This window comes from Rhinolophus sinicus, linkage group LG06 (assembly GCF_036562045.2).
Source record: "Rhinolophus sinicus isolate RSC01 linkage group LG06, ASM3656204v1, whole genome shotgun sequence".
Lineage (NCBI taxonomy): Eukaryota > Metazoa > Chordata > Mammalia > Chiroptera > Rhinolophidae > Rhinolophus > Rhinolophus sinicus.
The window spans coordinates 87,358,850-87,430,938 of NC_133756.1; the positions used below are offsets into that span (position 1 = coordinate 87,358,850).

Here is a 72,089-nt window from a genome sequence, read left to right on the forward strand (position 1 = left end):
GTGAGAATTAGCCATCATCTATATCACTATATATGGCTTTGGCTTTGCTGACCTGCACCTTGATTAACGCCCCAGGATGAGATCACCACCTCTGACTTCAACAGCTCAGGTTCCCACTCGGCTCCCAGAATCACCAAGTCATGCTCGTGGAGTACCTGCTCTTAACCAAAAAAAAAACTCTTTTATGACTGTAAATGTTACTGGTGGTGACCCAGAGTTAGCATATGTCCCCCAAATGAGATAACCAAGCTTATAATAGGTTTCTCACGCTCCACCAGAGGCTGTCTGAGAATTCAGTGCACCTCCCCGGGCCTGACCAATGTCCACCCTTTGATTTGAGCAGGATCAGCTACCAGCCCAACCCCCAAGAGTCTGGGTTTCCCTGCCCAAAGGAGCTGGCCACCAGAGCTCCTGGACGTTTCTCTCTCAGCAAAGATGATGGTGAATTCCAGGCAAAAGCTATTGAGGAAGAAGCAAAGCCTCACAAGCGTTGTGCTCCAGGACCCTCTGGTTTACCGTGGAGACTGCAACCTCCAAGAGGTGAAACCACAAACCGTTGGAGAACTCCACCTCACTTCACTGCGCCCTCCCCCACAACCTCCTGGGGGCAGGCAGGGGCCAGTTTCTACCCTGAGGCTTTGCAATGTATCTATCTAGCATCTTGTCTTTATCTGCACTTCCACTTCAGAGCTTCCACGTGGTCACCCAGACTGTGGCAAGGAGCACCCACCCCCACTGCCAACCCGCCAGACTCCTGTAGGCACCAAGGTCCCAGTGATCTTCAGCTCTAACCAGGTCACCCCCTCCTCAGAAATCTTCCCCAGATCCCCACTGCCCAGCAGAGGGGCAGACTGGTGGCTTCAAGCCAGATACAGTGTGTAGACAGGTTCTATTTGACCTACACATTGTTTGCAAAATTTTTGAACAATATTTTAAAATCAGAAATTGCACATAAAAATTCAGATTTCTGGCTTGTCTCAAACACCAAGAGGTCTGGAAAGCTGTGTGATGGTTAATTTTATGTGCCAACTTGCCTGGGGTAAAGGACACCCAGAGATATCCGATGGACACTTGTCCCATGTGGGAGACCACCTCAGGGATGATGTAGATGCCTGATCACTGCACTGTACACCTGAAGCTGAACAATAATGAATGCCAACTATAATTTTATATATATATATATATATATATATATATATATATATATATATGTATGTATATACTTACAAGAGGCTGAGTACAGCATTAGGACTAGAGACAGTGGAAATGTAATGGCTGTGTGCGATGTCAGAGGGATAGTGGATGGGGGGAGGGGGTTTGTCACTGTGTGAGAGATATAAATGATAAACGTCTAAGTATTACTTTGTCTTGTGTACCTGAAACTAATTAAAAAAAAAACATTTAAAAAAAAAAAGGAGACCCAGAGAAATACTTAAACATTATTTCTCAGCATATTTGTGAGGATGTTTCTTGAAGAGATTAGCATTTTAGTTGGTGAACTGAGTAAAGAAGATCTCCAACGCCAATGTAGGTGGGCATCATCTAATCTGTTAAGGGCCTAAATAGAATAAAGAGGTGGGGGAAGGGTGAATTTGCTCTCCCTGCTTGAACTGAAACATCCATCTTCTCCTGCCCTCAACATCAGCATTTCTGGTTTTCAGATTTTTGGACTCAGACTGGGATATATGCCATCACCCTCCCTCTCTGATTCTCAGGCCTTCAGACTCAGACTGAATTACACTACCCATTGTCCTGGGTCGCCAGCTTGCAAACAACAGCTCATGAGACTTCTCAGTCTCCATAACTACATGAGCCAATTCCTATAATAAATTTTTTTTATATATACATATATATTTATATATACATATATATATATATATATATATATATACATATATATATATATATATATATATATATATATATATATATATATATATATATATATATCGTACTGCTTCGGTCTCTCTGGAGAACGCTGACTAATAACCTAGGTCCACATATTTTCATGGCAGCCATCTGCTAGAGCTGGGTCACAGCAGCTGCCCACTCTGCCAGCTTCGCTTGTTCGCACACACCATGGCCCCATGGACACTGGAGTTTGAGATGCTAGTCAAGAGACTAAAGTCCAAACTCTTTAGCCTCCTTTTCTTAATCCTGCCCTAAGATGTCCTTGTGGCCTCATTTCTCACTATAGATAGAGTGAGCACATGATGTATCTTCCAAACCAGGACACTTTTGAAAGTAATTAATAGGTGTTCATTGATCCACAACTGGCATAAACTGGAACTTTTTCTGGCACCTCTGCATGTTTGGTCACCCACACTATTGACCCCAACTTGGGCATCACACACCCCAAGCTCCAACCAACCCACATCGCTCATGTTTCCTTAATATGGCTGCCACGTGCAGGTCAGTGCTTTTGTCCCTGTTGTCTCTGCTTGTGGGAATATCCTCCCTCTCATCTCAGCCTGTCAAGATTCAACTGTCCCATCAAAGCCCAGACCAAATGTAACCACCTCTGTGAAGCATTCCTCATGCTTCCTGGCCAGAACTCCTCTCCCCACTTTTGAATTTCCAGAGCACTTTGTAACTCCTTGCATCTTGCATTAGAATCATGGCATTCATTCAGTCAGCAAGTATTTATGGAGCACTGGGAATATAGCAGTGAACAAAACAGCCAAAGTTCCTCCCCTCGTTGAGGTTCTGTTTTACTGCACATGTCAGTCTTACTCATTAGCTTATAAAATTCTCAAGGACAAGATTTGCAGATGGAAGGTGTAATACTCTGAGCACAACAGATGATGAAGAATATTGCTAAATTCAGCTGTAGAAACCTCTCTGTGCCTTACTCCACTCATCTGTTAAAGGGGAATAATACTCACCCTTCTTCCCTTATAGCATCACACTGAGGACTAGTGAGAAGCAAAATGACAATAGTATTTATAAAGTTAAAAATATGTTAGCCATGTAGAGTTCTATAAATAGTAGCTACTAATCATGTACTGGTCAGCACATGCTTTATCACCTCCTTTAAAAATTTTTAGGGCTGGCCCGGTGGCTCAGGCGGTTAGAGCTCCATGCTCCTAACTCCGAAGGCTGTCAGTTCGATTCCCACATGGGCCAGTGAGCTCTCAACCACAAGGTTGCTAGTTCGATTCCTCGACTCACACAAGGGATGGTGGGCAGCGCCCCCTGCAACTAAGATTGAACACAGCACCTTGAGCTGAGCTGCTGCTGAGCTCCCTGATGGCTCAGTTGGTTGGAGCGTGTCCTCTCAACCACAAGGTTGCCGGTTTCAACTCCCGCAAGGGATTGTGGGCTGTGCCCCCTGCAACTAGCAAGGGCAACTGGACCTGGAGCTGAGCTGCACCCTCCACAACTAAGACTGAAAGGAGAACAACTTGAAGCTGAATGGCACCCTCCACAAATAAAATTGAAAGGACAACAACTTGACTTGGAAAAAAAAAAAAAATGCCTGGAAGTACACACTGTCCCCCAATGAAGTCCTGTTTCCCTTCCCCAATAAATCTTTAAAAGAAAAATAATTGTAACACTTGGTGAGAGGTATTATTATTATTCCTTTTAACAGAGGAGAAAACTGAGGCTCAGAGAAGTTAAGTGATTGACCTATGAGGCCAACAGGTTAATGGAGGGAAAGCCAGGTTCAAGCCATGTGTCCAGCTCTGATCTCTGCATGCTTTCCCCCACACCACACTTAAAACTAACTGGATTCCAGTGTGACCCAGTTTTTCCTCTTAGAAACAAGACTAGGAGTGCTTGGAGAGGAATCTAACTTTAGCAACCCCTGGTTTGTTCCTTAGCACAGACTGACTTGGCCCTAAATGACAGTGGAAGAAGTAAATCAGCAACTAGCATGGAGAGGCCGACATGTGGAATCACTGATCAGCCCTGGGCCTGAACCTGTCTCCTCCCATCCCCCACCCTGCCTTCAGCCTCCATGGACATTGTCCACTTGGCATCTCTGGGCAGCAAGCACCTTCAGAAGCTACAGCAGTACTGTCTATGGCTATGACAGGTGACTGATCTCCCTGGGGAGGAGGATAACACCTGCTGAGGCCCCCTGAGCCCTCACAGGCCCCGATTCAGCACGGAGGTGGGGGGGCGGGAAGGAGAAGAGAGGTGGTGGGCTGCACGGTGCTCTTGATTCACCTGGTGAAGCTGTGAGCTGTGGGGATGCTTCCCAGGCCTGAGGTTAGTGCCCAGCTCTTTGTAGGCGTCCATTCATTAACAGGCAGGGGCACAAATTGGGTTTAAAAGCCCCACTGCCATGATTCTAGAACCCCCGATCTATGAGGCTCTGCTTCCCATGTCAATAAACAGCCAACTCCCTCTAAATGTCTGCTGGCTTCTCTAATTACTTGAAGGAAATATCGTGTTTGCCACTGTGTATTAGAGTAGCACACAGGCTAGGCTACAAACAGCTCCACACCAACATAAATGTTTTTAATGGCATCATCCCAAGTATTTGGTGCCGTGCTTCTGCTTGATCACAGAAGAAAGTCAAGGAGAGGGACACTGTTATGAAATGCAGTCACTGAGAGGCTACATCTGAAGACAGACAGTCTGGTGTGAAATCCGGTCTGATCACTGCATTTGAAGCTACATTTATTCTCTCTTGCTTGAGACTCTGTCACTATCTGATTTGATTACAAAATGAAAAGCTGGATGTTTAAATAGTTTTCACAGAAACACTTAGCAAAGGTACCACAGGGCCTGGAAAAGGAAAGAAGCAGACTGACCTTGGGCAAGTCACTGAACTTCACTGGGCCTCGATTGCCCCGTCTATAAAATGGAGGTAACGCAATAACTATCCTAAGTGAGGTTGACTTTCTAACGCTTTCCTCAGGCTCTGAAATCCATGATAAATTGGGGCCTATGATTCCATGGCAAAGTAATATGCAAATAAATGCCAGATGCCTATGTTTCTGCTGACCCTATGGGATGTGATCAGACCTGCCCTGACATTTTCAGGACACAGGGCAAGTGGCTAGGGCAATATTACAAATAGAGGCCCACATAGCATATGTTATAATACTTAAAAGTTATAAATCAAGCTAATAAACTTAAATAAAGTATGTTGTGTTCTCCTATCTTGAAAAATATGCCTTCAAAATGACCCAGAAGGCCAGGTTGGACTATAGAAATCGAACTCCTCGGAGTTCCAGGCCACGACATGGCAGTAGGAGAGCTAACCCCAGCCTCCCCCATTCTCTTCCCACTGCTGGCTCCATCTCACACTGCAGGGGGCCTTGCACTCATGCTCATGAGCAGCCCAGCCTGAATGTTCATGCTCTGTGTATACACACACACTCACGCGCGCGCGCGCACGCGGGAGCGAACTGGAATTTAAGAAGAGCTCAATTGATGCTTGTTGACTGGATGAATGAATGAGTGAGTGAGTGAATGAATGAATGAATGATGTACCTGCCACATTCACAGTCATCCTGCACATAGTACTTCTAAGTCATGTGCATCCTGTTCCCAGATCCGTGGAGAGGTGGAGAATAGGCCTCCTTATAAATAGCCATAGGTTTCCTTTCCCCACTGCTGCCTGGAGGGAAATATAATATAAAAAAGGAACTTGACCAGCTAAGGAAGCTGAAGAGCCAGGTCGTTTCACATAAGGAAGGATGTGTTTTAAGCAAAGGTGCTAGACTTTCGATAAGAGCCTGAGGGCCTATTCTGTCACTTCTGCATGAAGCATGGCTGGCTCCTCCAAGCTCGGAAATGTCAGCACTCTGGGTACACAATCCTTGGCCACACAGAGCCCATGGGTCCCTTCTAATGGCAGGTCAGCTTGTACCCGGGTCCTCCTGCAGTCTGAGGGCAGAGCAGCAGTGAACCCCACAAGGGATGTACTGTTTAAGCGAAGAAACGGAGGTTGCCGGTACACTTCCCCCAAAATAACTGACATGTTTGTGCATCTATTTGTTTCCATACTGAAAACAAAGCCTACTTGGGGTTTCCATAAAGCCTATGATCCTCACACAGAATTCTGTCTCCTCGTCTTGTATGATTTATATGGGGTTTAAATAATAAATTACACGGGTGCTGTAGAATTTATAGTGTTCCAAGTAGGTCATTATATAAATCACTGTATAATTTATATAAATGGAACTAAATCATGCAGTAGGAGGATTTCATTAGAAAAATCAATCCTGTGAGTGGATAAACATGAGGAACCAGCAGGAGCATAGTTGTTTGGTAAAGTCCCTGTGTCTGGGACCGAATGTGAAGGTGCTCTATACTGAGGCATTTCATTCCTGACCTTCCGCTCAGCATGTGGGCTCCCAAAAAGCTGGGTTCTGGACCTCATTTTCTCAGAATACCTGCCTCCACCTCTGAGTTCCCTGGCTCTTCTAGTGAAAAGTCAACATACCACAGGGCCTCGGGTCACCTCAAAGCCAGCTGGTCTTTTACTGTCTCCATAGCAGAACCAGCATGAAAGAGAAGGCTGGGTGTGTTTTGAGTAAGGAAACCCACAGGCAGCTCCTGCCAGCCACATGCCAGGCTTGGGCTTGAACACAGGCCAAAAGACAAGCTCCAGTGTGCAGTTGGCAGAAGCGTTCACCTTGCCACGGGCAGATGTCTGCCTGACGCTGAAGCCTGCGTGCTGGTGCTTCCATGGCCTCCCATGCAGAATCCATCCCAGCCTCCATCAGGAGCCTATTCTTGACCAGACAAAACCGGCAGATTGATCCAGGGGCAAATCCATTTGGGGCAGATTCAACCCCTCAGGATCCTCTCCAGGGCCCTTCCAGGACAGGAGTGGGAAGGAGCAGCAGAGCCCTGGGACCGCCTTCCTGGCACAGACAGGGACATCATTAACAGCAGCCTGTGGCAGTGCTGCCAATTAGGGGTGGGAGGCCGGAGGCCGGCTCTGCTCATGGCAGAAATGTTTTCGGAGAAGCGAATTGTAACCAAGAGGTGGTCCTGTGTATTTAAAACCACTGCTTAAGAAAGATCCAGCAAGATGAGGTTAAACAAGATGCAAGATGAAAACAGTACTCTGACGAGCTCTCCAAGGAGACACTACAGGCTCTGGGAGGCTCCCCAGAATGCTTTGGGAAGCTAAAGGAGTCATGAGGTGACAGGGCAGAGGGTAACCAGCACTGTTTAGTCATTCTAAGAGTGTGACTTTAAAGACTCTCATCCCTCAACACCCTAGCTCCCTAATTTCTTGGCTTGCACACCTTAAGTAGGTAAGTCCGGGGGTCAAGGTGGCTCTTTGCTCTTGATTGTGGTGGTGGCCAGGGACAGGGCCTCAGGAAGCATGCTCAGTCTCCCAGTCTTAATGATCTGAGGCCAACAGCTATAGAAGAAGAAAAAATTCCCTTACCTGAATAGCCCACCACTCACCAAATTTCCCACTAAATTATCAAGATCACCAAGGAGCATGGCAGAGAGGACCAGCTAACTCTGTGCTTCCAAGACCTGCATTAGGATCACAACAGAGACCTTCCCATTCTTAAAGGTGAAAGGGCTGGAGGATGTCTTGGTCTATTGGGACTGCTATAAGAAAAACACTACAGATTGGGTAACTCAAACAACAGATACTTATTTCTTACAGCTCCGGAAGTCCAAGAGCATGGTACCAACAGATTCAGTGTCTGATGAGTGCCCTCTTCATGGTTCATATACGGCCATCTTCTTGCTGTGTCCTCACATGGCAGAGCAACAGGGGAGCTCTTTGGGGTCTCTTTTATAAGGACACTAATCACCTTCCAAAGGCACCACCTCCTAATACCATCACACTGAGGGTTAGGATTTCAACATAAGAATTTTGGAAGGACACAAACGTTCAGTCTAGAGCAGAGGGAGAGCAAGAAAGGGAAAGAGCTTTGAAAGGAGGAAGGGAGAGATATTTCTCTTGAATCCACTGACTCCATTGGTCCCTCAAGCTATTAACCTCTTTTTATTTTCTTGCCTTCATTACCCAATTCATTTTTTCAAAAATAGGCTGCCTTTTCTGCCTCAGCTGCGACTTGTTCCTAAACCCCTTGCCATTGGGCGTCCACGCCCACCACTCTCTGAGAAGTCGCCAGTGCTGGCCTCCTGTCTGCTCTTATTTGTCACACATTTGAGTAGCCCCACTGCATCTGGCACAGCTGACCCCACACCAACTGAAACCCCTCCTCCCAGCTGCACATCTCAAGTGGCTCTTCCTCTCTCTTTATCTCCCAGTTATCTTTGACTTTTTCCCCCGCCCCCCTTTTTTTTTCCCCTCAACATCAGTATCTCCCTTGGTTTCAAATGCCATGCCTATGAGAGTGACTCTCGAATCTGCATATCTAACTCTGACCACAGGTTTTTGATAAGTGACTATCTCTGGGTATTACCAGGTCTCTCAAATTGGATGCCCCACCACCTAAACCTGGACTTGCCATCTTTCTCTCAGCAAATGGGTCTTCTTTCCTGGGGTCATTATCACCATGAGGAAAATGACCATCCCCCAGCTTCTAAGTCCTTTTGAATCCTCTTGTTTTATGCGCCACAACCAGTCTTTCACCAGCTGCCGCCAATTGCTCCTGTGATAGTTCTTTCATATCCTCTTCATTCCCACGCCCTTCACCCCAAACCAGGTCCTCATCATCTCATACACACGTAAGAGAAACATACTTTCAGAGTTGGGAAGGATTACTTAACCCAACCATTCATGTGACAGATGAGGAAACAAAGGCTCAGAGTGGAGGGACATGTGCCTAAGGTCACAAGCTATTTAGAGTCAGGACTGGAACCCTGGCCCCCTGGTTCTCTGCCTCTTGCCTGTCTAGTACACCTCAGGCACACTCCACAACAGCAGCCTACTTCCCTTCATTTTCCCTTGCAATCACTTACTAAGACACTTCATAGGGTGTTTGCCCAGCTCACAGTGCCCCTCTTCCTGCCCATCTCATCCACAAGGATGGACCAGAAGTCAGGCTGTGCCTTGTGACCACGCTGCCCTGGTATAAATTTACTGAATGAGGATAGCCGTCTGACTTGTCAGGCCAATCAGATTTTTTCTCCCAATATTTGGAATTAAGGATAAGAAAATTTCAATTTAGTCTGAATTAGTCTCTTTAAGGTGACCTGCCATCTACCCTTAGTCTGAGGTGAAAAGGAAGGTAGGCTACAGATTAACACAAACATATGGAAGGAGCAGAGATGACAGAGGGAGAAAAAGAGGCCCAATGGCTTTCTGTTACTGGTTCCAGGCTCTCCGTGAAGCTCCAGCCCCTGCTGGGGGAGTCAAAGGGTAACTTTTTTTTTTTTGGAGGGGGAGGCTTTATCTCTGCCATTATTCCCATCAATGTCCCTAATCCATGCCAAAGAAACATATAATCTGAGTAAAAACTGGGCTTGCAATGTAGACAGCTATAAAGTCTTCTATATTTTGCTTTAAGCTACCTCAATTTGGTTTGTTGTCTGCAAAGAGTTCTAAGTAATTCACTGCCCTCCCCAACCAAACCAAACACACACAGGCATACACAACACACACACACCACGAACCTACACAGGGGAGGGAATACTTTCTCTTCAGGTCCTGTAAAGGTTTGCTTCTGCCAGAAGATGTACACGAAGGGACATCTGTCCACCTATTATTACACTTGCTCTCACAGCTCCCCTGCCCACCACTCTTCCCCAAGATAATTTAACAGACATCATCTCTTCTATTGCCTCAAAGATGACCTGCACCAACCACATTGATAGGTTTACCTTTTGTCTATATTTCCTGCTTTTACATCTTTGCAAATGTCATTGTCCGTTTTACAATGCCCTAGGCCCATCCTCCCCAGCATTCTGTGTCCCTGGGTGGCTCCAAACCCTGCTCGAATTAATTTTCCCTGGAAAGCCTTTTCTGAGAAGCCTCATCCAACTCTAAACCATAGTGCTAGCCTCAGCCACAGTCAGGCTTCCCTTCCCTGTAGCTCATAAAAATACACTGAGTAACATGAATTCTCTTTTTTCCGGTGTGTGTCCTAACTTCATGATGGTCTGAAAGCTCTTCTGCAAGGCAGACTGGACATTTTCTACTTCCCATCTCTCCCTACAACATCTGGTGCAGTACTTTCCACACTATAGACACTTAATAAATGTAACTGCCTGACTGACTGAAACAGGAAAAGTAATAAACCAATGTCCAAACTTGCTCCCTGCAGTCCTCTAACTGCCTCCCTGAAAGTGGCAGGCGTCAGGAGCTTGGGGGCCTTCCACTCACTTCCAACCCAAAATTAAAATGTGCTGCCGTATGAGTGACTATAAGTCCTTTGGAAATGTCTGAGCAGGGATCATGTGGAAGACAGAGCTGAAGGCTGCAGGGCCGGATCTTGGAAAGTGAGACCTGTCAAGGGACTCATGGGTGTGAATTCACACAACCAGACCCCAAACCGGGATGGGAGCTACCGCAGGATCAGTGCCGCGCACGCAGTGGGACTGAGGGCCACCAGCCCACTCCAGAACCTCTCCCCACAGCCTTCCTCTTCCAAAGCCCACTCTTAGTGTCAGTAATGGGTTAATCCAGGGCTTTTCCCCATTCCATACATTACATCCCATCCACCACTCTTTGCAGATAAGGAAACAAGAAAAACTTAAGTGACTTTTTAGTATAAACCTTTCCAAAAGTATCTTCACTGACTGAGCTCCTACGATATGCCAGGCACTTAATACCTCTTATCTCATTTAATTCTCATAATACAAGGTGTGATCAATAACTACGGTGATTGTTTAAATAAAAATGTATTACAGTGAAAGACACGTTGCCATTAATCCACCTCAAAATACTCCCCCTCACTTCGAGCACACTTATTCCATCATTCTTGCCACTTTCTGAAGCAGTTCTGGAAGTCCTCTTTCATGAGTGTCTTTACTTCATCCCCTCCATCATGACAACACTCCATGTCACACATCGCTTCTGGTATGGCAATTTTGAGACAGGTTAATTAGCATGTTGTTATGTAGACAGGAAAGTCCCTGGTGTAATAAACATAAGACATACATATCCTAAAACTCAAGTTCTGAAGTAACTCATTCACTCTGAAGTAACTCATTCACTCTGAAGTAACTCATTCACTCCAGGACAAACTGTAACAGTGCCTTGTGGCTAATAAATTATCTCATAAATCCCCTTTGGACAGATAAATGGAGCAGATCTGATAGATAGGAATGGGTTATTTTGCTAATCCCTTCAGGATGGGCAAAGAGAACAAACCTGGTAGATGAATTTCATTAGAAGGTGCCAGCTCCCCTTCCCCAAACAGGCAAGGGAAGGTGTAAAAGTAAGAGCTTTGTGCCTCAGTCAGGGGGCACCCCATTCGGGACCCCCTCCTGCTCAGGAGCTCTGACCCTTTGCTTTCAATGAACTATCCTCTTTTGCAACTCCTTGCCTTTCCTTGGTCCATGCTTCCATTCTTCTGCTTTACGAGACTTGATCCTGGCACCCACTCACAGAAAAATCTCCTACATCCATTTCTGTCAAATAAAAACATTACAGTGTGTCCTCATCCACCTTAGTCACCGGATCTGGCACCGTGCAACATCTGGCTCGTCCCGAAAGTCAAAATGACCATGAAAGATAAACGTTTTGACTCAATTCAGGCCATCGAGGCAGCCACAACAGCACAACTAAAGACACTTACAAAAGAGGACTTCCAGAGCTGCTTCAGAAAGTGGCATAAACAATGGGATAAGGGTGTTCGAAGCAAGGGGATGTATTTTGAGGGGGATTAATGGCAATGTGTCTTTTAGTCTAATAATTTTTTTAATTTAAACATTCACCATATTTTATAATCACACCTCGGAGCTCTATTAGGTATTACCACTATTATTCCTACTTTACAACAAGACCCTATGCTAAGGAAAGTTTACCCAAACTGTAAGTAGGTTTTCCCAGACCAACAGGAGGTCAGGGAGGTCAGCAGGGGGAAGCACATCACACTGAACGTCAAATTGAACACTGAGGGAGCGTAAGATCTTAGTGACCATTATGAGACCCTGCACCCACCCAGAGAGAGAGCATTAATGGAGAGCAGTGGGTTAGACAACAAAGCTCCAGAAATGAGCTTTGAAAGTTATCTGTTTTCTGCAAGAAAGGGGAGAAAGATCCAGCAGCTCTCGTCTTCTTTCCCACTATTACACAATATATTTGGTTTACTATCCTCATCACCTAACATTTAAGTGCTTCTTTTATGCTACCTAGTTGATTACATTACCTCATTTAACCCTCCTAACAACCCAATGAGATGGGTGTTAACACCCCCTCTTCAACAGATGAGGAGACTAAGGCCCAGAGGGTTGCATCACTTTATCCAAGCTGCTCAGCTAGATTCCACTGGGAAGAGCCAGAACCAAATCCATGAGTGTCCACCTCCAGAAACTGAACCATCAGCCGTGACCACAGCATGGGCCTTGCTGGCCAACATAAGAAGCATGGGGTATGGGCTCTGAGGTCCCAGTACAAGTCCAGGACGTTGGGGTGTGCGTATGCAGTGGAGGAGCAGGGTGGCATCCCCCTAGGGACGCTAGAAGAGCAGGCCTATGTGAACAGATGGAATGGTCAGCTATCAGCCTGGGCAGCCTAAGAGGAGCGGCGCAGGAGGAAGAAAGCAGTCCCCAGGCCTCACCTGTAGCTTTGAGGCATCTGAAGAACCAGCACCTCCTGTGGACAGAACCCTAGGGCCCTTTTACCACATATCTGCAGCATCCTAGTTTCATGAGGCTTAAAAGCTGTTCATCCCACTTTCTATCAGGAAACTCCCCTTGAGCAGTTGTTATCATGTGAGAGCTATGGCTCTCTCAGGACCAAAACAAAACCTGTTTGGGATTCCATCCTGATGCGTATAAAATACTTCATCTCCACTGTTTTTCGTTTTGGGGGTTATTTGGTAGGGAATCTGAAAACATACAAAGGGAAAGGTGTAAGATTTACACTTTTTTCATTCCTTAAGAAGAATTGCTATTTGGGTAAAGAAGGCCTGCAGCAGTATTGATTGCAGCGCTGGGGGCCGCAGGTTTGATGGCTGCATTAATGCAGTTCTTCTGCTTTAGGAGACAAGGCTGTTAACCAGAATAGGTGCTGATGACTGCATAGAAATTATTGAGTGAAATTTCAGTCTAGAAAATTGAGATTGTAATTGATCTCCATTTTCATAATCCATTGGATATTGATATAACACAATTATCATGAAAAAGCCCATGAATACATACGGGTAATTTATGTATCAAATAATAGTGCTAGTGTCTTAAACACAAATGAACCAGGTTTGTGATATTAAGTAAGTCACTGAGTCCATACAGAGAGGCAGCACGGTGCAAAGGACATGTACAGACCTGGGACCTAGGAAACGGGGGTTCATGTCTCAGCTCAGCCATTTCCTGGAGTAATACCTTGGAAATTTCTCAGTCTCTGCTCCATACTGCACCTATCTGTAAAATGCTGATGATACTGAGAACCTCCCTCACAGATTATAACTGAGATAACTAACTGTACTGTATATAAGAGGCTTATGAACAGGTTTCCTTCTTATCAGCCAGGATTGTTGTGACAGGGTTGAATTTCACCTGAGCTCTGCACTCCTGGAAAACAGTGAAGGTTAACCCACTACCACACCCCTGACCCTTTTGTGTTCTAGGAAATGGCATGCTGCAGAGAACCTCCCTTCTCCATGCAACTTAGATAAGACTTACAGCTTTGTTTATCTAGGACAAGGCCAGAGGCAGCCCCTCCAAATTCCCATTCTTGGTCTCAAATGATTAGCTGTACAGCTTTGTCCCTAACTGTTCAATTGGAACAAAATGCTTGTTAACAAAATCTGTTAAGTTTGTCTCTTGTTCCCCCGGTGCCTGATCTTTGCTGTCCCCTTCCCCCCCCACACAGCCTGAGCCTGGCTGGCCTCAGGGTATAAGATGGTCTAACCTACTGTCCTGATCACCTTATTCCACTTTCTCATGCAAGGTTCTTTCTTTCCAGCATTATTTTTTCCTCTTTATAAAAGAAAAACCCCTTTTGCCTAACCTTTGAGACATGTGTAGATATTATGGTCAGAGCTCCTTACTGCAATAGTCCCTACTCCCCCAACCCCTTGGAATAATCCTTTCAAATAAAATCTCTCCTTACTAAATCCACATTTGTTTTTTATTGGACAGTTGCAAACAACAGTGACGGACGCTGGCCATGGGAAGACTCTAAGGAGCTTTCAGACTCAACAGTTGTCCTCTAAAACTGATCTCCAGTCTGAGAAATTGCCCAAGAACCCAGCAGTTAAGAACAGGTAATACATTCATGTTGCAGTAAAACCTTTTGTCAGGACCCCATTGTTCCTCCAGGTCACCACCACTGCTGGGGACCCCTGCGGCCATAGCTGAATGGATGGATTCCGATTTTCCCTCCCCTCCCCTTATTACTGTCACCTCTGTGGCCTTGGTGACAGACAGATTCCAAGTCCTGGATGGGAGTGTCTGATTGGCCCAAGTCGGGCGCTGGTGTCCTGTGGTCAGGAGAATCTCCCATGTAGGTTTCTGAGGAGAGAGGCAGGGCCCTGCCTCCCACCAATATCACACAGAATGAAGAATAGAACTTAACGTTCGACAATCAGGAAAAAATGATAAATGTCTACTACATCCTTCTTTCCAAACTCCAGATTTTTTTGTTTTAGTTTGGGGTGGGGGCTTTGATGTTAAATGAGATTCTAAAACTTGTTCTATCAATTAATCAAGCTGGTATAAAACCCCAACTCAGGGCTACACAAAGCAGGGTATGGATTCAAGGATGGTAGGTCTCACAATCTCCTTCCCTCACACTGTCCCCTGCCCACCCCTTTTGCTTTGAGTAATGGGCCCAGATGCTGAGGCAAGGAGGGTACCTGCCAGCCACCGTGGTCTGCCACTCCTGACTCTGCTCCTAAGCTTGAGCCACTTATCACTGAAGAGGAACCTGGGCCCCACATGACATGAGGAAGAGAAGGTGTCAGCATTAACCTGCTACCTGCTTCTGCTGGGGCCTCTGCCAAATGCCAGTGGGGAGCTGCAGTCAATTGTCATGCAACATGCCAACATAACAGCTGGTGACCAGCCATTAGGGTAATCCACAAAGCATGGGAATTTCAAGACTCCCTCAGCACACACAGAAAATGAGAATTATTGCAAAACCAGGTGTTGTGGTCTAATTGCTGAACCAGTTTGAAATGTTAATCTGCTCCCTCAAACTGCATTTTGCATGAGGCACTGAAAGACAGACTCCTCAGCCAAGCTTAATAGGGGAGAGCAAATATTTTGTTCACTCATTTATTTATTCCTTGAGGTTGTTTTCAAGTGTTTGAACAATAGAAGCATAAAGAAATGTGGCTAGACTTGACCTTGAGAACATTGTTTCAGTGTCCTGCTGGAGCACAGAGCCGTCACCCTGTTACCAAGAAAATGACATTAATAACCTCGGCTCCTGTCTTCTTGAAGGAAAGACTTCAATCAAGAGACAGAAATTTGTGCAGCATGAACAGCAGAAGTTTATTAATGAAAGAAAGTGCACTCTGAGACGTGGAGCGGGCTGACCCAAGGGAGGGAAGCAGCCTGGCTTTACATTGCGTGAAGGCTCTTATTTCTATGGGTAGAATTGCTTCCCCCTCTCTCCTCTCTTATCTTTCTTCCCCTGAGGTGCCTAGTCCTCTGGCATTTAGCTATGCATTTCTTTGATTTAGGGGCATGTGTAAACATATCCTTTTGATTTAGTGGCATGTGTAAACATATCCCCTTGCTTTGGGGGGATGTGTAAACACATCCCTTTGGTGTATGTGAAAACCTGGAGTCCTGTTGGGCTAGTAAAGAACTGGTGACAAACAGGATGCGTTGATAAGTTGGTTGTCTTCTTCTCTTAACAATTCATTTCTTTGATTTAGGAACATGTGTAAACACATCCCCTTGGGGTATATGAAAATCTGGAGTCCTGTTGGCCTAATAAGGTATTGATGGTCCTGACAAACAGGATGTGTTCCCCCTCCCGCCTCACCGCCCCCCTCCCCCACTTCTAACAACACATCTCTTTGATTCAGAGGTATGTGTTAAGCCTGGAGTCTTGCTAGGCACCTGCCAGGTGTCTTGACCCAAGTAGGAGCTGCAGCAAGTGGATTTCTAACCGGGGCTAAATTTCTCATTCTCCTGCTCATTTCTATCTATCTGTCTATCTATGTACCCATCAAAACTGTGCCAGCCTGGCCCTCTGCCAGGTGAGCCCACATTTCCCACAAGCCAACCCAATTCTGCCTCTCAGATGCCACAGCAGAGAGAGCTGCTTCCAGCTCACCCAGGGACTCCCATTGTTGCAGCGTGAGCCAACTGCACCTGTTCTGGGAGGCAGTAAAAGCTGGCCATTAACAGAACCTCAGAGGCAGACATTCGTTGCTTCAAGCCCCTGCTCTCCCTGGCCAGCTTTGTGACCTGGGGCAAGTTTCTTACCTCTCTGAGTTTCTTGGAGCATGTCTTTCCTCCTCTCTAGTAATAGAGATAATGATATCTACTTCACAAACTGAGATGAGGATTAGCTCAGTTAATGGAGGTAAAGCACTTAGCAAAATCTATGGCTCATGGTGGAGACTCAATAAAATAACTATTATTATTAATTCATTAGATTAGATCGTTTTATTCATCTACAGGAATCTCAGAAATGTTCATCACAGCTCATATTTAAAGACAGCAACTTTCCCATTAATCAATTTCTTTGTCCTTTTCTCTCCAGTCTCTGATGTTTAGGCCTTGCTATAATCTGGCTTTTGCTGCTTCTTCAAGTTGACCTGCCACAGGTCTGCAACCCTGATTCTTTGCCCCCATCTTCATGACCCTCTCAATCCTGTCCCTCATGCCCCAGAAAGCTCCTCACACTCCCACCTACCACTCCTTTAAATCCCATCTCAAATCTTGCCTTCTCCACAAAACTTCTGGCTGCTCCAGCTCATCCATTCAGCTGCAAACACTGACCAAGCGCCAGCGCTAGGTGAGGCCCCGTGTCTCACTGAGGCTGGGATGGACCGTGGACAGGACAGACTCCCCACACTTCAGATAGCTCCTCCCTGAACCCAATGGCACATTACAGTGTATTACCACCAAGTGTTCACGGCTGAGCAATGTGTCCTGCTTGCCTTTTATCTTGTTATTGCAAAGCTAGGTTACTATAACTCTGACGTCTGCAGGGGGAAGAATCTAGGAGAGAGGGAAATAGACTCTGGATGACCTTTCAAACAAATTTTGCCAATTCTGCAGAATATTATTTGACTACCCTCAGACCAGAGAGAATGTAACAGGGCCCAGAAAATCTCCTGGGCCACAGGTATGTTCCCATGAGGTCTGCCATTTACCCCTGGTAAATGCAAAAGAGCATTGTTTGTCATTGGCTCTTTATCTCATGTTCTCTGTCTCTTTGCAGCTTGGTGGATACTTTGGAGTGATGGCTATAAAGTATAAGATTGAATTGATTTGCCTTTAGTCATACAATTTTTGTTCTGACTACCTCAGTCCAAAGTCTAACTAACAAAAAAAAGTTTTTGAGTCCATTAAAAGGTGGTAGAAAAAGCAGACCACTCCAAAATCCAACCAAAATGACAATTAAAAAAGTAAAAAGTCAATCAAATTATAAAATACTCATAAAGGAAAACCAGGTAGGAAAAGAATTAAAGAAGCCACAAGGTGAATTAAATCATACTAATTGCAAACAACATTGACAGAGGGCTACAATAAGACAAAAGCCATTTTGCAAGGCAGAGACCCCTTCTTACCATCCCCCACCCAAAAATCTGCAGCTGGAGACCTAGTATGGGAGGAAAAGCTGCTGTGGAGATCAATGACTGAAGGGAGGTATTCAAGGGTCAGCATCTCAGCATTTTGCCCCCAGGATTAAACTAAAAAATCAGAAGAAATTGGGAGTTCTTCCTGGAAATGGGTAGGATTTCACAGTAGAATTAGCATCCCAAAATAGGGCCGTCCCAATTTTGCCTACTGCTCCCCACTCATACACCCTAAAATGAAGCCTACCTATACAAATGGCCCACCCACATGCATTCAGCCCTTTCCTTCAGGGGAAGGGTAATAGCAAGGAAATTTATAGGCCGTGGTAACCAACCGGCTCCTCCCCTCATAAATATACAGGAACAATCAAGGATCAGCAGACCCTTAAGCAGAACACAAAGGAACAAACAGCTTGAGGTAACAGAAGAAACTGCATAGAGGAAATACTCAGGACTCAAATAATTCAATTTAGTAATCCCAAAAGTATGTGAGAAGAAACTGCATGCATATAGAATAGGGTGTTATGAAAACATAATTGTTGAAACAGAAATATAAAAAAGTACTCCAACATGAAAAGCAAAGACAAAGAGATAGATATAAGATGAGAGGAAAACGGAGAGACTTAAAAGATTAATCAGGGCCAGTATCTATCTCATTGAAGTTCAGAGAGAGAATCAAGAAAAAGAAAAGGAGAAAAGAATGAAATAAGTATTTCTGATATCTTTATTACTGAAAGGACCACCAAGTACTGAGCAAGATGATTCTAAAAGACCAATTCCATGATATCCTCATGTACTTTCAGAACATGGACTAAGAGAAGTTTCTAAAACCACTTGGGGAGAAAGTTTATCTACAAAGGACTGATAATCCTCTCAACAACTCTGGATGATAGAAGACAGTTGAGTAATTCCTCTCATTTTTGAGTAAAGTTATTTTGAACCCAGAAGCCAGCCAAGTGAGAGGACAAAATAAAGATATTTGCAGACTTGCAAAGACCCATTTTACTTGGAAAAAAATTACCTGAGGATATACTCCAGAAAAGCAAACAAACAAGAAGAAACCTGTGGAAATAAACAAAGACCAACCAAATGAGAACAAGCAAAGGTTATTTATTCAGAGCTTGCAAGGGAGTCAGCAACCATCACTTGTGTTTGGCAGAGACTCAAAGACAAGCAGAAGCATGGGAAAACTTTATGGTGGGAAAAAAGGAAGGCTTCAGGTGTGCCCTGATCAGAGGCTGTTGACATGGGAACGCTGCAGGCAGGCTAACTGGAAGCAGGGCTTTCTACATGATTGGTTGGGGGAGCATATTTTGCTTTCTCTGGTTGGTCCTAAGTTGCAAGCTGGGACAAAATTAAAGAAACTGTCAGATATTAATCAAGTCCTGCCTGTGTGGGGACTATTGTTACAGAGGTTATTGTTTGGCTTCCTGGGCTGGTTGCTAGAGCTAGTGGTCTGACTTCCTGCAAGTCTGAATTATAGGTAGCAAGCTGGCTTTCTGGGCTGGTTACTGTAGATGATGGGTTGATGTCCTGGGTCAGTTGCTGCAGATTGTGGATCAGAGTTCAATTTTTTTAATATCAGATGATATAAATGACCATTGTCCGTTTATATATGCAGTCTCTCAAACCTAAGAAAGAAACACATGAGATTCAGCAAACAGTGAAACTAAGGCAGGAGTGTACTTTAAAAAGCTCAGGATGGCACAGTTAGAAAGAAGTCTGTTCCAAATTGGCCATTCTACAAATAGAATAATTAAGAAGTTGGACATTCTTAGTTAATATAGTGAAGAAGGTATGTGTTACTTCAGTCAACAAGAGACACACAAAATTAGAAATTCCAGGATGAGAGCCATGTTCCAAATATGAAATTTTAAAAAATGAGTTATTATTGTGAAGAATTGATAGAGTACAGCAAGAATCCAGTTGGCCTTGATGCTTGCAACAGCCTCCTTTGAGCAACCACGATTTAGTCACATAAGATCGCATCTCCTGTATAGATCCATATACTCTACTGATTCTACGGTGAATAATATGTACAATATCACAATACTGTTGGAGTTATGTATTGATTTTCAATTGTTTATATATAAAAAAGCATGACAGGACTAATTATGGCTACAGTATGAAATATACATGTTCTAGCCTTTGACAAAGTAAAAGTAAAGTTAGCACCGACCAATACTGGGAGGAGGAGCAGGAAGGAGGAAACGTGGAACTAATTTCCTCATGTTACACAGTGGAGAAACAAGAGGTACTGATGAATTAATAAATCAAGGAATGAAGGTTTAAGCACCTTATTTTAAATCATAGAGGAAATAAATAGAAGAATAAAAGTATAACAAAACTTGGCAGGAAGAAGTCATGGGAAGATACATGCCTCATCTATCATAGTGGGGAGTCAATAGCTGCTGCTTCAAGTTGATGAATCAAGAAATAAAAATGTAAGCATATTATCTGTGTTATGGGCAAAACAGCCACGATCCCCCCCCAGCCCCTAAAAAACGTCAAGTGAAGAACAGGACCGGAAATGGAGGTACAAGGGGTTTCACATCGTGTCATACCCTTCTGCACTATTTTAATTGTTTTTTCCCTGGGCACATGTGGTTAATATTTCCTTCTTTCTTTTACATTTAAAAGAAGTCAAGATTCAGAAGCAATGCTCAATTACTGCTGTCGTGTGGGGTGACAGGCGGGGTCTCTGCTCCCGCTCCCCGCACAAGAACGCAGGATATGGTGAGGCCAAAAAGGAACACCCACGGAGCCATAGATGGGGGTGTCATACCTCTATAGTCTCGCTGGTGGCTGGATTGGAGACACAGGAAGCAGGAGCCACACTGTCTGCAACCTGCTTTCCACTTCTCTGCAATCCGCAACCCGCACTACGCCGTGCTAACTGCAATCCATGCTTGCCAGCGCAGCCACCATCTTCTTGCTAGCCCTCCATTTTTCTTGCTAGTGTAGCCACAGCAGTTATATTAGTGGCCAATGGCTCAGTGGTTACAACTGACGGCCATCCAATCACAGTTGATGGCCATTTACTACCTGAGCCAGCACCTTTCTATGTGAGGCCGAGAGCCTGGAAACTGCTTTCTGGGGCTCTGTCCCCACAACTGCCAAAGAGCTAACTTCTCTTTCTCTGTTCCCCAAAACAACCCTGGCCTTATTATCTCACTCAGCCTCACCAAGGCTGTGATCTCAGCTGTTCTTTCTCAAACTTACCTCCTTGGAGACTCAGAAGAGACATTTACATATGTATTACATAGAGGAGAAGACAGTGATTCCTTCCTTCAATAAATATATACAGAGCGCTGACCATGTGTTAGGCCCTGAAATTTAGGAGTGAACAAAACAGACCCAAGTCCCCCACCCTCAGGGAAAGTTTTTATATTCTTGTGGGCAAGAGAGACACGAAACAAGGAAAACCTGACCCTTCTTCACCTAACAGGAAAATAACAGGCTTCAGAGCTAAACAAGCCCTAGTCCACATCTCTGTTACTAGTTATGAGATCCTGAGCCAATGACTAAACCTCCCTGAGCCTCAGTGTCCCCATCTGTAAAATGGGGCTACCTTTCAGGGTTGTTGAAACAGTAAGGATATATTCGGGCTCCCAAGGGAAGTTACACAGATGCAAAGTGGGTTTTTTTGTTTGTTTGTTTGTTTTATAAAATAGAAGTAAATATAAAATCAATTAAAGTTTCAAAACCCTTTGAGAGGAGCTTATAACAATATAAATGTCAATTTACTTCCACTTTAATATGAGCCAAATAGGTGTGTGGCAAGTGGGGGGAATATAGATTAAAAGATACTTGAGAGATGTTTAGACTTTGAGCCTCTTGGTGTTGATGACTTTGAAAGTCAGCAGAATAATATTCATTCAAGAAAGACTCTATTTCCCAAAACGTGTTTGGGAAAAGACTTGCAACAAGAGGTCTACAAAGAAACAAACAGTGGGAACACAGCCTATTATGGCTTTCTCTTGGAAAGTCACTTGGAAAGTAACAAATGTCCTGAGAGGTCCTGTGGCAAACAGACCTGTTCAACCCCCAGTTTCCCAACTTACTCTGGCATGGAAATCTTTTCTCAGCCCTGCCCCACCTGAACCTAATACCCTGTCCACCCTAATTCTACTGAGCTGGTACTCAGCAGAACACACTTCAGAAATGCTAGAGTAGAGGGCTTGCTTATTCTGTTTGGCTCAAGCCAGAGCTATTAGCCTTCATGAGTTCCCTCGCACTAAAAACAGTTCACCAGACTTGAGCAAGGCCATGCGGCCACCATGAAACAACAAATTCTTTCCTAAAAGCCCTTAACATTCTGTGGGTGACACATGAGTAGCAGCAGAATCCATTTGATCTCAGGGCTGATTTGTGCAGATTGTGAGCCCTCCTGAGGGAGCAGCAGAAACAGGAACAGGCCTTTCCAGGCCCTGCCGTCATGTCAGGTTCGATTGTGAATCTGAACCATCATTAACCCTTTGGTCTAACCAGTGCTGGGAAATCTACCCCCAAAACACCTGTTCCTCAAATAGCCAACCGATATGCCACAAACATTCAAGAGCCTATCAGTCCAAACGTGCCACTGGATGCGCCCTGCCCCACGTGTCCTCAGCTGCCTTCCCCTGCTCCCCACCCACCCACATCACACACACTGCTCACCCAGAGAGCCACCCCTTGGGCTGGCTCTTGCACGTGCAAAAAAAGCTGCCCTTGGGACCTACTGGCTTGCCAAGAAAGAGTTTTGGAGACAAAACTGCTGGTGGGAAAAACTAGCAAATTAAAGGGCATGACTGGCCTCTCCTTCTGTCTCCATGACATCTTCATTTTGAGCAGAGAGAGGAGTTTGGATAACACTGACAGCTGCTGGTCCTCCTGCAGGAGGCCTGAAGCCCATTGTCCCTCCAAATGGCAAGTTCTGTTGCTCCCTCCTCCCACTCAGTGTACAGGCTGTCACCTGAAGCCTTGCCTGGCTTTGTTTGCCTCCACAGACGCTCTTACTAGCAGTTAAGGCTAGCATTCTGCCTGACGTCACAGCCCACTCTGTTCAAACCACATCAGGGAGTTGGACAGTGATGCAAGGTGGAAGGTAGAGGAACAGGCAACTGCCTACTACCGTGTTTCCCCGAAAATAAGACCTAATTGGAAAATAAGCCCTAGCATGATTTTTCAGGTTGACGTCTCCTGAACATAAGCCCTATGCGTTTTTTGGAGCAAGCCTTAATGTAAGATCCGGCCTTATTTTTGGGGAAACACGGTAGGGGCGATCTGAGCATGAAAAGTCCTCTTCCCTCCAGAACATTCTCTCCCAACAGCTATAAGTGCCTCAAATATTAGAATAAGAGTTTTGAAGTGGGAATATTTTTCTGTGAATCCCCAAATGATGTTGGATCTGCTAGCAGTTTCTGAGTGTGGGCCGGGATTGAGTCTTGTGAAGCCGAAGAATGGAAACACAGACCAGGGAGAGGCAAAAAGTTTTAAAAAGAGGATAGTTTATTAGAGGCAGAAGAGGATAGTTTATTAGTTGCAGCTCCTTAGCGGGAGGGGGTCCCGAATGGGGGTGCCCAGTGACTGAGGCAAAAGCTCTTACTTTTATATCTTCCCTGCCTGTTTGGGGAAAGGAACTGGAGCCTTCTAATGGAATTCATCTATTAGGTTTGTCCTGTTTACTCATCCTGAAGGGATTAACGAACAACCCATTCCTATCTATCAAATCTGCTCCTTTGTCCGGCCAGAAGGGATTTGAGATTATCTGTTAACCTCAAGGGGTATTCTCATATCTCTCTCCTGAAGTGAAGGAGGCATTCCAGGGCCTGGAGTTTCAGGATAAGGCTGCTTTTTTGTTTATTCCACCAGGGACCCCCCCCCCCCCCGTCTACCTAGCAACCACACTAACTCACCAGTCTCAATTTCATTCCTTTGGCTGAAAGCAGGGACAGCAAGAGGGAGGTAAATAGTATGTCCTACTGCTCCCCCTCTGCATTGGTGGTAGGCGTCCTGCATGACCCAGGAATTCATTCCTGCTACATCCTGACTTTGCACCCTGTTTGTTCTCAGCCACCATCCTACTAAATTTCCCATGAGTTGTTTTTTTTTTTTTTTTAAGATTTTATTGGGGAAGGGGAACAGGACTTTTTTATTGGGAACAGTGTGTACTTCCATGGCTTTTTTTTTTTTTTCCAAGTCAAGTTGTTGTCCTTTCAATTTTAGTTGTGGAGGGTGCCATTCAGCTTCAAGTTGTTCTCCTTTCAGTCTTAGTTGTGGAGGGTGCAGCTCAGCTCCAGGTCCAGTTGCCCTTGCTAGTTGCAGGGGGCAAGTCGAAACCGGCAACCTTGTGGTTGAGAGGACGCACTCCAACCAACTGAGCCATCCAGGAGCTCAGCAGCAGCTTAGGTCAAGGTGCCGTGTTCAATTTTAGTTGCAGGGGGTGCTGCCCACCATCCCTTGCGGGACTTGAGGAATTGAACTGGCAACCTTGTGGTTGAGAGACCACTGGCCCATGTGGGAATCGAACCGGCAGCCTTCTGAGTTAGGAGCACGGAGCTCTAACCGCCTGAGCCACCCCCCTTCCATGAGGTTTTAATACCATTAAATATACCTTCCTTTCTCAAATTTATGGGTTAAATGAAAAGATTTGAAATAATTTAGAGTATTCCAGAAAAATAAAATATGCTGGAGGAAGACAGATAATAGATGGAAGCAAAAATGTCAGATGGACTTGTGTAGGTTCATTACACTTTTCTGTTTTTTTGTGTGTTTGAAAATTCTATAATAAGAATTTTAATGAAAATATATGTGTATGTGCATGCTCACACACAAACAAACACACATTCCCAGTTACCCTCCCTAACTGATATCACTTTAAACAGTTACTGGCAATTTCAATTGTAATGTGAACAACTTTTAGCTTTTGTATCATTTTTAAGAGCATATATTGATAGTAAAAGAATAGAAAAAATAGCTGTACTCTCAATGGGAAGAAAGCCAATAGTTGGAGGCAGCAGGGCAGAGAAGAGAGGGAAACCTGTTTGGGAGGCTGGGGTCCCTAAAAACACGGAAGCATGCTTACTTTACAACCTGTTGAGGCTGGTGCTGTTTAAGGACAATCACAATGGGGTTGGGAAGTTTGGTGAAGAAACTGAATGGCCATTTGTTTTTGGCCTCATTGATTTCTAAAGCGTTCATTTTTGGTGTTATTCACCTTTGCTTTTTGTGTCAACCAGCTTGAGTGTTACAGGCCAAGGTTTTGCTTTGAGCTATGAAATTTAAAAGTTTGTGGGCTAGCCTACCTGCTGTTTCAATAGACCCAGTCTTCAAGTTATGACTATTCTTTTCTCTATTCCCAAGGATCTGGTCTCAGCCTCCAGACGATGAGAAGACTTCACTTCTTGTCTATAATTTATTGAACGCTTCTAGTCCAAGCTTCTCTTATGAGGCCACCTTTTGAAATTGTGAGGTGGGAAAAATTGGTCTTTCCAGCCCACGAACCCAACAGCTCCTCTTCCCATTACATCCCCTTCTAAACCTAGTCTGTTCTCCTGTTCAAAAAACAATCAGTAAAATGACAATTCTGGTATAAGAACATCAATTCTTAAAGCTTTCAGCAACTAGCGTCTGGTTAAATAAATTGGAGTCATCCACACAATGGAATATTCATGCAACTGTCAAAAAGGATGCATTAGATCCATAAGGGGCTGATATGAAAAGATCTCCAAGATAAACTATTTAGTGTGGTGAAAGTCCAGTTGCCCTATGGGCCTGAAGGGACAAATTCATCCCTGCCTAGAGAGGAAGAGTCTTATCAGTTAAATCACCAGAAGTGATCACTGACAAAGCCTGCAGAAAGCCAAATGGTTAAGTACAGTGTGATGGCAGAGTTTGAAAATGGTACCGTGCCTTGTTCCAGGAAAAACAAATCTATTCTCCTCTGCATGGAGACCTGAGAGCAGCAAAAGGAACAAAGTCAGGCATGATTTTTGTGTATTTATGCCTTCCCTTTAGAGATGGATAGCAGTTACCTTAAGTCAAACCCATAAGTTATAAGTTTATGGCATCAGGTATTCTCTTTGTTTATTTTCTTTTTTACACCTGAGTATTTAATAAATATCTTTGCAAATGGGGAGATCTCATTCATGCTAGAGACAAAGAAGGAAAGGAGGTGCTTTGTTTCCTGAGTCTAAATATCTAAGGGGAATTCCATGCCCTTGGGCAGGGTAAGTCAAATTAGTATGACAACACCCAATAGAAGGTAAACCTCCAGGCATAAGGTCTTTCTGTTAACCCGCCCATCTGGATATTTTCTTTTTATAATGCTTTTCTAGGGGAAGTTTTGAGGGAAGTTTTGAGGTCGCCAAGCAGGATGTGGCAGGGACTGCCACATTCTCCCTTGGTATCACACATATTCTCTGATCCTTGGCTGGGCTATGTGAAATAAAGACTACATTTCCCAACCTCCACTGCCAATTATGGCCAACTGGCTAAGTCTTGGCCAAAGGAAAGTAAAAGAATATTGTAAGTGCAATGGTAAGTGTGATTTCTGGACAGAGCCCTTACAGAGAAAGGTTCTGACTCTTTTTCCTTCCTTTTTCTGGCTGGATGAATGTGTAAGAGTTGGAGCTAGAGCAGCCTTTTTGGACCAGTAGGGCAACAAGAGCTAAGCCTGGGTGCCTGATGATTGGGGCACTTCTATACCAGTTCAACACACCTATATTGACATGAAAAATAAACTTCGGTTTAGTTTAAGCCACTGTTGTGTTGGATTTTCTATCACTCATAGCTAAGTTTAAATGGAGCTAATAGAGATAGGAAATCTTCTAAGTTCTTCTGCCTTAAAAGAGTCCAAGACCTTTATCAGATATGTATGTGCAAGAGTCTTCAGAGCCCTGAAAGAGCTCAGCAGTCATTTTCATGCTGCATGGAACTGAGAAAAAAGTACCATAGAGGCCTCTAATGATGGGTATGTGCCTCCACCCCTATTTCCATGGAAAAATCTTATTCCTGGAGGTGTCCTAGAGACTCCATTCCCCTTTTCTCCAGCCCACCCCTGAAATCACTGGCCAGGCGCAGAATCTATGGGCAGTAGGTAAGAAGGATGCTTCTCTCAGAGTCTCCTGCTTTATTTCAGAAGTTTCAATTAATTCCTTTAGCAGTCCAAGTGACTAGGTCAGGATGGTCTGATTGAGACGGGTTACTTAGCATGTTGTTAGGCAGACAGGAAGGTCCCTGGTGGAATAAACAAAAGACAGCCATATCCTGAAACTCCAGATTCTAAAGTAACTTATTCACTCCAGGACAAACTATAACAGTGCCTTGAGGTTAATAAATTATTTCATAAATCACTTTTGGACAGATAAATGGAGCACGTCTGATAATAGGAATGGGTTATTTTGCTAATCCCTTCAGGATGAGCTAACAGAACAAACCTGATAGATGAATTCCATTAAAAGGCACCAGCTCCCCTTCCCCAAACAGGCAAGGGAAGGTATAAAAGTAAGAGCTTTTGCCTCAGTCAGGGGGCACCCCATTCCGGAACCCCCTCCCGCTCAGGAGCTGCATTTCTTTGCTTTAATGAATTATCCTTTTTTACAACTCCTCGCCTCTCCTGGTCTGTGCTTCCATTCTTTGGTTTCATGAGACACAATCCCAGCACTCACTCACAGAAAAATCTCCTACATCACGATTATAGTGATCAGCGCTCCTCTGAGTCTTTAGGTAAGAACCTTAATTGTGATACTGGACTCCTTGTTCCTTTTCCTCCCCTAACCGAGATTTAACCCAGCCTAATTTAAATTTGAGCAACATTTAATCAAAACTGACTCTTCCTTTCAGATTCAAATGAATCAGAGGCTCATCTTCCTGCAAGATACAGATTTTCATGAAAGACCTAACAGGAGAGACCATCATTCTCAAGGTTGAACCCATGGATATAATAAAAACTATGAAAGCCAAGATTCTTCCCAATCAACAAGGTCTGATTTTGCTGGAAAACCAACAGGAAGATGGATACACCAATGTCTGATTACAACATTCAAAAAGAGAGCACTTTGGTTGTTGAGGCTTTATCGTGGTGTTAAGAAAAAGAAATCATCTTATATACTCCCAAGAATAGGCAAAAGAGAAAGAACGTGAAGCTGGATGCTCTGAGATACTGTAAGTTTGGTGAGATTGGCACAGCTGGTCGCCTTCTCCAGGAGTGTCTTTTGATGGCATCTTCACAGCGAGCCACCTTGACACACATAAGTGTGCAAGTGTTGTCTAATCCTTGCTTCAACAAATCAGAAAACAAGTAAATGTGTGTGTTAATACAAGACCAGAACAACTTAAATATTGAATTTTATTCCTCTGTTTTAAACACAAAGATTTTGTTCTCAAAAAGAAAAAATGACAGTGGTAAAGAACAGGTCAGTTGTTGCCAGATTAAAGGGAGAAGAAGATTTCATGACTAAAAAGCAGCACAAGGCAGCTTTTTGGGGTGATGAAACAGTTCGGGGTCCTGATACATGTTGCTGGTGATTCCACAAATTTACATGTGTTTTAAAAAATTAAAATTCAAGCATACTGAATGATAGCTTTTTAATTTAACTAAATTAAAATTTAAAAGACCTTTTCTAAGCAGTCAAGAAATAAACAGACCAATGGCTACCTCATGAAGAAACTAACAGTGAATGTGTCCTGCCAGCATCTAGTGGACTGCCAGCATCTAGGTGCCAGATTTGTGCTCTACTTTTCACACAGAGGCCACTGTGTCACTTGGAGATGGCTGCCGAGCCGAGCTCTTCAATCACAGGGCACCAACCCACTGGTAGAAGGACAGTGGGACAGTAATTATTCACAAAAGCTATTACATATTCTTACAGAGAGGCATTCTCTGTGTACTGTGGTTCACAAGAGACTTCCAAATTGGGCAAAATAAATCAGGTTGCAAAAGAGAAAGAGAAAGTGACTAGTTAACCAGACAAGTTACCACCACAAACACACACACACACACACACACACACACACACACACAAACCCTATATATGATGCAAGTGTCATAGTCTATTCTCTAATAGATACCTGCACAAGCACAAAGCTTCCTGCCCAGAGTCTTCCACTGGCTCACAAAAACCTAGAACCAGCCTTGCAGCTGGGAAGGAGGTTGGCACACAGGGAGGAGAGCCCAAAATGAGATTAAATTTCCCACCAGCACAATACCATGGGAATGTACAGTCAAAATTAGGTTAATTTATGGGCAAGTACAGAATTCGAGATCTCTTACCTACCTGAGCTTGGGGACTGAGATTGGTGCCTGCCATGTTAACAAAATTCACACACTGGTCACTTTCAATGACTAAATAATATTCTTCCTCCCCTGCCCACTCCCTTCTTCCAGCAGTGACAGGGATGCTATCTGCCCCACACCACTTCCCTTCAGCCCACCTGGGATTGCAGCTGCAGCTGAGACAGAGTTCTCATGCATAGTCCAGGGAGCTGACTTCAGCACCCTCCTTGTCTCTCTGCTGTCTACCGCAGGACTTTCTTTTTCTAGATCCCAGTTGTTAAGAGCAGTCTGAAGGTAAGGGATTAATGCCCCCAAGGGCAACCCTCAACCAACAAGGTTATAAGTCTGTGGATAAACACACCAACCTCCTTTCCAGAGGGACAGTTCTGACGGGTCCTCGTCAGGATTGAGCCCAGTTGCCCACTGTGGTAACCAGCTCACCATTGATTTTTCTTCCCTCCCTGTCTCCCTTTCTCCTTTTCTTTGAATTACTGCCAGATAAACTAACTGCGCCCCATTCTTTGTTTCAGGCTCCTCTTTCAGGGAAACCCAAACTAAGACAAATGGCTAGATTATTACTCTCTACCCCATCTCACTCATTCTGGGAGGTCCTAGAGGCAGCTCCTAGAACATAATTGCACATTTCCATCAAATGCCAACAACTGGAAAAACTTAAATCTCCTCATGTCAGGAAATGAGCTAAAATGTCCTGGCTGTTTCTAATGAGGAAGCTGCAGCTACTTCCCTTCAGCTTAGTAGCCTTTAACCATTTCAGGAAGCTGCTCGTGATTCTCACCTCCAGCCCACGTTCCCCAATGTCCCCTGACTGTGACCAGCAGATCCTAATTGTTTGGGTCTGTTGCCCCTTAAGCACTGTGGTGCCCACTAGAGAGCTTGCAATTTCTTCCCTAATTAGGGAGGTGAAAGGGCCGTGGAGAGGAGACTCTGCTCCTGCATCTGACACCAGTGTTGCAGCAGGTGGCATAGCCTTCTCCCCCCCCCCCCCATCAGTCTGTTCAAGCCCATTGCTTTCCAGCCACAACTGCTCAGGTTAAGATGCATCAAGATGGAAAGTTGCCACTTGATTAAGATAAAAATAAAATAACCTAAATATGTACTATGTTCCTCCTTTGAACAGATGGCCAGGGAACTTGCCTCATAACACTGAGCATCAGAAATGAATCAGAAGTTCATCTTTCTGCATAATCAAGAATTTGCTCACTGTTTGTACTACTGCCAGGCAGGGAGCTGGAAATGCCATCGGCAAAGGTGAGAAATGACAGAGAAACCATCAATTCCATCCTGAGCCTCTCCTCAGCTTTGCCCTCGGTCTGTTGGGTAACTAATCCACGTCAGACACCATGTCAGGGTGTGCATGGGGGTGGGGTCAGGGAGACAGGGGCTGTGAGAGGGTAGAACTAATGAAAGAAGTGTCAGTTCACTCTTTCAGGAGGGCCTACAGCTGCCCTTTATCAGACTATACTGGTTGACAATTTTTTCCAAAGAAAAGGTATTCCAGCCACCTCATTTTTTTGTTATTGTTGTTTTTTTAAATCTCATAGAGCTATCCCTGTCCAGACACTTGTCACTTCACTCTAATTGCAACATTTAGGCACATTGCATTATGATTTATTTGTTTACTTGTGTTAGCTCCCTTGGGCTCTTTGAAGGCAAGAACCATTTCTTATGTGACTTGATATCACAGAACCCAGCAAAGACTTAAATAAATGGTTGATGAATGAATGAATAAAATTAATCAGAATTATTGAAAGAGCCACTCAATCCATCTTCCCCCATTCTCTTTGCTCTATTCTGCATGGTCACCAGTTTAAATCTTTCTAAAACCTTCAGTGGGAGAGACCTACAGGTGCTATGAAATTATCTCCAAGATATACGTTAAGGGGAAAAAAGGAAGATTCAGAACAATGCATGTGTCATACATATGTAATTGATTAAAAAAGAAGAGGAGGAACATGTACATATATGGTTTATATATTCCTAAATATTTCCGAGATATATAAGAAAATGAAAAAATGGTTAACTCTGGGGAGGAGGAACTAGGAGCGGGGGATGGAAAAGAACCTTGCTTTTTTTACATATCCCTCAGCACTCTGAACTTTTCCCTTCTTTCCCTTTTCTCTTCTTTCTTTTCCCTACTTTCTCAATTTAAATAACCAGTTAATAATAATTTTAAGACTTGCTGGTTAAATTACTCTCCTGTTCAAAAATATTCACTACCTATTTCCTCTAAGTCAGCTATCTTATAAGCCCCAACCTGACATTCTAACCTTTCCGTGATTAAAACCCCTCCGCAGACCCTCTCACTAGTTAACTAGGCTCTATGCTATGGGATCATTTCTGTCAGTCATCAGGACTCGTATCTCAGTCCTCCTTCCAGGCACATGGTAAGATTGCTTTTTCCCTGCCCACTCTGAAGTTAGGGCTGGTCACCCCTAGTGGGCGGGAATGGAAGGTGGAAGTGTTAAGAGCCTATGGCAGACAGCTTCTAAAATGGCCCCCGATGATCCTTGCCCCCTGGCATTTTCACACTGTTGTCTCCTCCCCTTGAGGGTGGGCTGGACTTAGTGACTTGCTTCTAATGAACAGAATATGGCAAAAATAACAGGATGTCACTTCTAAGATTAGGTATTTAAAGACAACGGCTTCCATTCCGTCTTGCTGCCATTCTCTCTCTCTCTCTGACTCTTTTCACATGATTTTCCTGATGAAGAAAGCTACCAACAAGACAGTAAAGGTGGCCTCTGGCCCTCAGTCCAACGGTCCTCAAGGCAATAAATCCTGTCCACAACCATGTGAGTGAGTCTGGAAACGGAACCCAGCCCAGTTCAACCTTGAGATGCCTGCAGCCCCAGCTGACACCTTGACTGCAGTCTTTTGAGAGACTCTGCGGTGGAGGATCAAGGTAAATTCTACAGAAATGGTGATATAATGAATGAATATTGTTTTAAGCCACTAAATTTGGGGGTAATTTGTTATGTAGCAATCGATAACTAACATAGAGCTACTATACCATTCTCGTCCCCCTGCTGTGGTGATCTTAAAAGCACACATTGAGATGGATTTCATCCCTGAGTGGATACAATGAGCAGAGCCCCCCCACCAACCCACACTGAACAAGTAAGGCGAAGAAGAGCTAAACCTTTGTCTATTCAAGTTGTTTGTTACTGAAGCACAACTTAGTCCATCCTGACTAATGCATCATGTATGTGAGAGTACTGTGGACTTTTAAAGTACAAACTAAATGTAAAGTATTACCAGTATCACCTGAACATTGATTGTTCCTATATCCTGACCTTTGGACTCCATCTCTCCTCTCCAGTTACTCACATCTATCATTCTTCAATTCAACCTCTCCCACAAACTGCTCTCTAACAACCCCAGCATATAGCAGTCTGTCCCACTCCTCTGAGAACTAATCACCCTATACTTCTTTTTCATATCGCTTACTACAACTGATGTGAGATTGCCGGCGATTTTGGGTATAAGCTGGGATCGTGTCTCGTGAAGCCGAAGAATGGACACATGGGCCAGGGAGAGGTAAAGAGTTGTAAAGGAAGATAGTTTATTAAAAGCAGGAGAAAAGGTTACAGCTCCTGAACAGGAGGGGGTACCCGAAACTGGGAAGCCCACTAACTAAGGCAAAAAGCTTTTACTTTTCTATTTCTATTTCTACCCGGGAGGGGAATATTGGAATGCTGGTGCCTGCCAGTATGATATTTATCAGATCCGCTCTGCTGCTCCAGCCTAGGGGAGACTTTTGAAATGTTCCGGTTGCCCCAGAGCATGATTAAGGTTTTTGTCCTGTAGGAGCAGGTTATCTTGTGGCTTGGAAGATATGGTCAGTTCAGTTTCTGTTCAGGCTACCAGGGAATTCCCAACTGTCTAATGTTATACTAACTAACCTGTCTCAATCCCCACTCTGAAGACGAAACCCTAACTGCCGTTCGGGGATAGGGGCGACGACCGCTCTGGCTACTTCAGGCTGAGGAGGGACGTAGAAAGGTACCAGCAGCTAGGGCTTGTCCAGAGGTCTAGCTAAGGGTCCCCGGTAGATGAGCATATCCAGATGAAGAGTTTGTTGCTTTGGAGGCCGTGTCGTAGCCAGCGGGTGAGTGGTCCACAAGCAGAGATACACCGTAGGCAGCAGCAAGACATAATTCCTACAATAATGAATAAGAGAAATATAAGAAAGGCTTTTTTAAGTCCTGTTAAGCTTGGAAGCCAGGAAGTAAGGAAGGATAAATCTAAGCCAAAGAATCCTGTCTGTTGTTTAATATTGGAAACTATGTTATGGATTTGTTGTACCTTATCTTCTATTAAATGAGAATTATCGGAAAGATTGAAGCAGCATAATCCTTTAAAATTTGCATATCCTTGATTATATTTGAGGAGTAGGTGGTCTATGGCAGCTTGGTTCTCGAGAACTACTTCTCTGACTTATCCTAACTCTTGGCCTATGGCGTGTATAGACTGTGAAGTAGATTTATGGCCTTTGCCATTGAACAAGTAAGGTGGCTAATCTCTACATTTAAGGCTGTACTCATGGCAGGTACTATAAAGAGAGACAAAGAAACATATTCAGCTGCACTAAATAAATGTACATCACTGTTGCAGCTGGGATCTAGAGCAAGTTCTCTGCGATGTCTAACCTGACGAGGCTTTTGGGGTAAAAAAACAGCTAATCTTCCGAGAGAGCAGGGTCCCCCGGTGCTATAAGATGGAACATAGGAGTAGGTAATCCTCCCACAGAGAAGAAACCATGCAGCAGGTAATTCAACATGTGCAGTGGCATAAATCATAGAAGTGGTAGAGCGGCAGTTAAGGCCATCATCAGTCAAAAGATCAAAACATTGGTTGGGGCAGCCGGTGAAAATAACACAGTGATCAGCTGGAGTTACAGTTCTAACCTGTAGAGAGAACAGGTTTTTTGGGTGGTAGTGGGACTCCAATTATAGATATCGGAGTAAGATATGGGCTTATCAATGTATCGGAGGGTGGTATAATTCTTTATATAACTTAAGAGGGTGCAGACGCCAACTAGACAGGAGGTAAAAGTTTGTTCAACATAAGTTCCTCCTTCATAAGTTTTTGTTTCTTTGGAATGGTATGAGGCCCTCTGGAACCCCATTTGGAAGCATTATTAAAAAGAATAAAACTTGATAAAACATTATGTAGTAATTGTTAATGGTATGTTAGATGTCAGAAAATCTCCAAAGGCCAATTAAAATATAGCCTGTGAAAATAACACAAACTATTCCTAGGCTTAGCCCAGCCCAAGGTAAGTAATGGCAGGAAGGAGGGGCTGAATCTAGGACAACACACGTAACAGATGCAGCAAAAAGGAGAATTAAAGCAGCAGTAAGAAGAATGAAGCCCCCTAATATGGTCTTTTTGAAACTAGACCGTGTCATCTGAGTACTTATCTGTATGGCGTAGAGGAAGTTTTAGGTCCTCTGGAGGTTGACTGGAATACTTAGGACTTTTGTCTTCTTTTTTCTGTTTGTGTGGGTGCACTCGTGCAGGGCTTGACTCAAGAGTAGTGAATCCAGGAGTCAAATTCTGGGCCTTTTACTGCTGTGGGAGTAGAAAGAATCACGGTATAGGATCCTTTCCACACTGGATCTAGCGTTGGAGATAGAGAAGGAAGAGATTTAATAAGAACTTCATCTCCTGGGTTAAATAGGGTTTTTGATCTGCTCGAGGTTGAACTTCTGACAATTGTTGGATGGCTTGTTGAAACTGTGCAAAAAAAGTTAAATGTTGGGTTAGTTCTGTAGTCTCATGATCAATCAAGAGATCATTGGTTAGGAAAGGCCTACCATACAACATTTCAAAAGGCTTAAGTCACACGTAATTGGAGTATTTCGAATACAAAGGAGAGCTATCAGGAGTAAATCTGTCCAATTTTGGCTAGTTTCTTGTGATAATTTTCTAAGATGTCTTTTGATGATATCATTGGTCTTTTCTACCTTGTCTGAAGATCGTGGCCTCCAAGCACAATGGAGGTGATAGTCTATTCCTAGGGTTTTGGATACACCCTCGGTGACTGAAGATTTGAAAGAAGGCCCATTGTCACTTTGAAAAGACTTGGGGAGGCCAAATCTAGGTATAATTCCCATAATTATGGCCTTAACTACTTCTATTGCCTTTTCTGTTCTACAAGAAAAGATTTCAACCCAGTGGGTGAAGGTGTCCACCCATACTAGGAGATACTTGTATCCTTTGGCCTTGGGCATATGGGTGAAGTCTAATTGCCAATCTTCTCCTGGGCATTTGCCTTGTCTTTGCACCCCTATGGCTGTCTGAGGATGTGTTAGAGGGTTATTCTTATGGCAGATTTCACAGGATGTGAGAATGTGTTGTATAGTCTTTTGTAGATCTTTTCCTGTGAATATTTTTTGAGCCATTTGTAAAGTTTTGTCCCTTCCTAAGTGGAAGGTTTGGTGGAGAGTTTTTCGTACTTTCCATTACTTGGCAGCTGGGAGGTGTAAATGACCATCCTCCCCTTATAACCAACCCATGGATTGGGCAGTGTAACCCCTTGTCTTAGCCCATTCTTGTTCCTTTTGAATATATTGGGGCTTAACGTGGGTTATGGACCCATCCCAAATTAGAGGAGTTAAGGTAGGGTTAAGACCCAGTTTGGCAGCATTTTTAGCTGTTTAGTCTGCTAGTCAGTTGTCTTCAGAAATCTCATCACTTCCCTTTGGGTGTCCCTTGCAGTGTATAACTGCTATTTCTTTAGGAAAAAGTACTGCCTGTAGCAGTCAGTTGATCTCCTGGTGATATTTGATAGGAGACCTGTTGGCAGTTAGGAAACTTCTTTTTTTCCAAATGCGTCCATGGGCATAAAACACCAAGAAGGCATATTTTGAATCAATATATCTATTGGCTCTTTTTCCTTTATTCAGCTCTAGTGCTCGAGTAAAAGCTATTAGCTCAGCCAGTTGTGCGCTGACTCCAGAAGGAAGACTTGCATGCTCTAAGGTACTATGTAAAGTAACAACAGCATATCCAGGCTTTCGTATGCCATTTTCTACAAAAGAGCTCCCATCAGTAAAAAGCGTCCAATCCGGATTGTCTAGGGGTGTGTCTTGTAAGTCTCCTCTGACAGCATAGGTTTGTAGTAAAACTTATTGGCAGTCATGTATTAGCTCTTCTCCCACCTCGGGGAGGAATGTGACTGGATTGAGAGAGGAACAGGTCCGTATTTGAGCCCCAGGACCTTCTAGTAAAAGAGCTTGATACCGCAAGAGGCAGCTATCTGTGAGCCAGTGACTATTGTCAGTATTTAAAAGTCCTTGAATATGATGGAGGGCAAAGACAGTTAAGTCTTGTCCCATCGTGAGCTTGGTGTCTTCAGGAACCAGGAGGGCAGCCACAGCTATGGCCCGGAGGCAAGCCGGCCAGCCACATGCTACGAGGTCTAGTTCTTTACTTAAATAGCCTACTGGTTGCTGTGAGGGTCCTCTGGGTTGTGTTAGGACTCCTAAAGCCATTCCCTTTCTTTCTGTTATACTATATAAATGAAATGATTTTCTTGTGGGAAGGCTTAAGGCTGGGGCACTTAACAGGGCATGTTTTAAAAGGCTGAAAGCTTGCTCTGTCTCCAAGCTCCAAAGTAGCAGATGAGTATTTGTAGTTTAAGTATCTTTAATTAATTGGTAGAGGGGACGGGCCATTTCTCTGTATCCCAGGATCCATAGCCTGCGGGTAGTAATGCCCAGGAAGCCCCTTAATTGTTTTACAGTCTTAGGTAGGGGATAAGTGGAGATGGGACAAATTCTGTTCTCCCCTAGGGCCCTAGTCCCTTCAGAGGTAATTAGCCCAAGGTATTTGACAGAAGTCTGACACATTTGGGCTTTAGCTCTGGAAACCTTGTAACCCTTAGAGGCTAGAAAATTTAAAAGTGCCTTGGCTGATGAGGTCTTTAGATGCAGCACACAGTAAATGATCATCAACATATTGTAAAAGAGTACAGCTGTTATAGGAAAAATCTTTTATGTGCTTAGAGGGGGCCTGTGTAAAGAGGTGTGGGCTATCTCTAAACACCTGAGGGAGGACCATCCAGGTGAACCGTGAAATCCGGCTTTCAGGGTCCTCAAAGGCAAAGAGATATTGTGGGTCAGGGGGCACAGCTATACACAAAAAGGCATCCTTTAAGTCTAACACCATGAACCATTTGGACTAGGGTGTGTAGGAATAACTGCCTCGTTGATGGCCTGGAGGTCTTGAACCAATCTCCATTCTCCATTTGGTTTGGGAACCCCTAAGATGGGGGTGTTGCAAGGACTACTGCATTCTCTAAGGACTTCTTGTCGTTTTGAGACTGTTAATGATAGGGATTAGTCCTTTCCGTGCCTCGGGTTTTAGAGGGTATTGTTTCCGGCAAGGAAATAGAATGGGGCCCTTCAGGTGAATGTGGACTGGAGCAGCTGTTAAGTCGCAGCCAATTGTCCCTTGTGATGCCCAAACATTAGGTCTGACGTTGGTTTCTACTACTGGGAGGCGGCTAAGAATACTTCCAGGGGCTAGGAGAACAATAGTTCCCATCGCCATCATAATGGCTCTTCCTAATAGAGGAGTAGGACTTTCTAGCCTGATTAAGAATGAATGAGAGAACATTAGGTCGCTCCATATGCAGCCTAAAGGCTGGGGAAAATGTTTAGTAATTGGATTGCCCGTGACTCCATGGACAGTAACATATCGATTGGGGAGGGTCCCTGGATTGGAGAGGAGGACAGAGAATGTGGCTCCTGTGTCTAGAAGGAAATCAATAGATTTTTCTTCCACTTCTAGTGTTAGCCGGGGCTCGGGAGTCCTGATGGTTAGATGGGACGAGGGAGCCACTGGTAAAAGTCCCAAGCCTCTTCAGTTCTGAGTGGGAGTCAGACGGGACGAGGCTGGCCTTAGGGGTGGAGGCCTCTGGGGACAGTCTCACTTCCACTGATCCCCTTCACAGGTGGGACAAGTCTCTGAGTTGGCTCTGGTTACCATGGGCATTTCCTTTGCCAGTGACATTGGTGGCAGTTGGACCTTCCCCAGGCACCCTGTAAGGCAGCTACTGGTATTTCTGTCTTTTTTCTTATTTTCCTTTCCTTGTCCTGGGCTTCCTGTTGATCCCAATTGTAAAAGACAGTGTTGGCCACCTTGAGTAACTGGTCCAAGGGGCCTTCGGGACCAACAGCCAATTTTTGTAATTTCCCGCGGATATCTGGGGCAGGCTGAGTTATAAATTTGTCTTTTAAAAGAATTTCCCCTTCAGGGGAGTCTGGCCCTATCAGAGTATATTTAATTAAGGCCTCCCTGAGCCTTTCTAAAAAGGCTGAGGGATTTTCTTCTGAATTCTGGCTAATAGTATATAGTTTTGAATAATAGATGGGTTTGACCCTTGTTCTCCTCAGTCCCTCTAAAATGCATGCCAGAAAGTGTTTTCTCTGCCAATGTCCCATGGCTGTATCAGGACCCCATTGTGGATCTACAGTGGGTACTGTTTGCTTCCCTATAGGGAAGGGTTCCTGAATGGAATCCCATCCTGCCTGTTCCTCATGATATACTAGGAACTGATTGTCCCCAAACCTTTTCACAGCTTGCAGGGCTGCCTGTCTTTCAGAACTGGTGAGAGTCTGACTTAGGATTAACATAACATCTGTCCAAGAGAGGTCAAAGACCTGAGTTAAATTTTGGAAAGCTTCTGTATATTTATCAGGGTCATCTGAAAACTTCCCTAGATCTTTTATTTGTCGGAGATCTTGTAAAGAAAAAGGGACTTGAACCCTAACAGGCCCAAATTTTTCTGTAAGGGAAGGAGAGTTACTCCAAACTGGGGGCACTTTTGTTATAGGAGGTCCTGGATATGGAGGACAATTAAAAGGAGCTAGGGCAGGAACTGGCTCCAGGGGAAGGGCAGGATATAAAGTTTGGGGATGAGCTCTTGACTAGGTGTTTGTTGAAGGGACCTCCTCAGGAAAGGAGAATCCCATTGGAGGTTCCTAAGGAGGAGTTCCCGTAGAAGGGGTCTCCTTAGGAGGAGGGAGGCAAGAGATCACAGCCAAAAGAGCCAGCTCAACTTTACATTTCTTACAGAGTTCTGGGTTGTCCCTCACAGCAAAAAAAAACCTGAACATATGAAACCTCTGACCATTTGCCCTCCTGTCTGCAAAACAGGTCTAGTGGCACGATAGTATTATAATTAGTACTTCCCTCAGAAGGCCAATCTCCCCATCTTCCGACGTGTATTGAGGCCAAACCTTGGAACAAAAGAAAACCAGGCGTTGCTTCTTCAAAGGCTGAGGGCTAAATTTGTCCCAATGCTTTAAGATGCAATTCAGGCGGGTGAAGGCACACGAGGGCTGATTGCCCATCGGAAAGGGAGGAAGAACAGAAAGGCGTCCCTTTACAATTTATCTCCCACAACTTGGTTTAGGGCAGCCCCTAGAAAATATGGGCCACAGAGACCATACAACCAGTTCCGGGGAGAGTGGGGAGACACAGCACACCAGGGTTAGTCATGCTTACCTGGGTTGCTTGGCTAGTGCCTCCAGTGGGCATCTACCCAAATCCGTGGGTGACCCTGCCTGGTTGTTTGGCACCGGCCCACAGGCCAATAAAGGCTGATGATGAGGCGTTTTAGAGCAGAGAGATGTATGGCCCAACTTTGGGCATCACAAAAATTGATGGCACGATTAATATAATAGTGGCTTTCTAAATAAAGATGTTTAAGGAAGGAGCATATACCCACGATAAAGGGAGTCTGGAATGTACCGCTTTTCTCCAAAAATTTTGCTAGATGGTTGGCAAGGGCAGAGGTGAAAAAGGAGAGCAGCAAGGCACCCCATGAGAGGTGCCCTAAGTGAACGTGGGATGCCAGACAGTTACTGAAAAATCAACAATGGGTATGGAGATTACAAAAACAACAGAAAGGTTCAGGGTGTGTGGCAGGACACTTCCATTTGTACTTTAAAGCTTGGAGGAAATCCCAAGAGGATGATATGAGAGGGAATGTTAAATGTCAGTAAATCTTATCTTGAATGACAAGAGATGTCCTATAGAGGCAGAGGTCCATGTTCTTACCTTAAAATGTCTTGAGGTCGGCAGGGAGTGTTGAGAAGGTCCCGCAGGGAAGAGACCCTAGACCGGCGTCTCACGAGCTGAGGAGAGACAGCGACAGGATGAAAGAACAGCAGAGACAAAGGAGTCATCCTGCTAGCACCCTGACGGGCAGTCGGGACCAGAGGGACCTTCGGGACCCACTGCAGAGTAGCCACATCAGTAGCCTCAGTTGTCCACAAAGAGAATCCTGGCCATGTGCCAGTATTCAGTCTCCTCTTGAAAAGGAAAAAAAAGCAGCAGAAGGATAAGACAAAATAGCAAAAAGGGGTAGGGAAAGCCTCCAAATGGCACCCTTCTGGGCAGTCAGGCTGGGGGATGACCCAGGGATCCTTTGGGACCCACCACAGAGTAGCTACGAACAGAGTCCCTCAATTGCTGCCAAGGGACATTCACCACAACCATGCTCCAGTTTAGGGCTTCACTCCACCCGAGAGAAAGCAAGAGAAAAGGTAGTTGGACTGTGGTCGACATTCCACCAGTTAAATGTCAGAGGGGACCGACCAGATCCCTTCTGCAAGACCTGCCCTCTGAGTCTTGAGAATGGCAGCCATGCTATTTGTATTTAAATGGCTAATGGAGGCCCACTGTTTGTGTGATAGGAAAAAGAGACAAAAATGATGAAGGCCCATCAGTGAGCAAGTAGAAAGGCACAGATAATATTTACCTCTCCTTCTAATCCCAGACGAGCCCCCAAATGATGTAGGATTGCAGGCAATTTTTGGGTGTAAACTAGGATTGTGTCCCGTGAAGCTGAAGAATGGACACATGGACCAGGGAGAGGCAAAGAGTTGTAAAGGACGATAGTTTATTAAAAGCAGGAGAAAAGGTTACAGCTCCCGAACGGGAGGGGGCACCTGAACCTGGGAAGCCCACTAACTAAGGCAAAAAGCTTTTACTTTTCTATTTCTATTTCTACCCGGGAGGGGAATATTGGAATGCTGGTGCCTGCCAGTATGATGTTTATCAGATCCGCTCTGCTGCTCCAGCCTCGGGGAGACTTTTGAAATGTTCCGGTTGCCCCAGAGCATGATTTAGGTTTTTGTCCTGTAGGAGCAGGTTATCTTGTGGCTTGGAAGATATGGTCAGTTCAGTTTCTGTTCAGGCTACCAGGGAATTCCTAACTGCCTGATGTCATACTAACTAACCTGTCTACCAACTGTAATTAATTATGTGTGTATCTATTTACTCAGTGTCTATCATCCCCATTAGAATACAAACTCCATGAAGGCAGGTATCCTATTGGTTTTATTCATCATTATATTCCCACCACCTAGCACAGTACCTAAAACTAACATTTAAATGTATATTTAAATGAATTAATGAATGAATTCACACATTCTTATCCTCCTATCTATACTCATTTTGACAAAATCATAGCAAATTGTATTAGTTATTTTCATATCTCACGTTTATGGATTGCATCTCCCAAGTAGATTCTGAGCCCCTTGAAGCAGGAGCCTTCACTTGCCAGTATGCCCTGCATTATAACATAGTATGCCTTAAACATAGTAGCATGCCGAGCACAATGCCCTGCTCGTGGTTGGGACACAGTAACTGCTAAATTAATATATACCATGGGCTCAAAAAATTACTGATGAACAAATTAATGTAAAACAAGCATAGATCAATATAACAGTGTGAATATAATTCTTAAGGAAATAATAGAGCAAATGAGTGAGGTGTATGAGTTGAGAGCAGACAAAAAAGGCTTTATGTCGGAGAGCCTGGGTATGAATTTGTAAGGGGGCAGAGTAATGGCCTCACATTTAATGGGTACTGTACCAGGCACCAGCCTAAATGTTTTGTATGTATTATTTGGTTTAACCTTCAAATCAGCCCTACATGGCAGGTTCTTTTATCCCCATTTTACAAATGAGAAAACTGGGGGCTCAGAGAGTTTAAGCAATTTGCCCAAGTTCATGGAGCTAACAAATGGCAGAAGCAACAACAAACCCAGATCTGTCTCTCTCCAAAACTCATCTCTTTCTACCATGCTGGAACATTAATTTAGATTTACGCCTGGCTCTGCCATTTATTGACTATGTGGTCTTCGGCAATTTGCTGAACCTTCTTCCTTCAGTTTCCAAATTGGGGTTAATCATGTACTTATCTCAGAGGATTATTGTATTAAATGATAACATACGTAAAGTGCTTTGAACAGTTCTTGGGTCATGGTAGGTACTCAATAAATGCTAGCCATTGTTGTAATTTTTTAAAAATGGGTTTCAGAAAAAAAATTTTCCCCTCCCCCAAATCAAATTTCTGTTCATGCTCCCTTTCATTGACATCTACTTATATTTGGCATTCCTACAGCCTGAGCTTTAGGACTGCAAAAACAAGGGAGCTTCAGTAACATAAAAAGCTATGTGGGAAACCTAAGGATAGATTACATCTCATTGCCCCCCAGCCACCCACTCACTTCTTGCCCACTCCACACATTGCCCTTCTTAGCTTAGAGTCCATAGCACTAACTCAAGGAGTGGCCAATTCTGACAGATCCTTAAACAGCACCAGCTATATAATTTGCAGGGCCCAGTGCAAAATGAAAATGTGAGGTCCCTTTTTCAAAAGGAATGAAGACTTTCAAGACAGTGAGAGTAGAGCATTAAACCAAACACAGGGCCCTGATGAGCACAGGGCCTGTGCAACCACACAGGTCACAACCCCGTGAAGATGTCCCTGTCTTTAAAACTGTCCAGAGGGGCCAAAACAGCTGGGAGAGTCGGAGGAAAGTGAGCCAGCCATCTCCCATGTGGGCTCCTCCATCCAGACAAACCCTCATGTCCAAAACTCCTTCCTGCAAATTAACTCAGTATTTTGATTAAAAACCATGATAAACTTAGGGGTGCAACAAAAAAGAAATTGATGTTTTAATACAACTCATTAGAGTACCTTTATTAACTCCAGAAATAGAAAGAGCATATACAATAGAAAGATTCATTTTAAATCAACACTGCACTGGTAAGGGCAGCCACAATTTCAGGAACATTAATTGCTGGGTCGTCTCATTACTGATTAAATAAGAAATCTCAAATACCATTAGACAATTGTGATTAAATGTATGTCATTCTAATTGAATGTGTAGTTTACTGCCTTCCACTGGATCAGCGGTTCACCTTCCTGTTTTGTGTATTTGGAAAGGGTACATCTATGCAGTGACAGCACGCAGCCATTATTTCTCAGACAGCCCTGAAACCCTCAGAGTTGAGCCTAAAATATGGCTGTACTTGCAGAGCGGGGAGGAACGTGCCATACAATAAGGAACCTGAGATGATGAAACTAAATCCCACTTAATGTCACAGCTGGGCACTTTTCCCTCTCATTACCTGGCTCTGGCTTTCTGACGCCGGAGTCTGGCTGTCCCCCTGGCTTTGGAGTCATTTGAGGCCTAGGCAGAGTTGAGTGTCTTCTTGGCTCAGAGAGGAAGCTCCAAGTCCTTGAAACTGGATCTGGCTGGGATCATGGGGAAATGAAAAGCCTTTGGTCTAATCTCCCCTCACTTCTGCTAAGGAATCTGGGCAGAAGAGTCTTCTAAGGATCATTCTTTTTTATTTCCAAGGACAAGGATACAAAATTAACTTGGTCACCACTCTGACTGGTTTTTGCTACCCACCCATCTTGTGGGACATGAGCTATAACCTCCCACCCTGCTGTTTACATTGTTTGGATTAAGAGTCAAGGTGAAGCAGGACAAGCATCTGGCCATGCGCCTATGAGCTCTATTGTCCCACACTGCAAGGGACAGGACAGCACCAGTCCCAGGCCTACAGTGGGGAGCTTATGTAATAGATTAAGGTGTTTTTAGTAGCCTTTTGTTACACACACACGCACACACACACACACACAGTTACCATGATCTTTGTGAACTCCAGATCTGGTCACATCACTTCTCTCCCTAAGGTGAAAGCTAGATTTGTCCTATTAGCTAGGCCTTCGAGGCCATACCACCTGGCGCAACCTCCCTCTCCAGCCTGATCTCCCACTGACATCCCACAACACAGTGCAGCTTCTCAACAGACCCCAACATAGTGGCTCCTCTGTGTCTTTGCTTAGCCACCTGCTCTGCTGGAATGCTCTTGCTACTGTTACTGGGAAATTACTTGATAGGTATTCTTCTTCTGAGTCACTGGAAAGGAGATAATTTCTCCCCCTCATGATGGTTAAGCCATTGTTCCTAAATTCTAAGCTGCCCTACCAGCAGGGGGCAGTCAATATGGTTTTATATTTCCACTCAGAGGAGAAAGGAGGAGTTGGCTCAAATGCAGCCTGTTGGTGAAGGCTGAGATTTTGCAGTCTGGTGGCAGTGTGGTGCCAGGGAAAATGCAGACCTCACACCCTGGGCTTGGGAGCTACAGCGTGGTATGGTGAGACTGGTGCCACTCACAAAGCCGCTTATCATCTGGGGGGCAGGCTGACCTGGACAGGAAGCTGGGGAAAGATTGGTTCAGGAGACACCACAGTGCCAGATGATGGTGGAAGATCAGCTTGTGAGAGCAGCCTTAGCTCCCTGCAGAACTGCAACCACAGACTGAAACCCACATCACTTCTGGTGTTCCTGGAAGACCATCGGGGGGGGGCAGGGTTGCCCCAAATAATGGCTGCTTTTTAGACTTCCCGCCTACTTTGGCTACCAGGGACTCAGAGATAGAGTTGATTTGATTAGCTCCTTGCACTTAAATGTCACGGAGCAGCTCATACCAGATACACCCTTCCCCTCCATGCCCACAGAAAAGCTCCTCTCTCTGTGAAGTCTCCCACCACTATGCCGGAAGCAGCCCTGTGTCCATACTGACCGTGCTGTGTGCCAGTGGGGGTGCACTGGCCTCTCCCAGGCTAAACTAAGGCCACCCTTGAATCCCCAGTGCCCACCAGCATGCCTAGCACACAATGCATGCTCAGTAAATATTGAAGATAGAAAAAAAGGAGGGAGGAAGGAATCTCAGGCTGTCCAGATTACCACCAAGCTATCTCCTACACATCAGCACACCAAACCCTCTCCCAACCCCCTACGACCTGCACCAGGCCCTGCCACGTGTGCCTATAACAACACTCAGGGTGCCCACTACCACACTTGACTCACTGAGAGGCAGTAAAATATACTGGTTATAAGCTCTACCTCTGGTTATAAGCTCCTCCGGATTCAAATCCTAGTTCTGCATTTACTAGCTGTGTGACCTTAGGTAAATTATTTAACCTTTCTGTGCTTCATTTGTGATAATGGACGTATAATAGCACCTACTTCATCAAGCTGTTGGGAAGGTTAAATGAGTAGAGCATGTAAAGTATTCAGAAGGCTATGTGGTGTGTAGTAAATGCTATCTTATTACTGCATTGTGATTATCTACTTAAAAACTTGCTCCCCACTAAACCAGGAGCTCCCTGCAGGTAAGAATTGCATTTAATTTATTTTAATATATTCAGTACTCAGCGCAACCTCTTGCCTGGCTTAGAGTGGGCATCAATAGATGGATGAATGAATTGATAGATGGATGAATGAACAATCGATGTACATTTTAGTCAGAGTATAGTGCAAAATTAGGTCAGAGTCTGTCGCAAGCCTGTGGAAGATAGAGCCCCGAGGGCTATGCATGGCGTCAACTTTAAGACTGCTTGGTAAGGGGCAAACAAGTTTGCAGAGGCCTAAGAGAGGTGGGCCCAAATCTGTAGAGGTACTGGTGCCCCTGTGGAGGAGTTATAGGCCTGAAAATCTCAGGATAAAGATGGTAGGATATTGGGAAGGGACAGAGACAGAAAGAACTGCCTTTCCCTTCTCTTTTCCTCCTGTTCTGCATTCATGCCCTTCTCCTCTCATTCCCCTTTCTCCAGCTAGTTACCTCTCCTTCCCCTCCCATACTCAGGAAGAGCAAAATCTAACACGGCTAACAAGATACGCGCACTGGGTCACTACTGCTGTGTAGACCAGTCACAGACACAGAGGTATGTGCTAAAATCATCTTGCTGCCTCATTCAGCCATCCCTCCCATCCAGCCGGCCTTTCTGTGGGCAGAGAAGGCATCAGCACTTCTGTGCAGCCTGAAATAAATGATGAGGGAAGTCCAATCACCTGACTGCCAATCTGCCTGCTAGATGCTCATACAGGAAGGCCTTCTTTTCTATTTCATCAATTCTTCTTTGATACAAAACAAAAATCAATAACAGCTCACTTCAAATTTACACCTTTCCATGTTCAGCTTTTAAGCCGCCTTTAAATATGCTGTCCTAACTCAGGCCTCAGGTCTGGAGCACAGATTCCATATGTAGTCTACAAACAGCCAGGAGCGGGTCTATAGGAAGCCAAAGCTCCAACCACCTCTCAGAAGAGTTTCTCTACATTAGAATTTGTAGTCAAGACTCAAACCTGCTCTTGTTCTGGAGTCTCATTTCATTTCTGCTGTGCTCTTTGCAGGCTGGTAGGTGTGGCAAATTGTCTTATCTTTGTTTAACCTTTGTTGGACCCATGCTTGCTTCGGGGCTGAACTTTAACATATGGCTTCAGTTACATAGCAAAGTGATTCTTCTAAAATGTCAGATTGTAAAATGCTGAGTCATTCACCAAAGACAAAAAAGGCTGGTCCTGAGTAGAAATTAGAATCACTGGGGCACACAGACTAATACCACATGCCTTCAGTCTAAATAGAGGGAGATGAAACTTAAGTTCAGATCAAATTTAGAAGGGAGTTCTGAGATCCAGAGGGACTGTCTGCTCTAAACGACAAGGATGAATCAGCTAGAAGGATGAAGCTTCAGTTGAAATATTGTACTCCTAATGGTAAACATAGTGGTGCAGATGTGACATTCAACGTTTTAGATACTTAGCAACTGACTAAGCTATACTAAATGAGACAAAACTGTGAAGACAACCAAGCCAACACAGTTAGAGGTGTAAGAAGTGATACTTTTGCTTTATAATTGCATTGTCTTTACATTGATAAGAGAATTAAACTCCCCAATAATAACTGTTTCAGGCAGAATCATTAATGAATCGTAAAATCAGTGGGTAAACAGGATACTTATAAAGTATCTCCTCACAAAATACTTACCAATTACAAAAGTAGAAATAGTAACTTTACAGTAGAGAAATCTGGCAGTCCCCACCTTAAACGAGAGGTCAAATTTAATGTCACTGGTCTGAGGAGAAAAAGAGACCACGTACCTCCTGATATGATCCTTTGAGAAGGACACAACATCACTCTGTGGTATCATTGCCAAAAATGCATAATCTGGATTTAAATCGCAAGGAAACATCACATAAACCCAAATTAAGACCATTCGAGAAGATAACTGGCCAGCACTTTTGAAAAGTGCAAAGGTCATGAGAGACAAATTAAAACTGGACTGTTCCAGATGAAAGGAGACTAAGGAGACAGGACAATCAAATGCCATGTATTATCCTGGACTGGATCCTGGACCTGAAAAGGGGCATTGGTGGAAAACTGGCAAAATTTGAATTGAGCCACGCATTAGATAATAGTATTGCATCCACGCTAATTTCCTGGTTTTGTTAATTTTACTCTAGGTTATATAAGATGTTAAGGGCACATGGGAATTCTTTGTATTATTTTTGCACCGTTTTCTTATATCTGAAATTAATTCAAAACGAAAATTAAAAATAAATACAACTTTAAATGAATGAAAAGATCTCAACAATTACAAGAACGAAAGAAGGGAGCCCTTTATCTGCAAAGCCCCTACTCCACAGTCTCAGAGAAAGAATTTTAGTAACTGTTGAAAATATAAAAGTAGTATCAAAAATATATGAAACCAGCTATATAAATGATGAAGCATATATCATGGGTTTTTTTTTTCCCCTGTAATTGTATAAAATCTGCAAATTTTTCATCAAGACGGACAATGAGAGCTTTGAAGCTAGAAGTGCTGGCGTGAAGTAAGACAGAGTACTTCTCTGTTTTCCCATAGAGCAAAATAAAGTTGGCCAACACCATTGTTACTGAATTCAGGTTCAGAGCCGCTTGCCGCTCGAAGACTCCAAAACACTAGAGTGACAAGTGTTGGTGAGGAGAAAAAGCGTCCTCTACTCTAGACGCCAGCAGCTAGGGAAGATGGCAGACTCATGTCTAAAAAACCACCTTCCCCGAGCCATGATTGAGGGGTTGTATAGGCAGGTAAAAGAGAAAGAAGAAAGGAAAGCAGCTTCAGGGCTGATAGATGAGAAGTCATCCCCTGGCGTCTTCCGAGACCTTAGGTCTGTCACTACGAGCGGCTAGGAAGCTGAGATCACGAGTCCCAATACCTGGGTGCCTGAAGATTAAAGAAGCAGCTTCTTTTCAGGTTAGGATGTTAATTAGTAAGGTATGAGTAGCCTTGAGAAAGGAAACAAATGGAGTTAGTTAATCAGTGAGGGGAGAGACATAGTTAATTAGTGAGGGGAGAAACAGAGAAAACAGCTGAATATCAGGATAAATCAAACTGTAAACTGGCTAAGTTTAATTACCTTCATCTACCAAGTTTCACCCTTACATCACCACTTGGAAGCCAGAGGACATTGGCTGAGTTTCTCTTAGCTCCGTGTTCTCCTGCATAAAATGGATCCCTCTTAGTGCATGCGCTGAGGTATGAAAGGGCAGAGCAGGGCCCGGCAATGCTGCCACTGCCTGCACAGGTTGCATCCTGAGCCTCCGCGCTGCAGCTTGTCTCGGCCCAAGGAACCAGTCTCACTCTGGCACAGCCATTTTTAGTCAGTGGCCTTGGTCTCTTTGTCTCCCTCTAGCGTTTCTTCGCACTGCTGAGCAAGGCCTGGGATGAGCGTGGATTCTCTGCAACGGACAAGCAAGCCCTACACTCCCCACCACAGTCATGTCATTTAGGATTTCGAGCTGCTGCTCCCTGCAGCCTCCTCAGTCCACTTCCACTCTCATCACCATAATTCCTGCTGCCAGGCTGCTGTACTAGAGTGTGATTTACATTTTACATTAACAACCTGGTGCCACATGTGGCAAAGGCAGAGACTCATTACAGGCTGGTGACTGGGTCTGGCAGGAGACAGGAGACTGGTGGTCTTGGGCCCTACTGAGCTTTTTCATGGAGACTGGGGTGGGAGCCTGCCAGGGTGCCTCCAATCCACCAAGAGAGATCTCATTCATTCCCCCATCCACTGTTCTCACACCTGCTGTGGCCAGCTCATTCTCAAGTACCTAAAGCACACCAAATAATTGCTTTTCACTCTTGAGGAGGGCATAGAGGCCTACAGTTCCTCTGGGCCCCACATTGCCTGGTTCACAGGCCCAGGCAGGCAGTGTTTGTTCGAATCTGCCCATCAAAGTCACTTTCCTGGCCATTCTACCTCTTAGTCCCTGCTCCTATCCACCAGCCTGGGCTCTGAGGGCGAATGGAGAGCGATGAGGCTGCTTCCCAGAGCTCTGGGGGCTGCTCTCCCTCTCCCCAAAGAGCTAAGTCAACGAGTACAGGGTATGGCACATACTGGGCAGTCAGTAAACGTTTAGCTCCAACCTCCTTAATAATATAGTTATTGTTAATTGAAAATACCAGTCTCAGATGTGGGCAATTTACCTACATCATCTCATGTAATCTCATTGTAAACCCATCAGGTAGCAATCTTCATTCCCTTGTGGAGGTCAAGTAGCTTGCTCAAGGTCACACAGGCAGGAAGTGACAGAGTCAGGATTCAGTCCTTCTAATCCCAAACACAAGTCTTCCTGGTCTTCACAGCATGGGCTCCCTTCTGCTTTGTCACACATCAGGAATGGGCTGGCATCAACAAATGAGGGACGAGGGAAGCACCAGATCCTGGAACCAGAAACAGGGCAGGAAGGAAACTTAGTCCTACATCCACAGCTACAGGCCCCAAGGTGGAAGGGAAGGAGCAGCACAGCTCAAAGGGTAACCCCATAAACTGACGGTTTCTACTAGCTTGGCTGGGTGGTGGGTGCTGAGCCCATCTGGCCAACAGCAGAGCTGGGGAACCAGGTCAGGTGATACTCTGAGTGAGCCCTGCGTGGTTGGTATCAGGGAGGTATGCTGGTCAGAGTACCTTGCTATTCAGTGTGTGGTTCTGGGGCAGTAGCATCATCTGGGAACTTGTTAGAAATGCAGAGCCTCAGGCCCTCCCAGACCTCCTGAATCAGAATCTGATGCTTAACAGAATTCACAGGTGTTTCCTAAATTTGAGAATCACTGGGTCAGAAGTAGCTGGTCCTTAGCCACTGAATTGGGGAAAGCATAGAGCAGTGGTTGTCCACCATGGCTGGATATTGAATTACCTGGAGAGCTTTTAAAAATCCCAATGTCAGGCTGACCCCAGATCACTTAAATCAGAATCTGTGGAGACAGGATGCAGGTCTCAGTGTTTTAAAACTCCCCAGGTGGGTATGAGAGTGTAGTTGTTAACAGGAAGAACTCTGGAGTCACGTTTGTCGTGCGGGGGATCCTGCTCGCTGCACCATTTGTTGTGCGAGGCGGCCTGCGGGGTCTCTGCTCCCGCCCCCCACATCAGAATGCAGGATATGGCTAGGCCAAAAAGGAACACCCATGGAGCCATAGGTAGGGGAGTCATACCACTATGGTCTCAGGGGAGGCTGGGTTCACACGACATGCGACCTGCTGTCCGCTTTGCTGCCAACCGACCGACTCTCCTCCTCTCTCCTCAACTCTTCTCCGTTGCTGCGGCAGTTATATTAGTGGCCAATTGCTCAATGGTTACAGTTGACGGCCAACCGGCCACAGCTGACGGCCATCCAATCACAGTTGATGGCCATCTACTACCCGAGCCAGCACCTTTCTACATGAGGCCAAGAGCCTGGAAACTGCACTCCTGGCTCTGTCCCCACAACGTTCAAATTCTGACACCATTTACTGACCATGTCATCTTGGGCACACCATCTCATGTCTGAGTTCCAGAGTCCTCAACTGGAGAGTAGTGACAATAACAATATCCAGTCTACAGGGTTGTTTGTAAGGATCTGTGACTCAGGAAACATGAATGCGCTCCCAAACTGTGAAGTGCTATAATGGTGGTACCTACTAATTTTGCTTTTCATGTCACATTTTCTCTGCAGCTCAAAACCAAAGAAAGTGAGGCCTCGTTTCTTTTGGTTTTATCATTTAATTTAACCCTAATTCACCCTCACAAAGTCACTAGAAGGCACAGAAGGAGGAAACCGTCCATGGGATTTGCCACCCTTAGTGCTTACTGAGTCCCCTGCCTACCCCTACATGACTCACTGAAGGACAAGGAGAAAGAGCAATCAGGTCTGACCTCCCGCCTTACAGTCTGACCAACCAGTCAGCACTTTGAGCTCCAAGTCTTGTCCAGGATGTGCACAGACATCCTTGTCATATGGGCTGGGGTCAAGAGCGCTGCTTCGATCTCAGCAGGAAGTCTCTTCCTTGTGGTCAGATCAGGCTAAGTGAACTGCAAACTAAGACAGGAAGGTCTGCTGGAAAGAATAGGGATGTAGAGAAGATCTGTGTTCAAGTGTGAGCCTTCAGGTGGGTAAGGATCAGGGTCAGAGTTTTATGTTTAACCCCAGCTCTGCCTCTAACTTACCTGTGCTATTAGATGAGTTATGTAACACTCCCTCTAAGTTCCTAGTTCTCTTCCTGATGTCATGCTACAAATCCATACTAACCATTGGACCGTTGTTGGGAAATTATGACTAGTCCATCCAATGTCAATTAATAAAGAATGCCTTCTATTTAGAGGTATTTGATCATATTTAAGCACTAGATAGATGGTAAACAAAGTATTACTAGCCCCATTTTATAAATTTTAAAACTGAAATGTGGGTCCATTGAGAAAATCGCCCAAAGTCTTGAAGTTTTATGTAAAAAGCAGTGTCAAGAATAAAATCCAGGATTCCTGACTTGTGAGCCAGTACTCTCCTCCCACACTGGTACCTTCAGCTAAATTCCATTGAATATACCCATGAGAAACATATTTCTGTTTCTACTTCCAAAAAAAGAAAAAAAAAGGATGGTAGCAAGTGTGCCATGTCCAGTGGTGACTGGGCCTGCTTTAGAATCGAAGGGAGAGTTCAGTTTCCAAATAAAGTCATTACTAAAAAGAAAGTTTGCAAAATGTGGATTTCATATTAAAGAGTCTTTCTGATTAGAAGGGAGTGGGAACAACACCAAGGAAAATATAATGGGAGACAACTGGAGATGCAGGTGTGCAGACTTATAAATTACTCAGCAACTCCTCACAAGAGCCCCCCAACACCCAAAGCCTAATGGAAAGACTGGTTCTCCATCTCACCCAAGTAACTCATGGGCCTGAGAGGAGGATCGTGGCCAGGCACTCCAGCTCCCCTCAGAACAGGACCTAATGGGCTTTATTCCAAAGGCTGAGAGTGGTAGGCCCCTGTAGGGAGCCTGCCCAGGTCACCATGTGGCTTTTTCTCTGAGAACTGCCTCCCACCCCTTAGGTGGAATCAGCAGTCATGCTTGTACTTTCACATACATATACACACCCAACCACAGTTGATTTAAACCAGTGTGGTCACCTGACCCAAGCCAGCCGATCAAATTCTCTCACTCCCTAGAATCCAAAATTAGGACAGACTCCAGGGAGAGGCATCCATCCATCTGAGCTGGGTTACTTGAAGGGAGAAGAGGAAAACTCAGGAGTTATAAGGCATCCGTTTTACCCCAAACACACGGAGAAGCAGACAAAGTTATGTGTACATCCTGACCAGGCCTTTGTTTACAATTAATGTTTCTTTCAGAGGGGGGCAGAAGAAGAGAGTGAATGAAGTGTCTGGGTTCTTCCTAATAGTTTCAGCTTCTAGTCCCAACTCTTAAAAGGCCCAACTGTCCTTGGATTCTGTAAGATACTCCAACATTCCAATATACCTTTTTCTTTCTCTTTTCTTTCTTTCTCTTCCACCCCCTTTCCCACCCCCACTCCCACTAGCTGTAATTGGTTTCTGTTATTAACAACCCAAAAGAACCTTGAATAAGACCTCAGGTAGGAGAATTTACCCACAATCTGATGTCTGTTTGACATGGCTGTGTGCTACCAAAAGAAGTATCACCTGTCTCCTCTAAAGGCCCATTCAATGGAATTTAGAAAACTATCTGAAGAAAACTTTGGACCCAGTAGATGTGTCATAAAACGATTTAAGGCAAACAAAACATAATGAATAAGTAAACTGAACTAATTCCTAGACATGATTTTAAAAAAAAATAAATAAAATCAGGTCCACTTAGGGTTTAAAATGGGATCTGGCTAGATGCTTCTGAGGCAGTGTCTCTAAACTTCTCCCTAAATTACTTATGACACAGAAAAAAGACAAAAAAATCACAACAACATCAGAAAAGAATTCTAACCAACAATAAGTTACCAGGTTCTAGAAGGAATTTCTATTACCTAAATAAAGCTAATGAGGCTCAGCTGCATTGAGACAGACAATCCATGCTTCACCTTGTAAAACCAAATAGCCCCACCCACCTGAAAACTGATAGAAAATTTTGCCTTTTTCCCATTTTCTAATCCCAGCTCAGAGATATAGGACCAAACCAAACAAAAACCTTACTCTTTACTGTGGGTGCTACTTTTTGGATGAACCAGAGAACTGTTCTGTCTCCCCAATCTATCTACATCCATTCACAGAATGCAATTCCTGGAAAACCAAGGGACAGGAAGCAGAAGAGAATTAACAAGGGCACATCACATTTTTTTTTTTTTTTTTTTTTTTTTTTTTTTTTTTTTTTTTTAATTAAATTTATTGAGGTGACAGTTGTTAGTAAAATTACATAGATTTCAGGTGTACAATTCTGTATTACATCATCTATAAATCCCGTTGTGTGTTCATCACCCAGAGTCAGTTCTCCTTCCATCACCATATATTCGAACATCACATTTTGGAAGATATTTTTCCAAACATGATGCTTCATAGGCAGGACAAAGGCAACTTGTGCTGGAGAGTGAGATTTCACATATTCCATCAGTTCTGAATGACAGAGAACAGGCAGAAGAAGTAGGAGAAGACCCCATATTAATTCAGTGGGGTTACACAAGATGAATCCCACCAATTCTGGGAACTGATGAGGAGTTGTGTACCTCAACCGGCCTTCCAGCTGCAGACCTAAAGAATAGGGGAGTGAGCAAAGCCAAGGACAAACCACATTTCCTCTCTGTTAGCACACACCAAGTCTCTATAGAGCTCTGCTTGCTTAAAGGTAAATAAAGTGAGGGGATTGGCAGGGGATAGGGTGAGGGACCCTCATGAGGTCTACAGAAAAACAGGAAAGAGACCATCACCCAGGAGACAAAAAAAAAAAAAAAAAAAAAAAATCTCTGAAGATGATTTGCTATAGAAACCAGAAGAAAATTTTTGGAAATTGGCCTCTATAATATGAAAAGCATAACGTGGCCCTATGAAGCTGAAACTGAAAACCATATGGAAAACAAGCTGAGATAAACTGATAGCAGGACTTAAGCTTCAAAGAGGTATGAGGTAAGCCACATCATACCGCAAAAAATTGAAAATGGAACTACCTTATGACCCAGCAATTCCACTCCTGTGTATCTATCCAAAGAAATCCAAAACACTAATTCAAAAAAATATATGCACCCCTGTGTTTATTGCAGCACAATTCACAATAGCCAAGATATGAAAACAACTGAAATGCCCAGCAATAGACAATTGGATATAGAAACTGACGTACATTTATACAACGGAGTATTACTCAGCCATAAAAAATGAAATCTTACCATTTGCAAAAACATGGATGGACCTAGAGAATATTATGCTAAGTGAAATAAGTCAGACTGAGAAAGAAAAATACCATGTGATCTCATATGTGGAATCTAAAGAATGGAATAGGGAAGGACGGGTGGCTCAGTTGGTTAGAGCGCGAGCTCTGGGCAACAGGGCTACCAGTTCCATTCCCACAAGGGCCAGCAAGCTGCGTCCTCTGCAACTAGAATGAAGTCAATGAGCTGCCGCTCAGCTCCTGGGTGGCCAGATGGCTCAGTTTGTTGGAGCGTGGGCGCTCAACCACAAGGTTGCTGGTTCGATTCCCACAAGGGATGGTGGGCTGTATCCCCTACAACTAACAACGGCAACTGGACCTCCACAACTAAGATTGAAAGGACAACAAATTGACTTGGAAAAGTTTTGGAAGTACACACTGACCCCAGTAAAGTCCTGTTCCCCTTCCCCAATAAAAATCTTTTAAAAATAATAATAATAAAGAACGGAATAAAGGAGCAAACAAAACAGAAATAGACTCAGAGATATAGGGGTAAAAAACTGATGGTTGCTAGATGGGAGAGGGTGGGGATGAGGGAGAAGGTGAAGATATTAGAAAGTGCAAATTAGTAGTCACAATATAGTCCTGGGGATATGAAATACAGTATGGGGAATATAATCAACAATGTTGTAAAGATTATGTGGGGTGCCACATGGGCACTGGACTTACCAGGGGAATCACTTCATAGACTGCAAATACCTGACCAATGCACTATATACCTGAAACTGAAGTAGAATAATACTGAATGTCAACTACAATTATATATATACATGTGTGAGTGTGTATATATATATATATATATATATATATATATATATATATATGTCATGGGATGTGGACTACAGCATAGGGAAGATAGTCAATGATATTATAACAGCTATATACAATGTCAGAGAGATGATAGCTGGGAGGGAGGTTATCACTTTGTGAGGGGTGTAAATGTCTAACTATTACGTTGCTTTGTACATTTGAAACTAATTAAATAAATAAATAAATAAATAAATAAATAAATAAATAAATAAGACTGCCACCTCAGATGACATTTTAAGTTCTTACAAAAATGTGATGGGGGAGGGCTCCTTTGTTTATGCTAAGTCTAATTGTGATTCATTTAAAATAAACAATGAGACAGACCTTTTAGGACACAAGTGACAGCAGTTAGTTAAAAGAGTGGAGTTCTTAAAAACAGTTCATCCAAAACAACATTAAACAATATTCAGTTATTATCCACCCAGGTGTCAACCCCTAGCTAATGAGACTTCTTCTTTTATCAAATGTCTGAGCAAAAGGATACCACATACACACTGGGGAAAATGGTATTCTGAAACTTTTTTTTGGCAGAAATTATAGGAATATTGAAATCCAATAATGACTTCATTATCGCATTTGAGATAGTTTCATTGTCCAAGTTACTCTCTTTTTTGTACCAATAGTGAATATTAGGTTGGTGCAAAAGTAATTGCGATTTTTGCAATTATTTTTAAACTTTTAAACCGCAATTACTTTTACACTGACCTAATAACTAGGAAAGCAAAATTCAAGGCAGTTCTCACAGAAATTTTGTAAGAATTTTATGAAAATCTTTTAGAAAAGATACACGATGACTTCAGAATATTATTACAGTAACTTCAGTTGCTGTGTAAATACACCCAACATTTGTATATTGGAAGAAACATAATAAAAGTTGATATGTCACTTACAAAATAGCCCAAGGCAAATGTTTCCAGTGACCAAGAACAGCTCTCCACCATTGGGCACCCAGGCTAACCAAAGTTCTGCCATCTTCATCATGTGGCCTCCGAGATTGTTGTTGTCATTTCCTGGCACTCAGCCAGAAAGGGGAAGAAAGAGCATGGAGGAGAGCTAATTGAATGCTCTTATGGGGAAGTCCTGTCAGTCACACACATCACTTGAAGTCACATTCTATTGACTAGAACTCAATCGAATGGTAAATATCAAGGGGCTTCCGGCCCATAAAGAAGATTTTGGTCTCCAAGAAAACATGGAAAGGAAGCTGGTTTGGATAAGAACAAAATTTCCGAGAAAATGAAATTATTAAATAATTAAAAGCCATATATAGGAAGCAAAAAAGAGTGGAATTGACATGGCAGAAAATTAAATAGTATTATGGATGGCAAAGTATTATGGAGAAACACTTTCAAAATGTAGAGAAAGAGAACAAAGAACTGAAACTATCATATTTCACTGAATTTAAGACATTCATTTTTCCACATGTTCAGACTTCAGAAATCAAATTAAGTCTTACAATCAGTAGTGACATCTTAGAATCATTGTGGACCAGGAAGCTATCACCAGGAGGTTGTCCGGTCCTAAGCATGAGGGAACCTGGTCTCAGCTGTTTATGTTATAAGCACTTAATTGAGTTATGTACATTGTTGTGCTTACATGTGAGTTTAATTGCCATTTAAAATGTCTTTTAAAAGTTTACACTGTGATTTGGCATTGAAACAAGAAGTTATTGTGTATGCAGAAAGGCATGGAATTAGAGCAGCAGGATGTAATTTGATATTACTGAAGCAAGTATCTGTTATTGGAGCCATGACTGTAATTCCCTTTTTTTAAAAAAAAAAAAAAACAAGTGCTTTAAAGGACCCAAGAAAGGAAAAGAAAGTTATCCTGAAGTAGAAGCTGTGTTATGTTTTGTAACTGAGGTGCATGCAAAATGGATTGCCTGTCACATGCCAAACAATGCAATTGAAGGCAGGAGAAACTGCCAAATCTCTCAAAAATAGATGAAATATTTCAAAACAAGAAAGAAGCTGGTGTGATCAACTTACTAATTTCACAGGACTGTAATTATGGCATTATGTCATAGTTTAATTGGCAGCATTTTTTCTTCCTTGGTTATACATAATAGTGCTTCTTATAATCAATACAATGTTACAGTCAATAAAATACGCTAATTATAAAAGAGACGATAGCTATGGAAGACCAGGAACAGAGATTCAGCCTAAGAATTATGTTTCTGAAGAACAACCCAGAATGATCAAAAGAGAAGCAATCACTGAAGATATAATTAAAGAAAACTTTCTGAAAAGGGGTGGAAAGGAAGAGAGCAATCTGAGATGAATGACATGGGTTCATTAAATTCCAGGTAAAAATAACTAACAGAGACTCATACCCAGAAATATCCTGACTGGTGTTTAAATTATAAATAAAAAACATGTTTTATATATACATCCAGACCAAAAAAAAAATGTAAAAAAGAAGATGGAATATCTCTAAAGGAATAAAAAGCATGCTGACCTTGGTCTTCTCTTCTATAATGATAGAGCAATGTCTATAGAGTTCTGACATGGAAAAGATTTAGGCTCAAATATTTTACTCATAGATAAGTTCTAGTTTTTGAGAGGAGACAACAAAAAGACATTCATAAGAGTTCAAAATGTCTGCCACTCATATATTCGTCTTTAAATCATTAAAAAATATATTCCAGCAACCTAAGTGCCCATCAATAAAGGACTGGATAAAGAAGATGTGGTACATATATACAACAGAATATTACTGAGCCATAAAAATATGAAATCTTACAATTTGCAACAAGATGGATGGACCTAAAGGGTATTATGCTAAGTAAAATGTCAGACAGAGAGAGACAAATACTGTACAATCTCACTTATATGTGGAATCTAAAGAACAAAAGAAACAAACACAAAACAGAAACAGATTTATAGATACAGAATACAAACTGATATTACCAGTTGGGAAGGGTGTTTGGGGGGGGGCTGGGTGAAAAAGGTAAAGGAATTAAGAAGTACAAATTGATAATTACAAAATAGTCATGGCGATATAAAGTACAGCATAAAGCATATAGTTAATAAATTATAAAACTACCGGGGGTGCCAAAAAATGTATACAAGTGGACACTTTGGTCAATGTTGCTCAAGCAGTAGTTCGCTGTAATCAGAAGTGTCTAGACGCTGATGGTAACCACTTTGAGCACCTCTTGTAATTGCAGAAGTTAAACGTGACTTGTATTCATCTTTTGTTATCAGTGTATAGTGAGTATAACAATTTTAACAGTTTTTTCCTTTCTTAACATGTGTATACATTTTTTTGGCACCCTCTGTATATACAATGCCAGGTGGGTACAAGACTTATCAGGGGGATCACTTCATAAATTATATAAATGTCTAACCATTATGCTATATATTTGAAACTAATATAAAATAATATTGAATGTCAACTACCATTGAAAAATAAAACAAAAATCATATATATATATATATATATGTGTGTGTGTGTGTGTATATATATATATATATATATATATATTCCAACTGCCCAAGGGTGATGACTTAAAATTATGAGCTCAAGAATGGGAAAATACAAATATAAAAGGACTCGCAATGAGCACTGAAGCCAATTAAACATAGAGATAGATCTAAAATACTTATTTAAATACAGTTACAACACAGAATATAAGTGTCAAAAATACTCTAGAACCAAGAGACATATATCAAAAAAATTAATAATAACCCAGATACCAAACCCATATTTAACTAATAAACTTCCAGGTAAGAAGGGGGAACAAAGGGAAACAAAAGTATACAAAAGTCTTCATCCTACACAGTTGTGAGCCTAAAAGTACCATTTTATTCTTGACTTTACCAAAAATACTGATCAGTGTTCATATATTTTTAGAAATACATCACATATGAGAGTAGGGGGCTGACCTTAAAAAGACAAAACTATACCCCTGCCTCAAGATATGAGGTGTGATCAAAAACTACAGTGAAGGGGTGGCCTGTTAACACAGTTGGTTAGAGCATGGTACTTGTAGCACCAAGGTTGCCAGTTTGATGCCCGCATGGGCCACTGTGTGCTGCACGCTCCTTTAAAAAAACAACCCCACTACAGTGAATGTTTAGTTAAAAAAAAATTTTTACAGTAAAAGACACACACCCCCAAAATATTCCCTCTCACTTCAAACACACTTATCCCATCGTTCTTGCCACTTTCTGAAGCAGTTCTGGAAGTCCTCTTTTGTGTCTTTAGTTGCGATGTCATGGCTGCCTCAATGTCCTGAATCATTTGACTTTAGGGAAGAGCCAGAAGTTGCATGGTGCCAGATCCGCTGAATAAGGTGAATGAGAACACATTATAATATTTTTATTTGACAGAAATGGTTGTATACCAGAAGCAATGTGTGACACAGAGCATTGTCATGGAGGATGATTTACAGCACACTTTAAAACACACCTTCTCTCAACCGTAGCTCACACCCAACTGACTGCACCAAACAAGTTGAAACGTGTCACACACTGTTACTAATACAAACCTAATACTAAGGTTTGACAGGACACTTCTGTATTGAAGATCCCTGCCTTTCCATTGGACAGCAGCAGCATTCACCATATGTTTTGATCACATCCACATATTTAGTCTGAAGACCTCTAGTCAACATATAGATTTTAATTGTTATAAAAATAAACAAATGTTAAATTCCTTGAAGATGCCTGTGGAGAACCAGTCTTCAAATGATGTTTATACCTTACTGCCTACCAGAATTTTCCATTCCTTCTTGTAAAAGAGTCCTAAAATCTCATAGGAAAGGATGCAGAGTTCTTGTTTACAGACAGGCCTTGTTCAACAGCATCGTTGGTATCACCAAGAAAGACACAAAAATCCAGACCACAGGGAAGCTCTACATACTTAACTATTGTTACACACACAGCACTTAGGCCTGAAGTCTACATATGAGGTCGGACAATGAAGTTCGTGAACTCATCCTAGAAAAAGTGCTACATACCTCATTGCTGAATATCACTATGATCACCTTCAAAGTATTCCTTTTGGGAAGCTATGCACCAATGCCAGTGCCTAGTCCACCCTTCAGAAAAATTTTGGAACTCTTTTTCTGGAATGGCCATCAGAGCTGTTGTTGTATTACCCTTGATGTCCTGAATGTCATCAAAATGTCTTCCTTTCAATATTTCCTTTATTTTCTGGTAAAGAAAGAAGTCATTGGGGGCCAGATCAGGTGAGTAGGGAGGGTGTTCCAATAGTTATTTGTTCACTGGCTAAAAACTCCCTCACAGACAGTGCCATGTGAGCTGGTGCATTGTTGTGATGCAAGAGCCATGAATTGTTGGCAAAAAGTTCAGATCATCTAACTTTTTTCAGTCTTTTCAGCATTTCCAAATAGTAAACTTGGTTTACTGTTTGTCCAGTTGGTACAAATTCATAATGAATAATCCCTCTGATATCGAAAAAGGTTAGCAACATTGTTGCAACAAGTTCTCAAACTTAATTGTCACACCTCATATACCAGGTGTTTTCCATCCACTATTTAATTCAATGCTCATGGCACCCATCCAAGTAGGTACCAGTTTGCCACTTTTACAGTCGAGAAAATAGGCTCAGAAACATTGTTTTCCAGAATCACACAGCCAGTAACTGGGTGGCAGAGAGGGATCTCCCAGCCAGGAATTTCTGACTCAGAAGTTCATTATACCATTTCTCTAATTCAAAGAGAGAAGGTAGAAGGAAAGGGAGTGAAGAGATTAATTTTATAATTTATTAAAGTATTAGTACAGGTGCTTCCTCTTTTACAAAATAATAATGCTGCAGTGCACTGAACTAATCACACTGTGCTTATACCTCATTAGTTCTCTCTAAAACATTCACAAAGTGGATATGGGCTGCTTTTCCTCCAACATAAATGTATCTGAGACATTCTTAGGGAGTACCCTGGTCTCTGAGGCTTGATTAGCAAGTACCAATTAATGTACTTCTTAGTCTTGTTTCTTGAGTATTCTGAGCTAACCTTTCTCTTGCCAGGAAGGGAGATTAGATTAAGTCATTGATTTACCTTAAAGAGTTCAAGTTCTAATGCATTGCTCCCTCCCAGGGCCTTGAGGAGGGAACAATACTTAAGACTAAAGAATGCATCTCCAATTGTGGAATTTTAAACGTCACCAACAGAGTTATTTTTAATCCCCCTCGACTACCACCACCCCCCAGAAAATCTTCACATCACACCATAATGAGACGCAGGTTTCTCAAGTGTGTACCGAGGGCCGTGGCTCACCGTGGTTACACAACTCAGTATTTTACTCCCCCACAAATCATGCGTAGAGAAGAAACCTGGGCGTATCTCGCCAGGGAGACTGGTCTAATCCCAGCTCGCAGGCCAGCGGTTCATGGGAGGCCGTCGCTCCCAGCACCCCGCGTCTGTCTCCGCGCCCAGCGTTTCCTCCTCTCCAGGATCCGCCCGGCCAGCCTCGGCGTCCCCGCGATCCCCGCCCCGCTGGGACGCTCCGCGGCAGCCGGCGGGCCGCTGCTGCCACCTCTCGGCCGCGTGTCTCCAGCCGCACTCAGCGGTCTCCCACTCCCACCTCCCACCCTGCCCCAAAACCCTCCCGAGGCGTCTCCCGGGCTGTGGGCACTAGGCCGAGGAGGTACGTGATCACTGGGCCTGAGAGTGTGGTGACCCTCCCTGCGGAGGCTTCCTACAGATGGAAGCTTCTTCCTTTCTGTCGACTGCCGCTGTGCACCCAGAATGGATGTGGGCATGAGTGCGCCCAGCGCAGACCTCCCCCAGGGTTCTGGCAGGCAGGTGCCCGCGCCCCTAACCAGCCTGGGAACCCGGAAACGCCACAGTTCCCCTGGACACAGCCTGGCCCCCCAGATACACCGGATAACTGCCGGGACCCCCAAATCTGGGCCACCCTAGCTGCCGAAAGGAATGGGGCTTAGAGCAGAGGTTTTTAAACTGATTCTTCTGTCAGACCCACTGAATTTGAATATCCAGGATGGAGACAGGAAACTATTTTTGCAAAGTTCCCCAGGTCATCCTAAAAGTCAGGTAGGCTGGGGACCCAGTTAGAAAATCCACGCGCACACACAAACACACACTCCTGAGTCTGTGAAAAACAAACACCAAACATCAGGCCCAGCACTTAGAATGAAAAAGATTTCGATTGAGAACTCATCATCCAGCCAGGGGTGGGTTTCCAGCCTTCTCTGTCAGAGTGTCCTTAGTAGTGGCTTCATAGATTTTTCACAGTCACCTAGGCCAAATGAAATACCTAAGGGTTCTGTTCATTAAGTAGTTAGACCCAAACAATGTGCTAAGTATTTATGTCCTAATAACTGAGTAGCTATTAGAAAAAAATACTACATATAAATTGGGGGAAAATATTTTTATTTCATTCTTAAATAAGCACAACTACTTACTAATAGGATGTGTGCCCGTTGGGCACTTGCACAGCATCTCAAACCTTGTTATAAAATTAGACACCACCACCCTTATTTCCTATTCTATATTGATTTTCCCAAGGTACTTGATTTTTATCACAGTGACCACCAAAAGGCAGATTCCCAAAGGTATGATGTCATCAAGAAGCACGTAAGGCACCTGAAAAGTAATATAAAATAATTTATATTGAATGTCAACTAAACTTTTTAAAAAATAGTCACAGGATATAAAGTACATCATAGGAAATATGGTCAATAATATTTTAATAACTACATACAGTGTCAGATGGGTAGTAGACTTATTGGGGTTATCACTTTATGAGGCATATAAATATCTAATCACTATGTTGTTTTGTACACCTGAAACTAATTTTTAAAATACATGTAAGGCAATCTAATGGTAAAACTGCACACTATCCTGAGCGAGTTAGTAGTTTGCGTCGAGGGTCGAGGATGTCGAGGGTCACCTTAAACATTTAAAATGTCCCGTGGAGCCCCTGTGAATTCACTGCAGGACCCTGGGACATCTGGGCACAGAGTTTGAGAACACGTGTCCACTTAGCTCCCATTGACCACCTCATCTCAAACCACACTACCCAGGGCCCAGGATACTGCTGCTGTAACAACCTTCCTGCTTCCCTCACGTGGGCCAGGCACTTTCCTCAGCACATTTGGTTGTTGCTGTTTGCTCTGCCTTAAATGTTCTTCCTTACCCAGGCCCTGGCAAGGTGGACTCCTTCTCAGCCTTCAGATCTCCGTTCAAATATTACTACATTTCCTGAAGCCTTCTGGGGCCTCCGACCAAATAAATCACTGTTCATCATATAAGCCTGTTTCCTTGTCTTTGCAGCTCTTCTCACTCTCTGACGTTATCCTGTTTACTTATTTATTGGTTTCCTTACCTATATTCTAGCTATGCTCTCAGAATGTGAGCTTTATGAGAACAGGGAATTTTGTTCATTAGTTTCCCCGGAACCCAGAACAATGCTTAGCAATAAGTAGACAGTCAATAATTATTGGATAAATGAATGCAGCCGCTACCCTCAGCCCAGAGAGAAAAGTATGAAGAATGTGCTTTACATGTGTTAATCCCTTGGATTTTCACAACAGCTGTTAAAAAAAAACAAAACAAAAAAAAAACACAGATATGATTAACCCCATTTTACGGATGAGGAAATCAAAATTCAGACAAATTAAGCATTCAAGCCTGCACAGCTAAAGTCACAGAGCTGAGATTCAAATTCAGGTCTAGCAGACTCCAAGGCTGCTTTTCGTAAAACTACATTGCCTTCCCTGGACTTTCATTATCTGCCCAAAAAGCTGAGGCTGGCCAGCGGCAAAGGCAGGAAAAGGCTAGGGACTAATCCCCAGATTCTTAAAAGAGAAACTGGCCCAAGTTGGAATTCACCCTCTAAAGGCCTCAGCCACCCACCTCCAGCAGAGATCCGTAGAGGTTTCCCTCCCTGGGACGGTCTTGCCTCTGATTCCTCCAGCTGAGCACAAAGAGGCCTCTTTAAGCCACATCTCTGGCCAGGCCTGTGTCCAGCTATAAACTTAACACATGTGACTGGTGGCTGCCTCTGACTGCCAAGTTCCTGTTGATCATCCTGACACACACAGCTGCAATCAAGGATTTGATGAGCACACACTCACCCACACTCCATGCTGTCTGCACTGCACTGGGTACTAAGGGGGTCCACAATTTAGATGGTCCCTGAATGAAGCACGAATTATCAGGGCACACTCATCTGCAGTCCTCAGGGGATTTTAGGTTGTCATGACCCGCTGGGAGGAACTGTGAAGGGGACACAGAGGTCAGACATTGGGTGGCTAAACACTGATTTTGAGACCGTTGTATGAAGGAGAGGGCTCTTCTCCTGCATATAAATTTGGGCTGTAAAGTCAAAGGGCCTGTGCTTTGTCATTTTCCCTTCTTCATGTGGCTTTCTTTTACCAAGTTACTATTAAACCGGTGGGTCAGGCAGGCAAACAATTCGCCTTTCCTCTCCTCACCTTTGCACTCCCTTTGCCTGGCACAGCTACCTCCTGCATGTTCTCTGAGACTCAGTTACCTTGGTTTCTGTTCCAGGGAGTCTGCCCCAGCTCCCAAGACTTAACTAGGTACTCTCCTTGGTGCTCGAAATACCGCACATATAACTGGATCCTGCTACTCACCACACTGCATTGTAATTGTGGTCTGTCTTCCCAACCAAACTGTGAGCTGTTCTGAGGTGGGAGCTGTGACTTATTCACCATTGTGTCTCCAGCCCATAGCACCATGCCTGGCATACAGTAAAAGCTTAGTAAATATTTGTGATGAACGAGTTACTGAATTACCAGGCCACATATTGTGACATGTGATTGGGAAGATACAATGATCCTAATTCTAGTCTCTGTGCTGTCGCTATTCGTAGGATCTTGGAAAAGACCTTAGATCTAGCCAACACACAGGTGCCTGCACTGGAAGGGTGGCCTGCTAAAATCACAAACGGCAAGAGAATGACAACCTGGAGAAGGCTTGGCCACAGGCTACCATCACTTCTTAAGGCTCTGAGCCTGCCTCACTGACTGATGAGAACAAACTGTCCACAACTCAACTTCATTATCTTCTATGCTGTTCGGAGCCCAGGACATTCCTGGGCTCTGCGTCAGATCACCGTGCTTGCTCCCTCTTGGGCTTGTGATATCACCTCCACAAGCAGCAGCCACCCCAGCCTCCCCTACAGCAAAACTAGATGGCCACAAAAATTGTCCGGAAAAACAATTAACATGAAACTGGTAACAAGAAAGTAGCAACATGTAAGAACAAAACCAGATGGCTCTTGATAGCAAAGTTTGCGATTGTCTGCCCTGGGAAGCCAGCATCCGGAGACCTGAGGATTTGGGCTTTAGTCACCAAGCTCTGCCCCCCATGCTTTATCTCAGAAGAGCACAGCACCCCCTTTCATCCTGAGGCTGAAGTTTGGCTGGTATGGGAGCTGCGGGGACCACCTGCAGCCAGGGACTAGGCCGTTCAGAAGAGAGGCAGTCTTCCCACAGCCAGTGGAGAAACGGCGCCTTCTCTGCAGTAGAACTCAGAGAGGCTAGAGAGAAAACAAACAATTAGGAAATATGAGGTGACTAACTGTCTGCTGACAGGTAAGGTCATGGGGAGACAGAGAAAACAAGGAGGGAAGAAGAGACAGAGACACGAGCTGAAAGAAAGAAGTTAAGAATTTTGTAAAACGATGAGTGTTCACAATCAATATGAATCGTGAGAGCATGAGGGACCCCCATGAGAAGCTGATGAGGGGAGGGTTATGAAGTCATACTCAGAATGTTCTAGACCTCATCACAGGTAACTACAAGGCCAGATCACATTTACTTTCAACTCCCAAATTGTGACCACCTGAGGCGCAGGTTCTGGGCCCCAATCCACCTGTCAGCACGTCCTGCAGCTATGTCTGACAGGAGCCTGGCTGCCTCCCAGGAACTCACGAACAAGCCCCTGAAGTGGAAGTCCTTCCACTCTGGCCTCCCCATCAGGCCACCACCATGGTGCCCACTGCTCTGGGAGGCTCAGTGGGCCTCCACCATGGGCCATCACTACAACTGCCACTCTGGCCACGACTCTGCTCTGACTCCTCCTTCCCAGTCCTTACAATGGGTTTTACCCCTCTCCAAGCACAGCATGCTTGAGACCCGCTGCAGTTACCATGAATTTCCTGGAGGACTGGAGATACAGAAGGGACCTACACAGGCCCCAGTACAGCCTAAGGCCCCTTACCCACCTGCCTCCCACCTCACACCCACCTACCTTCAGAGGACCAGGTGTCACTCATCTCCCACCACCAGAAATATGCCAGGCACCTCCACGCTCTAGACTCTGAGCCTGAGAGATTTTGCCAGGCCCTAGTCTGAGGCCTACCTCTAAAAACCAACATACACCCTGGATTGCCCTCTTCTACACTTCCCCTTTCAGGGGATACCATTGCCACCCACCCAGTAGTCCAGATGGGCTCGAGCAAGATCATGTCACAATGTCATACAGTCGTACATTGCCCAAAGCCTGGCTGATACTGTGCCTAAATAACCTCATGTGGGAGATGTGGAAAGCTCAGCCCAGGTGAACTAAAAAAGCTCAGTCCAGGTTCCTTTTAGTTTCTTTTCAATTAAGGTTAAAACTTGGGGGGCCCAATTCCATCAAAGTTCCCTTTCACATGTAGATGCCAGTGGATTCTCTCCTCAAAACTATCAGTTGAAAGTCTATGCTCTTTAGCTTCATAACGAGAGTCTGTGTGGTATGGCCCTGCCGTTCTCTCTAGCCCACCTCCAGCCACTTGGCCACATTCAAGCCTTCCCTAGTTCCATCCACCTCTGAGTCTTTGCACAGCTGTGTCTTCTGCCTGGTGTACCCTTCTTTGTCATGCCTATTCATCTTCGGAACTCAGTCCAAACACTGCAGCCTCAGGAATGTCCCCTACCTTATAACATAACCTAGACACCCCTGCTCTGTGTCCCCACTCCCATGCCTGCCTGATTCAAAGGAAGTGCTCAATGCTCTTGACTGGAAGAGTGATTGAAAGAGGGCACTAGGAATAAATTCCTTTGAGGGCCCCCAAAATTTGTCTTCTCCTTTTATAGGAATAGAATTATGGCTGGGCACTGCCTACCAAGATGGGACTACATTTCCCAATGCCTCTTGCTTCTGTGGGACTAAGGTCTCATCCTTGGAAAATGAGCAAAAGTGACGTGTGTCACTTAAAATACCTCCATGTTCTTTCTGGATCCTAGCTTTCGTCAGCAGTTCCAATGCCGTAGCAGATGATATGGGGTTCCTGAACGCCCTTGTGGAAAAAATGAGTTCATCTACTCACCATAGACTGTTAAATGATAGAAATAAACCTCTATGTTCTTTAAGCCACTGTATTCCTGGGTGTTTTTCTTACTATGGCTTTGCCTTTCATCCCAACTAACAACAGTAGCAGGCAATTTCCTGGCGTGAGTCATACCTGGTTTCAGCAAACAATAGTGATTTCCTCTAAGGATCAACTTAATATAATGTGGTGGTTAAGCGCATTCTGAGCACTCCCAGTGAATAATTAAGTGTCTCCCCAGCACCTGCCCCACACAACCTGTGCTAAGAGACAAGTATGGCCGCTCTCTTTCTTCCAACACTTATCCACCTTTTTTCCTTTGTCCTCTTGCCTCCCCTTTTCCCTGCCCCTCTGAGGCACAACAGAGGATCCAATAGGAACCAACACACACTCAGTAGCAACACTAACCAGCTCAGGAATCTTGAGCAAATCACCTGCCTTCTCAGGGCACTTTCCTCTCCTTCTCTATGATGAAAGGTTAAACTTGATCAGAGCTTCTCAACCCTGGCTGCTCATTAGAATTACCCAGGAAGCTTTCAAAAATTGAGATCCCTAGTCCCATGCCAGACCAATTGAAACTAAACTTCCATGGGGTGGGGAAACTCTAACTTGGGCGTTAAATCCCGTCTTCAGATTGACTTCCTCACCCCGAAAGCCACATGTTCCGGTCACAGTCCAGCCCAGCAGCCTTCAGTGGACCTTGTGTCTTATTGATAGCCCAACACCTAGAACACTAGTAGGTGTCACACACAGGAAATGCTCATTTCTCCTTCTGAGAGGTTGCTGTCGTTTTGGATAAAATTCCATGTTTCCAGCAGTTGATATCAGAATACATGAATGGAACTTTCTCTAAGGAGAGAAAAAAAAACACTAAAGTCAGTTGCTTTTTACTCCTATGGGTTTCCAACAGACTGATACAGCAGAAAGAACATGGGCTTTGAATCCCAGCTCTGCCCCTCCCTCGCTGTGTGGCTTGGACAAGTGACCTCTAACCAATGTGGCCACTTTAACTACAGAGTAAAGAATCTCCTGGAGCTGCAGTCACTTTCTTCCTGCACTTATGTACTGCATTTTGGGACTATATTTTCTTTTAATAAATGCTTGGCCTGCTTGGCTTTGTTCACGAAAAAAAAAAAAAGAATCTCCTGGAGTACTGCAAATATACAACTTGCAGTAGCCCTGGCTGAACCTCTGAGCTCAGTTTCCTCAGCTATGAAATGGGAATAATGACAGTTACAACACAGATTTGATGCAAAAATATGAACAGTGTACGTGAAACAGCACAGCACCTCGCATATAGAAAGTGCTCAATAAATGTTCATTTTCCCCAAAAAGTTTATATCCCGAAATGTATGCATGTATGTCCCCTGAATGGGAGGAGCCCCTGTTTCATAGCCACATGAGATACTTCTGAAGACATCTCTAGACACAAGGCAGGTTGAGAGGCAGGTGATGCTAGGTGTGGTCCCGGCAAGGCAGCCACTAACAGCAGAGCAAGTTTTGATTTGCACAGCTCCCGAGGGCTCCTTTCACCTCGAAGCCATCATAGCTTTGTCTGGTCATTACAACAGTTTTCTAGAAGATGTCAGGGAAGTATCTTGAGGAAGTGGTGTCTTTTTCCAAACTCAAACAAATTTGCTCTATCAAGCAGCAGCTGGGTGCCATCCCCACTCCCTAGCTCCTCTACCCCAATGTGACATTGTCCCTCATCAACCAGCCAGTCAACCTTCCCACAAGGTAAGTCCTGATGGTGCCCATCCCAGGAACACCATTCTTTGTGCCCCTCCTCACACTGACCATACAATGAGAATGGGAAACACAGCAGGACATATGGAGAAGGTGAATCCCACCGAGAGATGTCCTGAAGCTTTCATTCAGTGGGAGCTCCCGGCCTCGGCAAAGCAAAGCAAACCACCCAGCTTCCTACCAGGGCTCCCACTCACAACAGCTACTCGTGAGCTTCCAGATGGGACAGCCCAGTGGTGTGCCACACCCACATGCCTTCTAAAGGAAACTGCCCGCCCTTGGCCCCTGCTGCAAAGGCACCCCAGGCAGCTCTGTTTTATATCATATTCTCCCCTACCCAGCTGATTGCCACAGGAAGCAGACCCCCAAATTGCCAATTCACTGGCTGGCCAGAGACTCTTGATGTGGTCTAACATCAAAGGGGGGGGGCCTCAATTAGATTTCTATCTCAGGAAACAGAACTGGGAAATGCGAATAAAATAAGTCCATTGGTGACAAGCACCAACGCTGAAGTGTCTTGAGGTGGGGAAAATACAGAGATGCCAGAAATGCCAGAAGGACCACGTGAGGTAAGGTAAATCAAAGTTACGAATAAACAGAAGCTATGATGTGGAGCAAATGCAAGCGTGGGTTGGTCGGGGCTGGCCAGCAGCAAGCAGAGAGTGGAGGAGACCTGCAGAGAGAAAGCAGGTCACCTTATTGGGGACATCTAGAACAAAGATCCGGGGCTCCTGCTCTAGTGTGATCTCTGTGGACATTCTTTCTCTCCTGTTGTGCACTGTCCTTTTCCTCCCCAACTTCCCTCCAAGCGGTGGGGAGAAAGTCTGTTTACTGCAACTAAAAGAACTCAACTAACACTGTTAGCAAGTAGAGCTGGACAAAGAAAATCATAAAAGGAACCAATTAATAAGGAAACCACCCAAAAGAACAACTATTCTAGAGTTTCTGGGAATAAGACTAATTTACATAGGTATAATCATTTACAAATTTGGGTTTGGGAAAATTGAGAAACATGGAAATTGAAGCCGAGCAGTAGTCCCCACTGCAAAATCCGTTCATTTTAGTCAGAAAACCAAATGGGGGGCTTTGCAATCTACAGCTCTTCCAGCCACATCTCAGAAGATCTTGATCTGTAAAGAAATCCTGGAGCAAGGAGCTAGGGAAGGGAGGGAAGCATCTTGAAATACACCCTGCTGGCCACTAGAGGGAGATGCTTCCTTGTGAAATGTGTCACAGCCAGTTACCTACCAGGGAGGATTCTTAGCTGAGACCAGAAGATGTGAGGGGCCCTCTTCCCCTTCTACCTCTTTGAAATGTGAGGAGCCAGCAGGAATCCTCTCAGGAACCAAATGTGGTCTTTCTCTGCCTTGGTCAAAACAATGTCGTATTTTACAAAGTCCACATGATAACCCAGAGTTCATGTAGAGCAAGGCAGCAGGAGTGTGTGTGTGTGTGTGGGGGGGGAGGTTGATAGAGGGAGCCAGGAAAAGAGAAGTCTAATGCCGCCCTCAGACAGCTAAGAGGAAATGGGGAGGGGGAACACTTATTTAAGTGCTGCTTCAAATGATAGACTAAGACCCATGGGTGAGAGCTAGAGAGAAACTTAGATGCTCAATACAAGAAGGGCTCTTTGAAAACAGACAGAGCTGTCCAACTGTGAAGTGGGTTGCTGGACAGAGAACTAATCAAGCTGACTTTGACCATCTTCTGGGTGTGATATAAATGGGATACCTGAACTACGTGGGAGGTTGGTCTCACGGTCTCTAAGATTGCTTCCCACTCTGAGTCCACAGGAAGGAGAGAAGTGAGAGAAGTGGCCTGTGTCTCAGGGCCCTCTAGGTAGCTCTTTGCCAGCCATACTATTACGTGCCACTAGGGGGCGCGGCGGCTCTGCAAGAACACATTTCATGGAGATTTTCAGAACCACAGCCTGAGACCTAAGTGCCCGCCTTGGACTAAAAGACCACCTATTAGGTCAGGATAGCACACTAGGTCCCGCTTTGCTGCATTCAAGCTGCTCCAAACACATTGCAAGGGCAGGTAAAATATAAAAAAGGGAACCCCCAAAAATATAGTATCTCCAATCACCAGCCACCAGCATAAGGCCTGTTTCCAGACCAGAGGTTCAGGGGGCCAAGAGGAGCAACTCTAGACAAATAGAGTTGAATATATAGGAAGAAAAATAAAATAAAATATAAATCCAAAATCTTCCCATTACAAATGAGACTGCAAATCCAAAATTACAAAACACATGAAGAAATCAAATGCTAAGAGTAACATCCCAAAATATTAGCAATCTGAATATGAAGCAATCCAGAAGAAATCAGTTTTAGGAAGCAGCATAAAAGACATAGAGAAGTACATTGAGGA

General features: G+C 44.0%; 1 long non-coding RNA gene across 1 annotated transcript; it reads right to left on the reverse strand.

The window, feature by feature from the left end:
• Positions 1 to 32,594: 32,594 nt before the first annotated feature.
• Positions 32,595 to 51,646, reverse strand: LOC141572180 (uncharacterized). The gene is made up of 3 exons (XR_012497390.1): positions 48,614 to 51,646; positions 40,123 to 40,199; positions 32,595 to 34,671 (listed from the first exon to the last, which is right to left on the reverse strand). It is a non-coding gene; the product is annotated as an uncharacterized LOC141572180 (long non-coding RNA).
• Positions 51,647 to 72,089: the final 20,443 nt, after the last annotated feature.